Genomic DNA, 62,830 nt, shown 5'->3' with positions numbered 1-62,830 from the left:
CATAGCGAAGGAACGTCTGATTTTAATGAAACTGGCCTGCTCTTTCTTCGAGGTTTGCTGTATCAACCGGTTGTTTAATGTGACCGTCTCGGTTTATGTTGGGATCAAAAACCCCAGTGTTCCGCCTGTGATGGTCTGCCGTCGTTATGAAACAGTTTGCTTGCGCTACTGTTTTAGACCTAGAATTGCTACGGGGAATTAGCTCCGGGATCTCCACGCCTTCAAATACAAACAGAGAGGATCTCACGCAAAACAGGAATCTTTATTACAGTTAAACACATGAAGGCAAAGGACACATATTCAGTTAACTGGTAATTCCGAATTGTTGGTCAAGAGAAATAATTATAATATTGTTGCAGAAAACTATTCAATTGAAATAACAAACAATATGACAAGTGACACGACCGAGACAAAAATACAGATGCTTAGAACATGTTGTAAACGTTATACACGTTTGGCATTTATTGACTTTAAGCATCCACAACTCCAATAACTAAAGCGAACGTTTTATTTTAACTGAAATAGTTTAGGCGTCTGATATACTAATGGTGACCTGTGAAAGTAATGATTTCTTATCTGGGATTCTCGATTATTCATAAAGTTCATTATATATTTAAACTACAAGGAATTAACATATAGCGACTAAACGGAAAATTCGAGCAGCACTTTAGAATAAGTAAGATGATTTTATTGTTCAAGCAGGGTAACACGGTTAGAAGGACTTTAAGCAAATTTAACCAAATGAAAAAGTAACAAGTAAAAGTGACTTACCTTCAAATACAAACAGAGAGGATCTCAGGCAAAACAGGAATAACTCAGTGGCGAGCTACACCTGCATTTATACCCGAATCTCCTGTTTGAATTTGAAAGCAAGTTGAAGAGCGCATGTCACACTGGTCATATTACGCAAGTTTGACAAAGCTGGGTAGCCAAAGCTGGGGGAAAGTTAGCTAATTGGAAACATAATCGCTGCTGGAATGTTACCGTTCGGGTCGGTGGCCTTTGTTAATTGTTTTGGGTTGGCCAGCCATGTCTAGCTCGACAATGAACCTACTCTGTTAATCACTGTGTGTTTGAGACACAAAGAGCAGTGGCCTAACACTTACTATAATCTCCCACAGTCGCTAGTCCGGTTCTGGCAGCTTGAATGGTATAGATTTGAGAATAGCTGTGTAGGTTCTGAAAACTATATGCCTTAACTGGACTGAGAATGTAAAATTATAAGATTGTAAAACAAATCAAAAATAGATAAAAACTTGAAGACAAGTAAGGTAAATTTTGGCACTGTTATAGTACCCTTGGGCGTCGTGGAGCTTTTGACCGCAAAAGCCTTTTGTTTAGCTTCTGCTATTGTAAAGACAAAGATGTAACGATACTATAATGCATACAATACAAAGCACACAATAAACTTCAGTGAAAGAATGTACAAACAATATAATATGACACTAGGTATGTACTGTGCAGACAGCCCACTTAAAATTCTTTTGACATGGAGGAATGATTTATGATTTGATAACGACCATCATGAACCATTAAGATGTAGGCAGCAAAAGGTTGGGTGAGCATTCTCTGGAGCTTACGGGCAGTAAAGAAAGAGACTTGCAGAGTGCTGGGGACAGTTAGTGCGGTGTTGGTCAGAAGATTAGTGACTGTGAACGCAGGCCAGTCGACAGTGAGGGTGGGAAAGAAGTACCCTGAGACACGGAGATGTTCTACAGTAAAAGGAGGTTGCACGTCCCAATAGGACGGGCAGAGGCTAAGAGACAGAATAGGGACAGTGACGCATTCTGGACCAGTGGTGAGTTCCAGAACGAGACCATTGTGAGTATTGCGAGTATTGCGTTGATAGATTAGGAGGAGAAGAATAGAGGTGACAGCAAGGGTGATGACTCCCAGAAGAATTGAGACATGGTAGTCTGCAAGATCAGAAACAACGAAGCTGGGACTGGCAGTAGTTTGGGGATTATAATTCAACGATGGGGGTTGTACCGTTGTTACTGGAGAAACCCGAGTGACCAATAACAGTGCTGCAGAGAGTGTACGAATTTTGTAAAACATCCAAATACACAAGATAATCGAAAGAATTGAAGTACCTGAAGCTGTTATGGCAATTATGGCATTAGTATCTGGCCAGGAACTTGGTAAGGTGATTTGCCCATCAAGTAGAGGCTCCGCAATAGACTGAAATATTGTTTCAGTTTTCTTAGCGCTTTCTGCCACACGCTTCAGACTTAGATGCGATTTTTGATCATTTGCCAAAACACTAGAAATTTCATGCGAAAAAATGTTAAATTTAGGAATTGAGAAATTAACCATTTTTCGAAAGGCGGTATCACCAGCAATGCTAGAGAGGGTAGAGTCATCAAAGAAGTGTTGAAGAAGAGCAAGATTGACAGGATGTAGATGCGTGATTTGATTGTGAGATGTACGACAGGAACCGAAGGGTGCAGGATAAAAGAGATCTTCAGTAGAGAGGGAACAATAGCAAGGAGTCTTAATAAGACAAAAATTACAGCCAGAAATCACACGATGCATGGTGGGACAGGTAAGTGTAAGAAATGGAATTCTATAAACTAAGACATTAGAGGAATCGACTGAGATAAGTTGAGGTGGTTGAGCTTTCGTAACATAGCGGAAATCACAAAGTGACTTGATGAGACTTTTACTGTTTTGGAAAAGTGCAAGGACACATGATGGTTTAGGTGAAGACTGAAGCGCTATTCTGAAGGGACAGTGGATAACAAAATCATCACCTGTGCAGGAGGCTAGACTAGAAGGATCAAGGCTAATGTGACGCCGAGAATCAGAGGAAAGGGCAAAATAAGATGGAGCGTCCAACAGTTGGGTGGAGTGGGAGGAAGTATTGTTCACAGGCACTGGGACAGAGATAACTTTATATATTTGAAAAGGTGTAGTCAAAGAAGATAAGGGAAATTTAACAGAAACATAGATATGGGACTTCGTGCGAGCGAAGATAAATTTAGCATGAGAATAGTAAAAGGTTGGACTTGTTTGGAGCAAATGGAAATTTGGGTATTTATTGGATAAAATTAATGCCAGATGATGGATCGTTTGTTCCAAAATATGAGGGGCAATGAGCAGGGGAGACAACTTATTCTTAGCCAAGTCTAAAATTCCTAATTTCAGTTCCTCAAGCTGATGCTCCACAGTATTTGACTTTTGTATTTGGTCAATTAGAAGGGAAGTCAGGGATGCAAAGGTGGATTGGATATTTTTAGCATTATTCTGTATTGCAGTGGCTGTGAACGTGACGGCATCATGATTTGCCTTAACGCCTTTTAGGGCATTTTTAAAGCGAGTGTCTACTAATTTCATGAAAGAGGAGAGATGGACTGAGTGCTGCTGTAATACATTTGAAAGGTTGATGTCATGTTTGGTAAGCGCATTTATATGCTTGGCCAGCAGGTTGACGTCGTCAGTTGTGGCTGTACCAAATAAAGTTTTTGAAAGTGAACCTACAAAACTAAGGACGGCTCGTTTTGAACGACTGGATGATGGGATTTTGGATTCTGGAATTAATTTAAGTATTTGCTGTCTTGTTTCATTCAGTTTGGCGACACATTTAGTTTTAATAACGTTAAGATGCATTTGTATTTGATGTAGGAGAGCGCATGTGCCATTGCCTTGATGACATCCGCTCATGGTAGGAATGCTTGGAATATGGGGCATCTTAACTTCATAAGTGTGTGTCCAATATTCTGTTGAGAAATGGGCTTGGGTGGTAGGCTGAAAAACTATGCCATAGTTGAGTCTTTGTACTGGACTGGTGCCAAGGGTAGGATGAGCGAACAGAGCCATAAGCCACAGGATTATCAAGCTCCAGGACGGACCTTTGATGAAATGAGAAAGGAAGCCATTAGAGTTGACCTGGCTGAGAAGAATGTTGTGGCCACAAACATCAAAACAACCTAGCACTATAGGACACAGAAACTGGGTAACTGCAAAAGGGGTTGGTCACTCATAACAATGGCAAATTGACTCACGTCATAAAGATCACTGTGGTAGCCAAACAACACCTATGCAAATGATCTACTGAAAAAACTTGCGCCCAAGTTTGCGCCGCCTACCAGACATTGTCCGAGACCTATGGAAATGCTTGATCAGGGATGGATCAAGATTGGAAGCAGGCTCCCAAGTAGTTTGTGAATAGCCTAACCATTTGATTTGGTACATTTTGGTACCCTTTGCCTGTTTACATCTAAGTATTTGTTCAACAGGATATGTTTCATCGTCTTGTGATGTGTCTTTCTGTTGCCGAGAAGTAGATGGTGAAGAGCCTGAATCAGAGATGTGTGGCTCTGGAGGTACCATCTGTGTGTTGCATTGAGTGTGATTGTCCGCAGAAGTGCTGGGTAGCGGGGCCTGGTGTGTGTCAGGGCGTGTGTTGTCTTCAGCAGAAGTGCTGGGATTAGGAGACTGACTTCCAGGGATAGGAATGTAATCTGGAAGTCTGTCATTGGCTTGGCGAGCAATGTGAGGCTTAATTCGATTGGCGTGGATAAGGGCCTTGTGTGTTTTGTTTGTTTGGACATGTTGCAGTTTGAAGGTGTGATTTGGACCTAACTCGAGAATTGAGTAAGGACCTAACCATTTAACTGACAGCTTTGGGGACCTACCGGGAAGTACATGGGAATTCTTCATCAGGACCAAATCACCTATAGAGAATTGGGGCTCTCTAGCTTTGAGGTCAGTGCGCTCTTTGTTGATGTCTTGGGACAATTTCATATTGTCTTTGGCAATGGTCTTGGCTACTCTGAGATTGTCCAGTAGGGTCTTAAGATGACGCTCTGCAGTTTTGCCTAGAGATGGCTTTGGAAGAAGGGCAACATCAATAGGGAGATGCATCTCTCTGCCAAAGAGCAGATAGAAGGGAGTGTAGCCAGTGGAGGCACATGGTGCGCTGCGCATTGACATCATTATGCAGGGAATTAGGTCTGCCCAGTTGGATTGGTCAGAGTCACAGTAGGCTCTGAGTGCCTGTTCAATGGTCCTATTGCGTCTTTCACACATGCCATTGGTTTCAGGATGATATGACGATGTCAGATGATGCTTAATGTCCAACAATTCACAAAGGGCATTGACAAGTTTAGAAGTGAACTGCCGACCTCTATCCGACAGGAGAGTTTTGGGAGCACCAAAGCGAGTGATGATCTGATTGAAAAGAATGTTGGCTACCTCAGTGGCATCTTGAGTTTTCATAGCAAAGCCCTCTGTCCAGCGGGAAAAGGAATCCACTACCAGCAGGACATATTTAAAACCATCTTTGGTTTCAGGGAGGGGACCAAGGATATCTATATGAATGCGTGAAAAGGTATCCTCGATGGGCATTGGGACCATAGGAGCATGTCTGCCATGAGTCATGGGTTTAATTTTCTGACATGTCTCACACGACCTAATGTAGTTGTCTATGTCCTGATACATGCCAGGCCAATGGTACTTAGACAGGAGCGTTTGAAAAGTAGAATCCCTACCCAGATGACAACCTCCTACTTTTGAGTCATGATAGGCAAATAGGAGATCTTTGCGCTTGATAAGTGGGACAACAAGCTGTGTAATTTGAGGAGGTCTATGGGCCTTGGCACCTCTATGTTTAGCTTGATAAACATGATAGAGAATACCATCTCTAACAACATATTCCTGTGAGCGACCTACAAGACCTTTGACTTGAACATCTTTGTAAGTTGCAGGGATTTCACCTTTGGAGATGTAGTCAATAATGGGTCTAAGGTCAGGGGAATTGTATTGCTGTGTCACCAACTGATCATCGTCTGTGTCAATCGCTGCAACGATGAGAGATGGACCAGATGAGGGTGGTTTGTTAGCATAATACAAATCAACCGCTAGTGGCTCAGGAGTGTCTGGATCCTGGTGAAGAGATGATTGGGAGGTTGATGGTGGGTCAGTAAGAGGGACAGAGGTTGATGTGGAAGGAGGGGGTGAGGTTGGGGATGCATCAGGGGTTGAAGAGGGTGCAAAGGGAGATGCAGATACGACTAAAACTGCTTTGTCTGTGGTGTTGGATTTGCATGAGACAACATGGGCATACTTTCTGTTGGAGGGCAATGGAGGAGACGGAATGTCATCTGTGACAGGTGCAATCTTAGGCTCAGGGTATTTCGTGCGAGATAAAGCATCTGCATTTGTGTTTGATTTGCCTGGCCTGTGGACTATATCAAAATCATAGTCTTGTAACATGATTGACCATCGACCAAGGCGACCTGTTTCTTCCTTAATGTTTTTTGAGCCAAGTAAGTGCCTTGTGATCAGTGTAAATTTTGAATTTGTTTCCAGCCAAATAGACTCTAAACGTTTTTATGCCCTCCACGACTGCCAAACATTCTAGCTGTGTCACCCCCCAATTCTTTTCTGATGAATGAAGTGATCGTCCCCCATAACAGATGACATGTTCCTTACCATCTGGACCAAGTTGCCCTAAAATATATCCAAGAGATGTGGTGGAAGCATCTGTCGTGAGAATGAAGGGTTTTGTAGGATCAGGATAGACAAGGATAGGAGATGTTGTCAGTTTTTTGCTTTAAGAGAGAGAAAGCCTGTTGACATTTGTCTGTCCAAGAAAATTTGACATCCTTCTTGAGAGTGTCATAGAGAGGTGCTGCTATACCCGAGAAATTGGGAACAAATTTCCCATAGTAACTGCACAGACCGAGAAAATGACGAACATCATGAACGTTTTTGGGTGGGGGGAATTTGTGTGACTGCTTCTATTTTAGATTGATCAACTTCAATACCATTTTTGGTGAAAATGTGCCCTAGATATTGGACTTGTTTTGCTGCAAATTTACATTTGCTTGGTTTCAAAGTCAAGCCAGCTTGCTTTATCTTTTGAAAAACACATTTTAGATGATTCAAATGTTCTGAAAATGTTTTGGAGTAGACAATGATGTCATCCACATAAATAAGAATGTATTTCCAGTTCATGTCTTTTAGCGCTTCTGAAATAGTACTTTGAAATGCCATGGGAGCATTTTTAAGGCCAAATGGGAGACGGTTCCATTCAAAAACACCATCAGGAGTAATGAAAGCAGATTTGTGTTTTGTTTCTGGATGAAGAGGAATTTGCCAAAACCCACTAGCACAATCCAAAACACTGAAAAGTTTTGCATGACTTTCTCCAACTGCATCAATGACATCTTCAAACCTTATTAGAGGAAAGAAAATTGGCTTGGTGAGAGCATTCAGGCGTCTGTAATCCACGGCAAAACGATAAGTGTTGTCACGTTTCTTTACCATAACGACTGGGGAGTGCCACTCTGATGAACTAGGTTGAATAATTTTGGCATCTAACATTTCTTTAATTTGTCTTGAGCACTCTTTCCTAACTTCAGCACTTTGGCGATAAAAAGGGGCGCCTAACGGGTCTAGCATCACCTGTCTCTATCCTATGTTTGTGAAGATGTGTTTGACCAAGTTCAGACCAATTGTGTGCAAAAGCAGAGTGTTGAGAGTTGAGGAAAGAAAGAAGTTCTTGTTTTTGGACAGGAGACAGGTCTGAATCAGAAAGGTCAAAGGATAGTTCTGAAGTAGTAGTGTGTTGGCGATGAGATGGGGACTGGGGTGGAGTTGTCAAGACATGGGGTGTAGATCCTGAATTAGTCTGACCTCGTGTAACTGCTGCAGTACTGGCCTGAGAATGAGGACGACATGTGTCATGGGATGGTTGGGGTTCAGGTTCAGGTGAATCTGGCAATACTGAGACACTGGATGGGTGCACTTCACATGCTACAGCTATCACTCTTTTAGTATTTAAGTGAACAGGGGATTTGGTAGGGTTGAGGAAGCGCATATAAACACCGTTTTTGGACTTAGTCACTAAACATCTGCCGCCCTGCAGTTTAACTCTTGCAAGCTCAGGAACAGGTTCTAATAGAAGAGTAGAGCCCAGCCTATGACGAGAGATTTGGACTGGAATGTCTACCTGACAAGACGGTGGAATTGTGATGGGTTTCCTTGCTCTAGCATAGCCTGCACTAGATTCAACTAGGGGAACAGTGATCAGACCTTCCTGGATAATCAGGCACCTGTCGGCTAGGGAGATAGCCGCCTTGTATTCAGAAAGGAAGTCCATGCCTAATATCAGAGAATGGTGTAGAGATTGAAAAACATAGAAAGATTGGGAGAGGAGGAGATGACCTATGCAGATATCAAGAGAAATGGAACCTAGCACCTTATGAACTTCGCCACCTACACCAATGATTTCATGAAGGTCAGAGTCTTGTAAGTGCCGTAAATGGTATCCTACTTTTTGAAGGTAGCTCATGCTGACACAGGACACAGAGGCACCTGTATCAACTAGAGCTGTTGTCTTCACTTGCTTCACCTTAACTAGAACAGTGTTCTTAACCAAGGGAGCCACAAGTGAGACCATAGGTTTCTCATGCCTGATCCCAGCCATCTGAGAATCAGGCGCGAGTCCCTATTGCCTTGGGTATTCATTCTGAGAATGATATGCCCTTATGCACACGCTAGAATGGTGACCTACTTTATGGCAAAAAGTACACTGGGTATTAAAATGTGGGCAATATAATCTGTCTGAACAGTACATACCACATCCGATACATCTTTGCTGCAGGAACGGGGGTACTGGGTACTGTGGGCGCCACTGATGACTGCTGGTTTGTCTTTGAGGGCCCTGATTCCTTGGATGTGGTCGACCTTGAGGGAGCGGGTACTGTTGAGGAGGTGGTGGTTGTCTCTGGATCTGGGCGCCATGATGCTGCTGCCGTCTGGGTTGGTAGCGTTGGGGACGATGTGGCTGGAACTGTTGCTGCTGCTGTTGCTGTTGTTGTTCTGAAGACGGTCTGGTGGCTTCTGTAGCAGCAGCCTGAACTGGTGGGGCCTCAGTCTTTGTGATTAGGGTGGCCACAAGTTCTGATAGGTGGTCTACCTTCATGGCCATGTTGATGTCCTGAGAACTCACACTAGTCTGGGATCTCTCAGCCAGTTCAGCATGGTGACGGACATCTTCCAGGGTGGCAGGCTCTTTGTTAATAACCCACTGGCGGATGCTAGGCCTAAGCCCATTGACGGCTACTGCCACAGTCACAGACACTGGCAGTGCTAAATTATGTATGTAGCTTTCTGTAATCTTGTCAAATAATCTGCACTGGTTTCTCCCGTAGACTGCGACATTTGTAACACATTCACGTCAAAGGTTCTTGGTCTGTGAAACCTTGACGTGAAGGCTTCCTCCAGATGGGTCATACTTTGTTTGGTATCGTTGGGAAGATCTTGGTGCCATACCTTGGCTGTCCCCTCTAAATAGAATGGGAACAGCAGGCACTGTCGTTCCTCATTGTAACCAAACAGCTTGACAAAATTTGTGAAATCTTGCCACCAGGATGTAGCTTCCTCCTGTCCGTTGAAGGGCCTCAGTTTGATGTGGGGAGTCGCCATTGTAAAGGATGGGGATGCAGGTGTTGATGAAGGCGTTGATGATGTTGTAGAGGATGATGTGTGTGTTGTCGATGACGAAGCCGCGGTTGATGCTGTTGATGCTGTTCTTGATGTTGTTGATGCTGTTGACGGTGTTGAAGACGTAACTGTGGGAATGGTCTGGGAGTGGGAAGCTGGGAGGGGTGAAACCTGCGTCTTGAGTGAACTGGTTAGTTGTAACCTTGGCTCAGGCCGTCGAAGCTTCTCTTTGTAATTCGTAGGCGTGGCACCGGTCATCTAGGATTTTCCTCCACCAGTTGAAACAGTTTGCTTGCGCTACTGTTTTAGACCTAGAATTGCTACGGGGAATTAGCTCCGGGATCTCCACGCCTTCAAATACAAACAGAGAGGATCTCACGCAAAACAGGAATCTTTATTACAGTTAAACACATGAAGGCAAAGGACACATATTCAGTTAACTGGTAATTCCGAATTGTTGGTCAAGAGAAATAATTATAATATTGTTGCAGAAAACTATTCAATTGAAATAACAAACAATATGACAAGTGACACGACCGAGACAAAAATACAGATGCTTAGAACATGTTGTAAACGTTATACACGTTTGGCATTTATTGACTTTAAGCATCCACAACTCCAATAACTAAAGCGAACGTTTTATTTTAACTGAAATAGTTTAGGCGTCTGATATACTAATGGTGACCTGTGAAAGTAATGATTTCTTATCTGGGATTCTCGATTATTCATAAATTTCATTATATATTTAAACTACAAGGAATTAACATATAGCGACTAAATGGAAAATTCGAGCAGCACTTTAGAATAAGTAAGATGATTTTATTGTTCAAGCAGGGTAACACGGTTAGAAGGACTTTAAGCAAATTTAACCAAATGAAAAAGTAACAAGTAAAGATTCTTTACCTTCAAATACAAACAGAGAGGATCTCAGGCAAAACAGGAATAACTCAGTGGCGAGCTACACCTGCATTTATACCCGAATCTCCTGTTTGAATTTGAAAGCAAGTTGAAGAGCGCATGTCACACTGGTCATATTACGCAAGTTTGACAAAGCTGGGTAGCCAAAGCTGGGGGAAAGTTAGCTAATTGGAAACATAATTGCTGCTGGAATGTTACCGTTCGGGTCGGTGGCCTTTGTTAATTGTTTTGGGTTGGCCAGCCATGTCTAGCTCGACAATGAACCTACTCTGTTAATCACTGTGTGTTTGAGACACAAAGAGCAGTGGCCTAACACTTACTATAATCTCCCACAGTCGCTAGTCCGGTTCTGGCAGCTTGAATGGTATAGATTTGAGAATAGCTGTGTAGGTTCTGAAAACTATATGCCTTAACTGGACTGAGAATGTAAAATTATAAGATTGTAAAACAAATCAAAAATAGATAAAAACTTGAAGACAAGTAAGGTAAATTTTGGCACTGTTATACTATGGCAGCCGGTAATATATTTTTTCCCAGTTGTCACTCTCCTGGGAGGGCTGACACCGAAACGTGTTAACGTGTCATTGACCAATGAAATTAAAGTATTTTACATAAAGGTAAGATAAAGAATGTTATGGGGATACAAGGGACACTGGGACTACACACGGAGCTCTATTTAACTGTTGCATTGCAGATGACGTTGCTTGCCAAACTCCTGTACGACATGTTGGAAATGAAGGGGAACAATCAACCTCAGGGGCTACACACAAATTGGCTCAACAAGAGCCAGGTAAGCTGGAAGCTTGTCATGTAAATACGTGTATTTGCTGCAGTAGATAGAGTGCTGATCTGTTGGGTGCATAAGGTGGGGACAGTGAGAGAGTGGATTAGATGATAGTAGGTGTGGAAGTTAACCCGGGGGCTAAAAGTTATGATGCCGACCTTCGAAAGATGTACAGTACTTCTATGATGAATTGACTTTCGTTTTCCTTTAACCAAGCACACGGCTTTTATGTTAATAATGGCCGCATGTCCATGTGGTCATAGTAGTTCTTATATGTTATACTTTCTGACTGTAACCATCATTAATACAGTGCAGATAACAGTGAAGTCTTGAATATTATTTCATTGCTCAGTTTGACATTGCCCCGACTGATGATTGTCTAAGTTGAGCACATTGACAGTAATTGGTGATTACCCAGCTACATAAGAATACTCTATAAGATATTGAAAAGACAGAGTGAGTGAGTTTAGTTTTACGCCGCACTCATCAATATTCCAGCTATACAAGACAGATAGATATTATACTGAATGGGAAGGTACATTAGTTTCTTATATGTCCGTGGAAAATGTTAAAAACTCTACAATTTAACGATTAAAAAGAACAGTGTATACAAGTATTCTACTGGTATGTTGCGAATGGAACAACTAAAACATATATATTACTAACAACAAATTAGGGAAATAAATGTTAATTTTGTGAGTGTCTAACAGTATTTGGTATGTCCACCATATTTAAGCAAAATATACACCACACCTGGATTCCGGCTGTAGATCTACGTGAAGCCGGTCCAACAGCTGTATCTCTGCCGTACTGTCAATGTCTGTGTCCTTTTTCGTCGAACTGTCCATGATGGTGTCTGGTATTGTCATCTTGCAATTCAAAATTTATGAAGATTTTCATAACGAAAGGGATAGTTTCCATTCCCAATAACTAAATCAGTTCGGGTGTCATGTGTGATACCATCATGGCCAAGAATGGCCAATGACAAAACTTTGATGTGAAAACAACGTGTAACGTCATTGCTGCATCGAATCGGTTGTAACGGCCAATATAAAATATACCTTACTGTTATTGGTCGGATTTATTCATTGATAACGGGTGAAAATGTGAACATAAAACATAGCGCAGTTACAAACTGGTCCAGGTGTCTTGTGATCAGGGCTTCCACATCCTAATCTCTTTGTAACCCCAACCATTTGAAAGTACTTGTCTCGCTGTCGAGAAATTGCAGTTTTTGATTTGCCAAACATTCGAGTAACTTAGTCTTTCCTCTCTCTCTATTTTTCTCAATGAGACATTGTACTGTTTGGTGATTGCTTATACCAACTGCATTAATTATTACTCTTTTTTTTACGTCTGTTTGAACGTGCACCGCGTGCAATTTATTCAGGTCATACATCTTTATAATATTACTGTTTTATTTCTCAGGTAACATCGTCAGTATTGAGGAAGAAAATATCCGACTGAGGAAGGTGACTTTGGATCAGTTTTATATTGTTGAGGTTTAATGTACTTAAATACAGTTTAATGTTGTTTAGGGCACCGCCTCCGTGGTGTAGTGGTTAGAGCGTCCGCCCGAAGAGCGGAAGGTCGCGGGTTCGTACCCCGACCGCGTCATACCAAAAGACGTTAAAATATGGTACTTGTTGGTCCCTGCCTGGCGCTCGGCACTAATGGGTTCATCGAGGACTGGTCGGCTCGGAGTCAGTATAATTTGTCTGAGTGGGGTATTCATGCTTCACTGCCTCATGGTATCTCAGTGGACTAGTACTATAAAACCAGCTTCAGTCTGGGCTAGTACAAGCAGCCGCACATAAACATACACACGCATGCACGTCGTCATATGAGCGAAATATTCTCAAGTACGACGTTAAACCCCATTTCACCTCACCTCATGTTGCTTTGGGTTTATGCCAATCACATAGCGACGTTCATGGATGGTGTGTTAGGCTGCTTGTACAGCATCCTCTAACGTATTGCGGCCTAGAAACCAGACCACCAAGGTTACATTCTCCAGCCAGATGCTGTATCCACCAAACCACGGTATTGTTAAACAACATAGGACGTAAATACATGTAAATCTGATGATATTATCAAGAAAACAATATATTGATCGAACAATCTTCATTTGATCCATCTTTCGTCTTGCAAGATACCACACGGTAAAGAAATTTATGTATAAAACTGTCTGACGAAAGAATAATAACGGGCATCATTCTGGTTCTACTGAGATTTGTGATACTTCAGCATGTTTTCTGGTGAGATTTCTCTCCATTGACATACCTAAGCTGAATCTATAAGATGGTTTCTGAGACGATTTGTGTGACAGGGATTCTACCTGGTATTGTAGCGGTTCATGTGTTCGGTTCGGTCCACTTTTACAAAAATTACTATATCCATACTACTGGTGCCACGACCCAAAACTTATCGAGTGCCAAAATCATGAGTGTCATCGTTCACAAGGGTATCAGCAGGTATTCAACAAGGAACGCCTGCAAATTAGCCATCCTATATCCCATGCAATGCATCCTTCTTCTGTTCATGTTTAACACCACCACCACGTCTAACGCACAGAAATCAATCAAATAGTGATCAACGCCGGGGGGAGACTTCTGTCGAAACACACCAAGAGAGAAGCAACGAGCTTGCAGAACTTTACCACGATGTCATATTCTGCGAGATTTCGCTCCTAAACAATCAATGCGCTCTGAGAACGACAAAAGAAAATCCCACCTTTGAAAATTGCAAAATTCAGAATGTCAGTGTCATTGTTAGAAAATTATTTTCTCCGTCACATGAGTTTCAGATTCCTTTGCTCTAACAGCCGTTAAGGTGCAAACGTTTTGTGAGACGTAATTTCTTTTGCATTTTAATATTGCAAACAATTATGGTTAATGCTTCATCTTAATACTGGCTTCGTTTCCTCGAGTTAGTATTGTGAGAGAATTACATCAATATCTTGAATTGGAACTGCCTGACATTCCTTGCACAGCAGTGTTTTCACAGACAGCTCAGTGACCACGGTAAGATAAAACAAGCGGTAGCCATGACGGTGAGATGAATTCTTTGAAGCCTCATCACTTGGGGTAAACGGTCTGATGTACCCTCTGTGTTGCATGTACACCTCCCCTAACTGATCAAACTACACGGCAACACAGAGGGTACATCAGATCGTTCATCACTCGTGATACTGCTACAACGTATATATTAACTCCTTATTTTGCTCTGTTTGCACCCACAGAGAATAGAGGACCTGGAGTCCTTCTTTGACCGGATGTCTGTTTCTACTGCGGACAGTGGCTTTGGCACTGCGAGAAGCAGTCTGGCATCCTCGAATAAGAGTTCAATTATCCGGAGAAGTCAGAAGCCTGACGTAAACCGTGGTGACAAGATGAAAGGTGCTTTGAAGAGATTATTCACATTTGGACGACCAAAAGAGACAGGTAAGCGGTTGTGGGAGGTTAGGTAACCGTGACATTTAACACTGTTCAGGATAAACAACGGCTGACAAACCAGGGAAATAGGTTCCACACGTTGTAGCCAGCTGGGATACCAGAGGTGTGAGCATGACGGAAGCTAATGAACGCAAGCTATTATGTGCATTACATAGATAAATTGTCAGGTTTTTCGTGTTGAATTTCAGATTCAAACACAAATTGGTATATTATTGCTTCTTTCGAGAAGTTAGGTTTAATACGCACAAGAATGCGAATCAGCTGTTTGAGGTCACAAATCCCGTCTACGGGTTGTTTTTATTTCGTGGTGTTTTTTAAAAAATTACAGTATGGGTAATAAAATAGAATAACCAACGAGGTACGAGTAATTACGAGAAATATGTCATCGTTAAAATAATGTTAACAGTGCCGAGTCTTGGCGAGGCACTGTGAACATTATTTCAATTTGGGCATATTTGCGTAATCACTCGTACCGAGTATATATACGGAAATTTTCAGTGTCCTAAGAAAGAGAATATCTTCTATTATATTTCTTCAAGAAACACATAGTACTTTAGAAAAAGAACGCCCATGGGCAGCTGAATGGGGTTGTAGACGTTTTTTTCTCACATAGAACAAGTAACAGTGCGGGAACATTAATTTTGATTAAAGATAATTTTGAATATGAAGTTCATAAAACAATTTCAGATGACAATGGTCGCTTTGTTATACTTGACATTACAATAGAAAATATTCGATTTTCGGTAACAAATATATACGGACCAAATAAAGATTCGCCAGATTTCTTCCAAGACCTCTTCTCGGAATGAGAACAATTACCCGGGGCTATTAGTTCAAGATTATTACTTAGATACCTATAATATAAAGCACAGAAATAATACTGGGGCATTTGAGAAAATGAAATAAAAACTAAGCTAGGGTTGGTTGATCCGTGGAGAATGTTTAACCCAGATAAACAACAATATACATGGCGACAAGGCAACGACATTAAACAAAGCAGACTGGACTGTTTCCTTGTCTCTGAAGAAGTAATGTCTCTTGTCAAGCGCGCGTCCATAGGTGTGAGTTACAGGTCCGATCATTCTATCGTTTCACTTGAGCTTGCGCCGAGTCCCCCACAGCGTGGACCGGGTTACTGGAAATTCAATTCGTCCCTACTCTATGTCCGTGACTATGTCCATCTTGTTAAATAAACTATATGCGACACTGTATTTGAATACTATGTCTCTGGAGACTTGGAGAACTTAGAAAGTATCGAATTATCAGTGAATGATCAATTATTATTTGATATACTTAAAATGAATATAAGAAATAAAACTGTAGGGTAACGCTGAAACGTGAAATATATGAAATGGAAGCCAGATTTTCAATATTAAGTAGTGATGAAAATATAGATTTATGCTTCAAAAAGGAAAAACTTGAAAATATTAGAACTGCTAAAGTAAAAGGGCTTATATTTCGGAGTAAAGCAAGATGGTACGAAGAGGGAGAAAAACAATACGGAATACTTTATGAATTTGGAAAAGAGAAATTATATCAATAAAAACTATGGGTGAACTTTTAACGCCAAGCGCAGTTTTGACAAAAAAGGAAGACATATTAAGAGAATCTTCCAATTTTTATAATAATTTGTACACAAGTAAACGTGCAAGTTACTGGCAAAATGACATAGATATCGATGTTTAACTTACAAATGATAATCGCGAACTTTGTGAAACTGAACTCACGCTTGATGAATGTGCACGAGCATTTAAAAATATGAAGAACAGAAAAAGTACTGGTTCCGACGGTTTTAGTGCACAATTTCATAAAGTTTTCTGGAAAGACATAGGTGTAATTCTCTGGCGATCTATTACATATTCATACAAAACGGGAATTTTGTCGGATTTCCAAAGGCAAGGTATAATCACATGTATACCTAGAGACTCACGCGATAGACGCTACTTGAAAAACTAGCGACCAATTGCGTTGGCTCGTCACGTCGAAGACCCGGGTTCGATTCCCAACATGGACACAATATGTGAAGCCCATTTCTGGTGTCCCCCGTCGTGATATTGCTGGAATATTGCTAAAAGCGACGTAAAACCCAACTCACTTACCGACTCACTCACTTTTAAACGTAGACTATAAAGTTACATCCGCTGCAATTGCTTCACGTCTTAAAGAAGTCTTTCCTGGTATAATAAGTGAAACGCAAACAGGTTTGTTTATTTTAAAAAAAAGATTTATTGAGGAAACTACTAGCATACTGTATGATCTAATGCATTATTGTGAAGAACGTGAAGTCCCAGGTCTTTTAGTTGCAACTGATTTTGAGAAAGCATTCGATACAGTTGAGTGGGACTTCATTGACAAAACGTTGGAAGCCTTTAACTTTGGCCCTGTACTTAGAAATTGGGATAAACTTTTTCAAAGGAAAAGCTGTAGATCTATTTTCAATTCTGGTACATTATCAGAGTGTTTCACTTTAGGGCGTGGTTTTCGTCAAGGTGACCCGGTCGCCCCGTACATCTTTGTTGCTTGTGTCGAATTACTAGCTATTGCAATTAGAACAACAAATAAGAACATAAAAGGAGTTAAGAGAAAGGGTATGGAATACCTCATTTTCATGATACCAATTTTACACTTGAAGGATCTATGTTATTAAAGAAATTGGTACCGTGTCTGGTTTAAACCTCATCTGTGATAAAACCATAATGATATGGTTTGGTTGCAAGCGAAATTCTAATGATCAACTCTGTCCGCATATACCTCTTCGTTGGTCAAAAGAACCATTCAAAATTCTGGGTATTACTTTTTCAACTAACTATCGTGAAATGATTTCACTAAACTTTGAACAATTTTCAAAAATCAGAAAAATATTATTTTCATGGTCAAACAGATCTTTAAGTTTGAGAGGCAGAATTATGATTATCAAATAGCAGATTATCCCCCTTTTTACATACCTGTTCATGGCGCTTCCCAACCCATCTAAGCCCTCCTTTAAACGTTTGAATACTATCCTTTTCAGGTTTATCTGGGGCGGCAAACGTGATAAAATTAAAAGAAATATGTTAATAAATGACTATGAAATGGGGGGGTTTGAAAATGATAGATATCATATCTTTTTGCAAGTATATGAAGATTAAATGCATCAGAAGACTATTCAAAGCAAAGGGATTATGGCAGCACTTAGTATTTCAAACACTGTCGCCTTTGGGGGACATTGATCTTTTTAACTTTCAAGGAGAAAAACTTTTGTCCTACTCCAAAAATATTAAAAATTAGTTTGGGAAAGTTATTGTTACACTTGTATCAAAGAAACACATGCTGAATGCATTAGTAACTTTATATGTCTACCAATTATGAATTTATATATGATATAGGTCTGTTTGTTTCATGTTTTAAAACAGGAATGAAAAATATGCGAGATATTATAGAAGACGCTGGTGAAGTGAAACCTTTTCTAATAATAGAGAAGAATTTAATCTTCATGAAACATATCTCCTATATTTCATATTCTTGAAGTACATACTTAAACAATTTTTTTTTTTTTTTTTTTTTTTTTATTCATTCAAAATCAGTAGATACATGTATACAAAGCACATGATGCAACAACACTTGTACACCGTAGGAGAGAAATTCATATGGGTTGGCATTACACATATTGGGATCTTCATTAGGCTGGGAATGTGTGCAGTAGAGATGACCATTTTCTGTCAAATTGTAATATGTTTTGATTCTTACTTGCAATAAACTTTTCTGTCTTGAAGATATCACTCAATATTTTTACAAATGTATCCAGTGATAATTTATTTTTTTTAATACTTGATATATGGATATATTTTTTACTGGCAAGAAGTATGTGATTCATATCCGCCAATTAAGACTGTATATTTTGTCAGGGTAAAAGTTTCTGATGATTTATCTTCAATATATTCTTTCACTTTCAGCCAGAACGTTTTCACACATTCACATTCCCAATAAACATGTATCAAATTTTCTGACATTAAATTACAAAATGAGCAAAGTTCATCATCTACTAATTTCATTCTCAATAATTCTTTCTTTGTGTAGACAATATTGTGGATAAATTTAAACTGGAAGTCAATCAATTTGGTATCTTTTGTACATCTTCTATATTTTCTAAAAATATCTTGCCATGGAATTGCAATATCAAAGATATTTTGCCATTTTTCACATGTTGATGGTAGGTTTTCAGTAGTTATAAGTTTGTCATAGAAATATCTGGATCTCTTTGGTGCTGAAAGTAAATCTATCAGTGATGTGTTAAGATAGTGATTATGAACAATCAATAAATTCTTTCTTATAGTTTCTTTCCATTTTGGGGGTATATTTGAAAGAACCTGGTAATAGTCAAGAATTGTGCCTTTAATTTTGTAAGTTTTCTTAAGTTCACTAAATGGCAAAATACCTTGATCATTACACAAGTCTCTTATAGAGTGAATACCTTTGAGATGCCAATGTCTTATAATGAAATTACTATTTTGGAATTGGTGATTGAACCAAAGGGGTTGAGATAAGATTTGATCAATATCTGTAAAATCAGTTTGATGTGTTTTATAAAATATTCCCCATGCAGCCAATACATCTTTCCAATAGGGATTCATAATACTGACATAGTTTTCAATATTGGCTCCAAGCAGAAATATATCTTTAAATGGAAAGATACTAGGGATAGAACTGCTATTATTTTGAAGATATTTATGTAAAACTGACAGTTTTAAAGAGTTTATGAATACCTGTACATTAACCATTCTGAGTCCCCCCTCTTCATATTTTCTAATAAGTGTCGTTCGCTTTATCTTATCCCGCTTATCATTCCAGATGAATTTATAAAATATATTGTTTAATTTGTCAATGAATTCCTTTGGAGGATTTGGGAGTGAGGTGAATATATGCACCAATGATGAAAGTGCTAAAGTTTTAATAACAGTTATTTTCCCTATTAATGTCAACTTTCTTTTCCTCCAATTCCCTAGAGTTCTATTAATAATTTCTAGTCTTTTTCTTGTATTAATTACCCAAAGGTTATTTAAATTAGGATTAAGTCTTATTCCTAGAATATCAAAGTCCTCATTATGCCAATCAAGCTTAAGATCCTGGCATAAAATCATGCTACTACCTGCCATTGAGCCTATCCACACTGCTTTCGTTTTATCTATATTTATTCTTAAACCAGACATTTTGTAGAAATTATTGAGAGTGTCAGTTGCTGCCCTTAAACTTTCTTCACGCCCATCGAGAAATAATTCAGTATCATCTGCATACTGTCCAATTTTATGTTCAGTGTTATTCAATGTAATTCCTTTTATTGCAGCGTTGTTACGGATCATTATTCCTAATATTTCAGCCACTAAGATGAATATATAGGGAGAGACTGGGTCCCCTTGTCTACAGCCCCTTTCATTGTAAAAAAATTGTGATAAATGACCATTCTGTATAACACATGATGTAGCATTATTGATTAATATTTTGATCCATTTTTCCATATTGGGTCCAAAGCCAAACTTTCCAATTGTTAAAATTATAAATTCTTTAGAGACAGTGTCAAAAGCTTTTTCAAAGTCAATAAGCAACAAGAGTCCCTTTTTATCTTGTACTTTTGCTTCAAACATAATGTCGTATAATAATCTAATGTTCTCGCTAATACACCTTCCAGGTATAAAACCTGTCTGAGTTTCATGAATAAGAGTATTCAATGTTGTTTTAATTCTATTGGCTATACATGTGCTGAGTATTTTATACAAAGAATTCAGTAGGGAAATTGGGCGCCAGTTTTTTAACAACTGTCTATTTTTGTTAGCTTTTGGGATACATGTGATGACGCCTCTGTTTATTGTTGGACTTAACATATTTTGCCTGAATGCTTCTGATATATATCTACAAACCCAAATATGAAGATCTTTCCAGAAAAATTTAAAAAATTCTATTGGGAAACCATCTACTCCTGGGCTTTTGTTATTTTTCATTGATTTAACGGCTCGTGTTATTTCATCTATAGTAATATCACCCTCAAGATTTTCAGCCTGTACAGTGTGCAGTTTGGGTGTAATAATATCATCAAATATATTAATATATTTATCTGTTATTTTACCACCTGATGAGTATAGATTTTCATAAAATTGCCTTTGTTCATTTAATATAGCCTTACCATCTGATATTACTTCCCCTTTGTCATTGAGAACACTATTCATAAGTTTACTGGTATAATTTCTATTTTCGAGATGACAGAAATAGTTGGTTGGTTTTTCTCCTTCCTCATACCACTGAATTCTATTTCTTATCTGTATACCTCTTATTTCATCTTCTTTTAATTTTTCAAACTCTAATTTACATTTGGATAGTTCAGAAAGTTTAGTTTCACATATGGTTTGGAAATTTTCTCTGATTTCTTCTTCCATTGCCAAAATTTTTCCTTCTAAATTTTTGCTTTTTTCAGTTTTGATTTTTTTTAAGTAGGAAGAGAATGATATTGTTTTCCCCCTCACTTTCATTAAAAATGTTTCTAAGAACAAAGTGTCGCTTATATTAAGTTGTAGTTTAGAATCTTCAATATCACCTAGTTCATCCTCAGTGCAGTTACAGTATTCTAATTTTGTTTCAAAAAGCATATCCTTGACTGTGTTTACATATTCTTGGTTATAAAGTAATGATGTATTTAGTTTCCAGTATCCTCCACCTCGTTCCTTATTAAGTTGATTAGAAAAAGACATGGTAATTGCTGAATGATCAGATTTATATCCTGGAAGTATTGAACAATACCTTAATCTTGCCAAGGCAACACCTCATTATGATGAATTAGCCGATGCTGACTGTACTATTCTTAAACAAATATGTAACTCAGCTGACTGTAAATTTGTCTATTCACAATTTTGTGAAAATCCCATAATATCATTGGATAATCTAAACTCAAGTGGGAATCTAAGCTCGATAGTGTTTTAGCCGATACTGATCTTGCTGACTGTTTTACAATGATTAAAGCTGTTGCCATAGAGAATAAAGCTAGGAATTTTCAATTTAATATAATGCACAGAATAATCTTTACGAAGTCATTTCTTTGTAAAATAGGTATTAATCAGGATGACAATTGTACTTTATGTGGCAGAGAAATAGAAACACTAGAGCACTTACTCTTTTTATGTGAGAATACTAAGCATCTTATCTCTCAGTTTGCAAACTGGTACAATTTGAAGACTGGCACTCGCCTCAATATTGATAGTACAAAGTTTTTACTGGGGGACCCTGAGGCAAGTGTATTAGTGAACCACATTTTTATCATTATCAAGCAATATATCAATAAAACAAGATATACCTCAGCGGAATTAAATTTCGACCCAAAAATGGTTATGTCTCTTTCAAATTGATTAAACCAACAAATTGACATAGTGAGTATTTTCTAGGCCGGATGCTGCACTCTTTCATCTTTCCTTTTCTCTCTTTCCTTGTCTCTCCTTTCTTTCCCATATTTATAAAAAGAATTCACATGTTGTGCATGTAACGCGAGATAAAAAGTAGACAAGAAACCAGCAGAATACGGGCTTCCACCATTCATTTTTAAACAAATGTTTGAATCTGGAAAATGTATACTTTAACTCGTAAAATGTGTTTTCTGTAAATTTGACAATAAAAAATTAGACTGTTGCTATGGCATCAACGGTGAGCTGATCTGGGCAAGGGTGACAGAGATACTGGAACCATACTTGGAACTTTCATCTCTTGCTTTACAGAGGGCGTTGCCCGTCCTACTTCAGTACTGCGTGTGGGACATGACATGGAGTACCGGACCAAGGAGGCTGCACATGCTTTGGCTACACAAGGTATAGCTGGAAAACATCAAATGAAATACATTGAAATATATATGTATGATGTTGTTTTTAAACACATCGTGTTTGAACCAGACAATCCAGTGATTGTCACCATGTGATACGACGACAGAGCATGTGCTTATGAATCACTATCAAATAGTGAGCGTACCCTGCCCCACCGGTGGCACACGTCATAAACATATGTGGTCATATGTTCACCTGAAATAATTTGGGAACACAAAATATAGTCAAAATAGGGACTTGAATCGGACATCATTATTGTCACTGATGCATCGAATTTGGAAAATTCCACCACATGTCTACCAGAACACGTCTTGAAAGCTTTACTGAGACCTTGAATGCTGTAACCTTGATTAAAGCTGATATAGATAGAATTACCATGAAACCGCCCTCAAGTTATCAGAAATGAGCGAGCCGCTGCAAATAAATATAGGTTATCACGTGAGTGTGTTTTTCGGATGGTTAATATCCTGCATTAGGAATAAACATTGTATTTAGCGAGCCTTGGCTTACTGATTATTCCTAATGCAGGAAATTAACCATCCCAAAACACACGAGCGTGATCACCTATTTTATCATGCATTGTCATTTTTGCTATAAAAAAATAAAAAAATGCGATTTCAAATGCCACAAATCATGAAACTAAACTTCATGGAATGTCTATGACGTCAAAAATATGTACGTTACGTCACAAGCCCGGTGACATAATTTTCTCCTGATAACACAGCTGAGTGCGTTAAGTCATCTAGTTCTCAGTAAGCTTTTATGCTAAAGTACGTATTGTTGTCTACAAGTCTTGAGAAATAACAACAAACTCGCTTGGAACTTCATAACCTTCAATTAACCTTTTGAACAACAAAATACGCTTTAATGTTCCCGTGGCATTGTGCACCAACATTCCTATGCCGTTCTCTCGCTAACACTGACAGTCGGTTGGGGAACTGATGTTGGTATCTTCGTAAGCCAATGAATTTCTATTTTCGCTTTGTATTCTACTCCATCTATCATAACCAGGCATGAATGTTCTGGGATCAAAGCACTGACAGAACCGTAACCACGACCGTCCATCCGGACACGATCGCCGACGCTTGAAGCCATGTTTGTTTACACTTTCAAAGTAGTCCCTGAAATTTTCATATAACCTCTCTAAGTTGCATCGATATCCGTATATGATGACCCCAACGAATACCGAAAATATCCGGTGACTTTATCCATTGTATGATAATAACCATTATTAGTTCTTTTGACAAGGCACCCGTGAAGAGCCACCTCCTCGTGGTGGGTGCTGGGTAACACCAAGTAGCTCTTCGACCCCCCCCCCCCCTGTGGACCCGGGAGTATATTTGGTCCACCAACCCGTTTGTCGTGGGTTGCGCGCCTGTGTCGGTTGAGAGGACGAGAGTCTGGTGGTTGAGGGCACTGGGAGCCTGGATCGTGTTCCTTTTGTCCAACACACCACTTTGCCCCTTACTTCACCCAGACGGGAGGTAGAACTGGCCCGATTCTATCAATCGGCTGGTCACGCCAAGCCGTGTGCTACAACTATGTACTATTGCACATATTTTTTGAAAATTATTACATGATATATTTTAAGTCTTGACGAATTTTTTAACTCAAAATTTCAAATTGACAATTTCATGTATGTTTTTGCCTAGAGTCGTATGCCCAGAAGGCGGTGGCTCATGGGCCAATCTGGTGGAATTATTAATCTTTTAATTTTTCTGCCGAAGTATATCATCCGGGTATCCCTGGTGCTGCAAGCTGGAGATCCGCTTGTTTTTAGTATTGTCCTTGTGATACTCCGTGGTGGGTGGGGAGCTCGGATGACGAACCATTAAAACTTAACCATGGCTTACGAAACTCCCAATAAGAAAACCAAACGTCAATTAGACACTGATCCAGTTGATAATGATCAAACACTGCCCACGTCCACTGGCTACGATTTCTTGTCATTGAAACTGTTGATAAGACACCATTAAAGTTGAACCTTTTGGCATATCTAAGGGCATTCAAGGTATTGCCGGTGAAGTTAAAAATATTAAACGTTAAGTTCCTGTGCTTTGCTGGATGAGTGTGGAAAACGGCAACGAACCACCAACCTTATGAGTACGATTCGTTTGTCGGCGTTCCGGTCAAGGTCACGGCTCATAAAACACTAAACACGAGCAAGGGAATCATCAGAGACCGTGATAGATTGTTTGCAGATATGTCGGAACTTGACATCGTCTCTGAGATGAAATATCAAGGCGTTCTCTATGTCAAAAGTTTCACAACCAAGAAAAACGACGCTGTTATAAAAACACCTATCTGTTTTCATTTTCATCACCAAATGCTCCAAAATCTCTGAAGGCAGGATATTGTAACATCAATGTTGACACGTACATTCCGAACCCTCTAAGGTGCTTCAAATGCCATAAGTTCGGTCATGGTGTAAATACTTGCACATTGTCTGTTGTATGTGCCACCTGTTGCGAAAAGACACATACAACAGAAGATTGTGACAGTAATGTCAAAAAATGTACCAACTGTGAAGGGGATCATCCCTCTTACTCTAAAAACTGTCCTGTTTGGAGATATCAAATTGAGATAAATAAGATAAAATTCACCCAAAACATCACTTTTGCAAATGCCCAAAAAATTGTCCAAAGCTCAGAACATAAGGACAGCTATGCTTCCGTAACCAGACCTTTATCAGAAGCAAACACTGGAGTCACAAAGTCATCTGCAAGTTGTCAGACAAACTTGACCTGGGTTAAAACGGAATCTCCTCAGATATTCTCACCTGCAACATCTACTCAAACAACAGAATCAGTTCCCAGGACGTCTCAAAGCCAATGTGAAACATTCTCTGATCTCAACTCATCATCTCAGTCGACATCAAAGTCTACACAGCTCGTTAAAGGCAAATATATGAAACAAGATTCTCTGAAAAAACTCAGTGGCAGAGCCTCAATAGGGTCGGAACATCATATCAAATTATACAACAAATATAGACCCCCAATAAAACCTCCCAAAAGATAGTTTATTATAATCCTATTATACAGTGAAATTGTAGGGGTTTAAGGGCTAATTTCCATGAATTACACATTTTAGTCCAGGATTTTACACCGTCAGCATTCTGTCTGCAGGAGACCTATTTAAAAGAGACAGATACTATTGACCTGCGTCTTTTTAAGGCATATCATTGTTTTTCGCCTCCGAGTGAAAGGGGCCACTGGAGGATCTTCAATCCTAATTAAACATAATGTTATCCATAGCCCTGCTTTATTTACTACTCATCTCCAAGCTGTTGCAGTGCGACTTACATTACACGTTGCATTTACATTATGTTCTATATATATCTCACCATCATCAACCTTTCAGAAGACTGATCTTCAAACTTTATATGATCAGTTACCCAAACCCTGTATTATTATGGCGAATTTAAATGGCCACAACCCTCTCTGGGGTGGTACAACTACTAATGCTAAAGACAAACTATTGGAAGAGTTCTGCTCCGATAATGATTTGTTCATATATAATGATGGTTCCAACACATATTTACATCCTGGTACAGGAACATATCCCGCTCTCGACCTGTCAGTCACAAATTCAGAATTACTGAATGAATTTGAATGGTCAGTCCACGATGACCTCTGTGGAAGTGACCATCTTCCTACTATACTAAATCCCGTTACTTCATCTGATGTTCCTCCATCATCAAGGCGGAATTTTAAAAAGGCTGACTGGGCTTTGTATGAAACACTGTGGAAACACTGAAAAACTTAAACCTGAACTTTTTATTGACGTTCCTGATCCTGTCAGATGTTTTTCTGATGCACTGAACATCATGGCTGATGAGTGTATACCAAAATCCTCTGCAATTCCACATATTCGAAAACCTTGGTTCAACGATAAATGCAAACAAGCTTGGAAGGCAAGGAAAAAAGCAGAACGTTATTTCCGTTGCCACCCTATGGAGCATAATTTTAAATTTTAAACTGCTGAAAGGCGGCGTACCACTAAACAGAATAAACATCAATCTTGGCAAAATTATGTATCCAAAATAAATTCTCGAACGCCCATGTCCAAAGTATGGAACATGGTGCAGAAAATTAAAGGCAAAGGTACCAAATCTAGCGTCCATCATCTTAAACATGGAGATCAATTACTTACTGATAAATCTGATATTGCGAACAAACTGGGTGAAACTCTTCCTAAACATTCTTTCTCTTCTAATTATGTGCCTAAATTCCAGCAATATCAAAAACAACAAGAAAGGAAACCTCTTAACTTTAATTCAGATAATGGGGAAGACTATAATGAACTATTTTCTATTCATGAACTCCATGCTGCTCTTGATCAAGCTCACAATACTGCTACAGGAGCAGATAACATACATTATCAACTCCTGAAACATTTACCGGAATCCTGTCTAGTAACTCTTTTAAATATTTTTGATGATATTTGGACGTCAGGGAAATTTCCTTCCTCATGGTGTGACTCTATAGTAGTACCCATATCTAAACCTGGACGTGACCATACGGATCCGTCCAATTTTCGACCAATTTCACTAACTAGCTGTGGACGAATGATAAATAATCGACTTGTTTGGTACTTGGAAACAAATAACCTTATAGCAGACATACAATTTGGTTTCCGTAAAACAGAAGTACTGTCGATCACCTAGTGCGTTTGAAAACATTTGTTAAAAACGCTCTAATTGTAGAATCATGTGTCATGATGTTTAATTTGCATAACTACCGGAAGTGTCTGTCTTGTCTTCTACCACACATGCGTCCTCTATTTTCCGTCCCGCCTGCCATGCTTGTGCGGAGTCTTTCATAACTTTCATTTCTTAAGTTTTGGTATAATCAACTTTGGACTCATGTCTTCGAAACGTAAGTGTTCCACTTGTAAAGAAGCTTTATCTGGACACGACGGGCCTTCCGGACGCTTATGCAAACAGAATGAAGACAACCTTTACCTCGTAGACGAAAGTTCCTTCGCTGCAGCGGCAGAAGACACCGGCTCCCGTGAAACGAGAACTTCAGGATAGTCTTCCTTTGCCTCAGGACGCGCAGAAATCTGCACTGGTCTCGGACTTAAATGAAACGATCCAGGCTTTAGAACGTCAAAACGGGGAGTTAGTGTCACAAATCTTAGCAGTGCGGCTGACGGGGAAAAAGCAGTCAACCGTTACCTTATCATCGTTGAGGAAGGACAAGACTGCCGTCAGCAGAGCGGATAGCAGAGCTCGTCAACTATTAGAATTAGACAGAACTACTGATTCGTCCTCCGACGACACCAGCTCAGAGCCAAACTCAACAGCCAAACAACCAGGTACGTCTGGATATTCTTTACTGAAACGAATAAAAGGGAAGAAGCCTAAATCAGGTTTCACTCGCACAGCAAGTTATAAAGCAGTTTTCGATGTTGCTTGGCCACAAGAATATTCTGGGAGTGAGGATACCTTGTATATGAACTTGTCAGTACCAGATTATCAGGGTGAAACACACATAATCCAATATGTTGAACTTTCATGCTACAAAGACAGTAGAGCTAACCACCTCATACAGTGCATGTTTTATGTTGAGAAATTCCTGTGGGCAAATGTTTTGCGTTTCCATCAAGATGTACTGCATGAGATTGAAAGTGGTCGTGCCACATGGAGTGATAGCTTTGAACATACAAAGGCCAGGAGACTTTTGGACCCCTAACCTGCCATCTACTGTGGCCCTTTCCAGAGGGGAGCATGCAGCAAAAAAGACAGGGAGCACAAGAATGCTCGTGGGCATCTGGAACAACATATTTGCAGCCAATGCCTCACACGTCGCCGGGTTTCTGCGAATCATCCAGCTAAACACTGCAAGCAGGTTAACACACCTTATAACAGGAATGCTCAGGCCAATCAGTTCAGAAGAAACTCTGATCATCAATCATCAAGTAATGCTCAGATGACATGACCTATCAAGGACACCCTAATGATTGCTCATAATTACTTCATTCAGTTACATGCTAAAATTTTCAACTCATGACTTCCAAATTGCAAAGGCAAGCGGCTCTCTGTGGCCTCCAGTATTAATATAAACTTTCTCCGAAGAAAGCTTGTCAATAACAGGGATACCGAATACAACGTTTCAGGGCTTGTTCTGGCCCCATCATCAGGTAAACTGAACAGTAACTGTTAACTCTGGCCGTGACGTCACAATGCTTATGACGTCACAATGCTATGACGACGCAATACATGTGGTGGTCAATAGATACAGATGACATGGCTAATAGAATACATGTTATTATGAATATATAAGATGTCATTTACTGCAAAATTAATGGATCAGTTTAGAACTGTGCAGATACTTATACAAAACTGTTGATTGAATTAGAACTGTACGGAGACGTATTTATAAATGTATAGAATGTAAAGTAATAGCAGTGTATACATAGAAATTATGCTTTATACATGGGAACAGTGACGAGGTAGGGTATTGTCTTATTGTTTTATGTACCATGCATTTGGGAGGTAGACACCCTGGTCCCTGTTTATTGCTGGTTTTGTGCGTTTGATGAAGATAGCCTCAATCAACTTGCGTTTACGCCAGTTAGGATTAATCATAATGTGTTCAGAAACTGCAGATTTCAGATCTGATTTGTCCACTGAAGTTTTGTGTTCTTTCACACGTGTAGCTACTGGTCTGCCTGTCTCACCAATGTAGATGTCACCACAGTCACATTTCAGTTTATACACACAGCCTTTAGGGTTGGATATAGCGTGATTGCACCCCTTACCATTTGGTAAAACTTCAGTGGACAAATCAGATCTGAAATCTGCAGTTTCTGAACACATTATGATTAATCCCGATCAATAAATTGACTGGGAAACTGAAGTCCCCTCAAAAAACATCAGTGACTGGCGTAAACTCAAGTTGATTGAGGCTATCTTCATCAAACACACAAAACCAGCAATAAACAGGGACCAGGGTGTCTACCTCCCAAATGCATGGTAAGGGGTGCAATCCAACCCTAAAGGCATGGTAAGGGGTATATCCAACCCTAAAGGCTGTGTGTATAAACTGAAATGTGACATCTACATTGGTGAGACAGGCAGACCAGTAGCTACACAATTTTGCAGTAAATGACATCTTATATATTCAAAATAACATGTATTCTATTAGCCATGTCATCTGTATCTATTGACCACCACATGTATTGCGTCGTCATAGCATTGTGACGTCATAAGCATTGTGACGTCACGGCCAGAGTTAACAGTTACTGTTCAGTTTACCTGATGATGGGGCCAGAACAAGCCCTGAAATGTTGTACTCAAGAATAAAAAGAAGATGTAACCCAGAACAATCTCTATCTTCATCAAATAGCATCTTCTAAAATGCCAATCAAGCATCTAGGGATACCGACGTTTTAGATTTTATGACTTTTGGATGGCCAGTGGGCTACACGAAGTGTCTCCTCCTTTACCAAAGGCTAGTCATCAGAATCATAGGTCAGTTATTAATTTCAAGGCACATATAGAAGATTTCATTGTGAAGGAACTTCACTACGGAGCCATTATGGGCCCTTTTGCCTCGCAACCTCTATGTTGTGAAATGATGTTGTCCCCTCTTATGTCAGTCCCTAAGAAAGACTCTCTGGAGAGAAGAACAGTCATGGACTTGTCTTTTCCTGGCAACTCTTCTGTCAATGATGGTATTCCTCAAGACAGTTCCCTAGGGGACCCTTGTAAACTACACTATCCATCCACTGATCATCTGATTCGGCTGATCATCTGATTCGCCTTATCAACAAGCATGGTAGAGGCTGCTTGATATCAAACGGTGTTATCGTTGGATACCAGTAGACCCAGGAGATTATCACCTGCTAGGTTTCACATGGAATGGACAATTATATTTCGACACAAAGGTGCCCTTTGGAATCCAGACAGGCGCTATGGCAGCTCAGAGAACTACAAATGCCCTCATGTACATATTTGAACAAAGAGGTTATGAAGGAGTCAACCACATTGATGACATAGCAAGATACCACAAAAGCTGAGGAGGGTTTTAGAGTCTTGCAAAATCTCATCATTGACATGGGGATGATGCCAGCAGTGGAAAAATGCTCCTTCCCAAGCGCTCAGTTGGTATTTTTGGGCAAGAAATTTGACACTATGGCTATGACAGTAGCTATTCCTCCTGAAAAATTAGTGGAAATCAAACAAGTGCTTCATAAAATGTTGTACAAGAAAACATGTACCAGACGGCAGTTACAGTCTCTGATTGGCAAGCTGGCTTACATATCAGACATAATCAGATCATCCAGGCTATTTATCGGTGGCTTTACTGCGCAGTGTGAAGAGTAACTTCTACCACATCAACATATCTCACGAGGCCCAGAAGGACATGCGATGGTTCTTAATATTCACGGAGGACATCAATGGAGTATCAATAATTCCAGACCATTCATGGAGTGGGTGTGACCACGTCATTGCCGCGGATGCCACTTTGGGTGGTATACGTGGTATCATGAACATCGACGACCAAGTGCATTTCTTTCATGCCTGTTTCCCTGACAGACTGTTAGGCCAACATATATGTGTTTGCGAAATGTTGGCAGTGTACATAGCCATTAAGTGCTGGTCTGATCAACTGCAGCGGAAACGCTTATTGATACATTGTGACAATTCTGCTTCAGTGGATCTGCTAGGCTCAGGAAAATGCAAAGATACAGTTATGCTTGCGATAGCTCGTAACATATGGTTTACTTGTGCCAACCAGAAAATATAAATCAAGGCAATACACCTCCCTGGAAAAGAAAACCGTGGCCCTGATTGTTTATCTTGATGGACAGATGATATCTCTTTCCAAACGTCATTTTTTGACATGTTCAAGGATTGTGCTTTAGTAGAATCTGGAATTAAAGACGTTCATTTTTCACTTGATCACTCTTTCTGACTTCAGGTTCACAGTGGAAAACACTAGGTACAGCAGTGAAGGCAGCTCAGCATGCTGCTTTCCGACCAGGTACACACAAAAACATGCACTGCCAGTTGAGAACCTCTCTTTTTTTCTGTGACGAAGTAAACTGTAAGGATTTTCCAACCACCACTGAAGTTTTGAGTCGTTATGCATGCTTTCTAACAGAGAACTTTAAGAGTGTCCAGTCAGTCAGAAACTACATTTCCGGAGTCAGGACCTGGTCTACCATCCTTGGCATAGACACTACAGATTTTTATGCTCCTAGTGTCAAACTCACACTAACCGGTCTGGAGAAAACGAGTACACACTTGGTCAATCAACGCTTACCTTTATGGCCTTGGCACTTGGAAGCCATGTTTCATCATTTTGATCCTCACAACAATGAAGACTTATCTTTGTGGGCGATGATTTTACTTGGATATTTTGCTATGCTCAGAAAATCACAGTTCATTAGCTCCACTGGAAACTCTTTTGACCATTCCAAACAGTTAACAAGATATGACATTTCTTTGGGTGTGTCAGGATTAACCATTCGGATTAAATGGACTAAAATCTCTACAGTCCTGCAGATCAGTGAATTATGTGCCTATAACAAGAATGCCTCATTCATTATGTTGCCCTGTGCGTGCCTATTGTCGTATGGTGAACGCCATACCAGCCAGACTTTCTGATCCAGCATTCGTTCAGTGCTACAAGGGACAGTTACGTTCTTGGTCTCGACAGCGATAAGACCAAAAGTTTAGCTGCCTTTTGCACAAATGTGGCTTGACTCTCAATCATACTCGTTCCACAGCTTAAGAAGGGGTGGCGCTTCGCTGGCTGCAGCTACAGGCTCAAGTGACAGTGACACTATTGTGCAATCTGCCTTTGGTCATCGTCGTCTTATAAGGACTATATCAAACTCTTGAGTTTCTGGCAGAATGGCACAAACATTTAAATAACTTGGTCAGAGTACAGAACTTTCCCATGTAGTCAGTCATATTTGTATTCTTAATCAGGCTGTCATAACTTGTCACAACTATATATGTTCACACATTACCAGTTTTTCTATTGCCTTGATTTTCTCAAAGGCTAAATGTCAAGCCATTTCCTTCATTTATTTGTATATATTGATGATTGCTTTCAGAAACTGTTTTTATACTGGGTCAAAAAAGAAACTTCACAAAATGTAATTTGAAAAATAATGAATACTTTTTCGCTGATGATACATCTATGTATCCGAAATGGGATCCCTATCTTTCGACTCTAGAAAAACGTTAGCAAAACCCACTCAAACCCATCCATTCGTCGTGCAAATGACGTTAGTGCCAAATCAGGTTTTGCAAGTGCAGTCGATCACGTGATCTTCGCATTGAAGTTTTCTTCATATGAACGTGTTTGCATTGGCTTCAAGCATTGAAAAAACACTTTTAAACCACAGTTCTCACGGTACTTAAAATGCCACGATTGTCAAATGTGCAACGTGAACGTGCCGTTGGCGTGTTGCAAGCGGGAAAATCAGTTATTGACGTCGAAAGAGCAATGGGATGCAGCCGTCGTACTGTGTATGACTTGCGAGGTCGTCTACAACAAACTGGCACCACTTCTGATCGCCCAAGGTCGCGTCGTCCGCGAACAACCGTTCCCGACTTCTGGTCATCCGTGGAAACCTCACAGCTGCTGCTTACCGCGACCAGGTGCTCACCCCTGAACCCGTTCCTTTCATGGCGGCTCATGGCCCAGGTCTACAGTTCCAGCATAATGCTCGGCCGCATACCGCGATGTCGACACGAAATTTCCTTTAAAACGCTGGAATCAACGTCATGGACTGGCCATCAAGGTCCCCTGACCTTAATCCAATAGATCACGTTTGGGATGCACTTGGGAGAAGGCTTTGTGGTCTTAGGAACCAACCTCAGAATTTGCAGGAACTTGGGGCTGCCATGCAAGAGCAATGGCGCAGAATCCCCAACCACGTGTTCACAAGCATCAGGCAGTCGATGAGGAGACTATGTTTGGCAGTGGTGAATGCGCGGGGCGGCCATACACGATATTGAACTGAGAAATTTCGCATTTTTATTCTTGTGACTTGACATTCTGTATTCCCATGTTTTGGAACGGCGGTGTAATCTAATTGAACTGATTATGGCACTGTCTGTGTATCGAGTACATCACACAAATCTCAGCAATGAAATAATAACAATTTAACAATTTAACCATCTCCCAACTCTTGTTCTTTTATAGTGCCCTGAAGAAAGAATGTGAAGTTTCTTTGTTGACTCAGTATATTATAATGTTGAATCTGCATAGCTGTTTGAACCTATATTTTCAACATGGCTTCCTTTTGGTTTAGATGTGATGTTATGTTACATATTTACTTTAAGACTGGAGAAATAGACGTATTGACAGGATGGTGCTTGCCTACTTCAAGTGGGTTACCTTTTTGGATCTGTCCGTGCAGATTTCTTTTGTCAACATTCTAGTTTCCCCCTCAATGTTAATTCATGCCTTCAGTTATATGGTTAATATTACAATTGTGAACTGATGTTTGGTAGACATTTTACTGTTCAGCTCTTGGATGCTCTCTCTCTTGTTTGGCGGGCTTTGCCTTGGTGTCAGTGGTGTTTATAGTATTTTAGGTCAGTCTTGGGCTGTGTGATATTTTTCACCTCAGCGACTTGTTTACCTATATTATTGAACTCCACCTTAACCGCCAAACAAGTGTTTGTTTATTTTCTTCATAGTGTTGATGGAGGTCTAGCAAATTGTAGAATCATGTGTCATGATGTTTTATTTGCATAACTACCGGAAGTGTCTGTCTTGTTCTCTACCACGCATGCGTCCTCGCCTTTCCGTCCTGCCTGCCATGCGTGTGCGGAGTCTTTCATAACTTTCATTTCTTAAGTTGTGGTATAATCACCCTCCATCCCTGCCTTCATATGTTCTTTCGTTTTCTTACTCAGCCTCATCACACATTGTTCTGCCTTAACACCTTCAATATTTTATCTGATCTTTCTGCTTATGACTTACAGCTCTGTTAATAGTGTTATTACTTGAGACATGCCATGATTATGGTGTCTGTGGTGTTTATAGTATTTTAGGTCAGTCTTGGGCTGTGTGATATTTTTCACCTAAGGGACTTATTAAACTCCACCTTAACCGCCAAACAAGTGTTTGTTTATTTTCTTCATAATGTGGATTGAGGTCTAGCAAATTAATAAACAAGACGAAGTGTCTGTCTTTTTTTATCTTGAAATAGCATATGACACGACGTGGATATATGGCATTATAAAAAAATTACATGGCTTCAGATTGCCAGGCCGTTTGCCTTAATTTATAGCCATCTTTTTAAATGACAGACAATTTCAAGTCCGCGTGGGTTCTACCGTGTCTAATCAATACAATCAGGATCAGGGTGTCCCACAAGGCAGTATCAAGATTAACAGTTTATCCAAGGTTTTAACCGATACAATCGATGGATCATTATTTGTGGATGATTTTAATATTTATTGTCGTGGGAAAAATATGCATACTATTGAACGGCAACTGCAGTTGTGTTTAAACAAAATAGATAAATGGTGTCTTGAAAACGGCTTTAAATTTTCGAAACCAAAAACTAACTGTGTACATTTATGCCGTAAATACAAACCTCATAAAGACCAAGAACTATCTTTAAATGGCAATCCCATCAAGTTGTGAAGAAGGCCAAGTTCCTGGGTCTAATTTTTGACTCCCATCTAACGTTTCTACCGCATATTAATCCCTTAAAACTAAATGCCTGAAGGCAACTGACTTGATGAAAGTCGTTTCAAATTCTAGTGAGTGAGTTTAGTTTAACGCCGCACTCAGCAATATACCAGCTATATGGCGGCGGTCTGTAAATAATCGAGTATGGACCAGACAATCCAGTGATCAACAGCATGAGCATCGATCTGCGCAATTGGGAACCGATGACATGTGTCAACTAAGTCAGTGAGCCTGACCACCCGAGCCTCTTACGACAAGCATAGTCGCCTTTTACGACAAGCATGGGTTACTGAAGACCAATTCTAACGCGGGACCTTCACGGGTTTCAACTTCTAAGTGGGGAGGGGATCAAGCTACCCTCCTACACCTGTATAGATCATTGGTCCGTTCAAACTTGATTATGGCACCATCGTATATGGTGGAGCCTGCAATGGCAACCTACAACTTTTAGATTCTATCCATCACCAAGGCCTGAGACTTTGTCTTGGCTCTTTTAGAACTTCCCCTGTTGACAGCCTCTACGTCGAGGCAGATGAGCCATCTCTTGCACAACGCCGTATAAAATTATCATTACAATATATTACCAAACTGTCCTCTAACAATTCTAACCCTGCATATAACTGTGTCTTTAATCCTCTTTATGGGGATTTATGCAACAAAAACTCTTCTCTTGTTCCGCCTCTTGGGCACAGAATTAAGCCATTCATTTCAACCTTGGCAACTGGTGAGGCCTGAAGTTGGCCTAACTCTGACAAAGTTTAAGAAATCTGAAACTAATGAATTACAATATAAACAAGAATATAATCAATTAAAAAGTGAATATAATACATACAAACCCTTATTTACAGATGGGTCCAAGGATGGTGGCGCAGTAGCATGTGCAGAACAATATTGGATTCAGAACAATATCTTCTCGACTACCAAATAATAGCTCTATTTTCACAGCAGAAGCAAACGCCATATTAACAGCTCTTAAATATATTAATAAACATCGTAAATATAAACAATACATCATCTTTTCCGAATCTCTTTCGTGCCTTCAGGCCATTAAAAACCTTTCTAAACCTTTCTTGTAAACATCCATTTTTAATTGAAATTATTTTATAATGAGCTTGCTACTGGCCAATGCGAAATGGTCTTTTGGTGGTTACCCAGCCATGTTGGCATTTCTTGGAACACAATGGCTGATCTTGCTGCTAAGGCAGCACTCAACAAATCTGTGACACCACTTCTTACCCCATACTCTGATTACAAGGCTAGCATTAGAACCTACATCCGTGATCTGATGCAGAAGAAGTGGGACACCCAAGTAGGTATCTTAAATTACATGAAATAAAACCCTTTACTGGTTACTCCTACTTGGGTTGTCAGTCCAGATTTGAAGAGGTCATCATATGACGATGTCGTATTGGCCACACAAGATATACTCATGAATACCGAATGAAAGGCGAGGACCCTCCGTTTTGTATCCCTTGTGATGAAAGAATCACGGTCAAGCATGTCTTGCTTGACTGTGTTGAATATTCCATCACAAGGGATATCTATTTCAAATCACGAACTATGAAGGATTTTTTTACTAATGTCAGTTCTCATTTAATTATTGCTTTTGTAAAAGAATTAGATTTGTTAACCCATTTGTAAATATATAAATATTTTATGATTGGAAGTTTGAATTAGTAGCTCGGATTGTAAGTGGCTGTATCCTCAAGGGGGATTAAAGTACTGTAAAACTATTGTCCTCCTGAGAGGATACGTAAGTCCCGAAACATTTGAAGAACAATTCTAATCTTCCACTTTTTTAATTGTAGTATTCTTGTCATTTTAATTTGTGGCTTAAGTTGCCTACAATCGCCAGCGGCTAAAGAGATAGTGTAAATCCAGCTAGGGTCCATGCAGGTAGCAAAAGTACTGTAAGTCCCCATCGTCCCTCGTATGGCGATCTACCTTCAGTTGTTGGCGATCTATAGCCAGCTTTTATATTGTTTTGTCCAGATAGTGCTATTAGTTTTAACTTTCTATACTAGTTTTAATTAAAATTGTGATATTCTAGTTGTTTTGCTGTCCTTCGATGACAGGTTTTTATAATATACATATAATCCATTTAACTCACTCACAGCGGTTGACGTCACGCTCCACAATGACGTCATAATCTTGTTTCATGACCTATTATAGCTAAAATGAAAAGAATTATTAAAACGCCTGCATTTTATATAAGAAATAAGCGGATCAATGTAACTTGATAATGCTCCCAAATTGCCATTATCACGCCCGATTTTAGGTGAGGTAATAAGGAGCTCAGCTCTTGATGTTCAATCACCTACGGCTCGTTTGAACTTGGTTTCAAGATTGTAGATTGTAGGAAAAATGTCCTCGGTAAAAAAGTACCGGAAAAAGTACTATTGTAATAAAAACCTATTTATTCATCAACTTTGAGGTCAAAGATTTTGAAAAAAACGATTGATAACTCCCACATATGGGTTATTAAATCGATTAAATATGTTTTATCTTTTCAATGACACTTGTAAAAAACATCATTAAGCACTCACATTCAAAGGGTGATGAAAAGTACGTATTTATTTTTTAGATAGGTCTTTCATCTTTAAATGACAATTAGAAACACAGAGTCCTTACATTTTTTTTGTGTTTTCAAAGGCATGAGTTGAAAGTGTCAAAGTGTGTTACATTTCCATGAAGTACTTACATTTTGTGAATATAACGGACAGATTCGATATTCAAATTGATCTTTGATCTTTAAAACAATGTTTTCAAAGGCATGAGTTGTAAGTGTCAACGTTTCCATGCAAATTGTTGTTCACTGATTATATTGTAATTTTAGTTGACTACATTGTAAGCCAGTGTTTCGTCTAATTGATTAGAGTAAGAGGATTTGTTTCATTTTCTAGTGTAAGGTATAAACATGTATCCCAGTACAACATTAGTAACAATTCCACCATGGAAGTTATTCAGACCAAGGGTGATTTGAAGCTAGTCTTGGATGGGTATATGTTCACCAAGCACGCAAGTCGAAAAGCCAAGATTGTTTGAGAATGTAGTATTCAGTCCTGAATGAACTGCCAGGGCCAGCCGTTGAAGAACATTGAAAATGAAAATCCAGAGCTGACCAAATCCCATTACCACTCTCCTGATGAAGCTCAGATATCACTGACAAAAAATGCCCCTATCCATGAAGAGAAGGGCAGCTGAGACCAAGGATAAACCAGGCCAAATTTTCGCTGATGTGTCCTGAGACTACCCTGAAGATGTAAGAGCCCCACTGCCAGATCCTGATTATTGTAAGAGAACAATGCGCCACCAGCAACGGACTCCTCCAGCACCAAGCAGACGTACTGACATTGGAGAGATACCGGAATAGTTCAAGATTACAATCGGAAATGCTCCTGAAACCTTTATCATTTATGACAACAGCCCAAATCACCCCAAGAGAATTCTTGCTTTTGCAACACCGAGGCCTGAAGGCGCTGAAGATGCCGAAACTATCTATATGGATGGCAACTTCAAGATGGCTCCAAAGATTTTCAGCCAGGTATTCATATATTTTTATGTGTTGAGCGTTGTAACCATAATTTATTTATTTCATGAAACAGTGTCTACACTAATTCATGACAGATATGTATGTAATAAGTGATAACTGTCTTCGAGTCCCTTTCAGCAATAACACCACCACTGCAGTCTATGCACGCCTAACAGGACCCGCGTTTATTGTGAAGAACTACTACAAGTAGTGGTAGACAAGTATGGTGAACTTGACCTTGAACTTGAACTTTGCCACCAAACACCCCGTTTCGGGCGATACCACTTGAGATTGGAATGCGAGGCCGCTTCACGTATTGACTCGTAACCAAAGAAAGAGCTCCACCTGAAATTGTTCATACAATTGTCATGGTAGAATGTTGATTGATGAGTGAGTCAAGGCAGTTAAGAGTCACCAATTAACAAGGCCTACTGCCTTGTTAATTTAAATTAACACGTTTTTTTATGCCTCTTAAAGGTCACATGCAACCAAAAAATCAAACATAATTAAAACACAATTATCACTTCTTCATGACATATAATATGCATTGCTGATTATGAAAAAACAAATAAACAAAATTATAAGCGTATAATCGCAAATCAAAATTGCAATATTTTGTACTTGGGTTTACCTCCCTCGAAACGAAGCAGCCAGGATACCGAACCCAGTCAGAGCGGGTGGGTGTGCACTCAAGTGTAACGGCTGGTTCATTTGCAGATGCCGCCTCATGCACGGCTCATTGTGTGTGTGTATATAGAGATGTTGGGTTTTGTAAATACATGCTCATTTTTTTGTGTATAACATTTTGCAATCAACAGACATCATAACATGTCATGTGTTCAAGTATCACATCTGCCTGTCTGTGTAATTACATAATTTGACAGAGACCGAACTCGGGCCATAAATCAATGCGTTTTGTTTATGGTGTATAGCCTGATTGGTGTTAAGTTCAAATTGCATGTGGTCAGTGATAGCAGCTGTGTATTGAATATTGTCATTAGCAGACAGGCAGGCAGACGCACAGGTGTCAATTAAACAAACGACATATCTATATCACATTTAGAAATTCTGTCAACGCTAAATAATGACATTGCTTTTAAGTATCTAACTGAGAAAGTGTCTCGGTAAGAAGAACGTATGGTGAAATAGACAATTGAAATTATATAAACATTTTAATTACTGTCATAACATATAAAAAGCTCGCGCCTGTGAGATATCAACAAAACATTAGAAAAATAGCTCACACCAAAGCCTTCACCGAGTATTCACCCGACAACCCGCTTCCAAGCTGCGCGAACCTATTTACTTGCGCACGTGCTATGAGCGCAGCCCAGCTGTTGAAACCCGTTTTCCCCAGAAAAGTCTGGGGAAAATTAGTGAAACGTTTGAACTCCGATTTCGCGCGTTTTTTTTTCATCGCGTTATTTTTCAACTTTATAAGTTGAATTTGCATTTTTGACACTTTGTTTCGGTATGTCCATACCGAAAGGTATCATCAATGCAAAGTTGTGTTTTACGTTGCATGTGACCTTTAAAGAATGTATTCATTCTACTACAATAAGCCTATTATTCCCTGGCAAGGGTTCACTTTTATGACATGTAATAAACCCTGGCCAGTCAGTCAGTGGGTCCGGTAACTTTTATCTCATCAATGATGAAACGTAGGTCTATGTAATTTGTGTTTATGCAAACCGTGACTGGTCAAAAACTATTTGCGCTTTTGTGGATAATAAGTAAACCATACACTTAAAACGGTATTTTGGAAAATGCTAGCCATATCAGGGCAAATATGACAGTTGATGTCAATTTTTGACACCTAGAACAACAAGGATGCAGACGAGAGAAGTTATACCAGGAATAATCTACGTCTTATAGTCTCCCTGGTTATAGCTGATCGCATAGGAGGACGAATACACTCCTAGGAGAACGAATACTCAGTCTATACACTCACGGGGATCCTTCCTAAATCCTTCCTAAATTTCCAAAAATTTCCAAGCCTTGGAAATATCATGTTTCCAGTTTTGGAAATTTTTGGAAATATGATATTTCCAAATTGGAAATTTTTGGAAATCACCATTTTTTTTCTTGTGACACCTGTTGCCGATACAAGGCGGAACAGCAGAAAGAGAAGCTATTACCAACCGAGTTGCCTGAGTGACGATGGCAAAAGGTAGCTTCAGATCTCTTCAGTCTTAAAATGACAAGAATACTACATTTAAAACAGCTGGTAATTTCCTTTGAATGTTTCGGGACTTACGTACCCTCTCAGGAGGACAATAATTTTACGCTACTTCAACCCCCTTTGAGGGTACAGCCAGTAACAATCTCAGTTACTAATCTAAACTACCAATAATAAAATATGTATCTATTTACAAATCAGTTAACAAGTCTAATTCCTTGAAAAAGGCAATAATTAAATGAGAACTTATATTACTAAAAAGATCCTTCATGGTTCGTGATTTGAAATAGATATCCCTTGTGATGGAATATTCAACACAGTCAAGTAAGACATGCTTGACTGTGATTCTTTCATCACAAGGGATACAAAACGGAGGATTCTCACATTTTATTAGGTACTCATGAGTATATCTTGTGTGGCCAATACGACATCGTCGTATGATGACCTCTTCAAATCTGGACTGACAACCCAAGTGGGTGTAACCGATAGTTGGTTTTATTGCATGTAATTTATTGATACCTGCTTGGGTGTCCCAATTCTCTTGCTTCAGATCACGGATATAAGATCTAATAGCAGCTTTGTAATCAGAGTATGGGATCAGAAGTGGTGTCACAGATTTGTTGAGTGCTGCCTTGGCAGCAAGATCAGCCATTATATTCCCAGAAATGCCAACGTGGCTGGGTAACCAACAAAAGACGATGTCGCATTGGCCAGTAGCAAGCTCATTATACAATTCAATAATTTCAATTAAAAGTGGATGTTTACAAGAAAGATTTTTAATAGCCTGAAGACACGAAAGAGAATCGGAAAATATTATGTATTGTTTATATTTACGGTGTTTATTAATATATTTAAGGGCTGTTAATATGGCGTTAGCTTCTGCTGTGAAAATAGAGCTATTATTTGGTAGTCGAGAAGATATTGTTCTGGATCCAATGACAGTGGCACATGCCACCGCGCCACCATCCTTGGACCCATCTGTAAATAAGGATTTGTATGTATTATATTTATTTTTTAATTGATTATATTCTTGTTTATATTGTGATTCATTAGTTAAAGATTTCTTAAACTTTGTCAGAGTTAGATCAACTTCAGGCCTCACCAGTTGCCAAGGAGGAGAAGAAAGAAGACGAGAAGAAGATATATTCTCCATCTCAATTCCGGCAGCTGAAATGAATGGTTTAATTCTGTGTCCAAGAGGCGGAACAAGAGAACACCTTTTGTTATACAAATCCTCATAAAGAGGATTGAAGACACAGTTAAATGCAGGGTTAGATTCGTTAGAATATAGTTTGGTAATATATTGTAAAGATAGTTTAATACGGCCTTGGGAAAGAGAAGGCTCATCTGCCTCGATATAGAGACTACCAACTGGAGAAGTTCTAAATGATCCAAGAGAAAGTCTGAGACCTTGGTGGTGAACAGAATCAAGTAGTTTAAGGTTGCTTATGCGATGGAGCTATAATCAAGTTTAGATCGCACCAATGATCTCTATAAGTGAAGGAGGGTCGTTTCATCCCCTCCCCACTTTGAATTGGAGACAACCTTTAACAAATCGAGTGCCTTCACGCATTTAGCTTTAAAGGATTTAATATGTGGCAGGAATGTTAAAAAATGGGGAATCGAATATTAGGCCCAAGAATTTGGCCTCCTTTACAACTTTGATGGGAGTGCCATTAAAAGATAATTCTGGGTCCTTATGAGGCTTATATTTTCTACAAAAATGTATACAATTAGTTTTTGATTTAGAAATATTAAAGCCGTTTTCAAGACACCTTTTATTTATTTTGTTTAAACATAACTGCAGTTGCCATTCAATAGTATGCATATTTTTACCACGACAAGAAATACTGAAATCATCCACAAATAATGATCCATCAATTGAATCATGTAAAACCGTTGATAAACTATTGATCTTGATGCTAAACAGTGTGACAGACAAAATACCGCCTTGTGGGACACCCTGATCCTGATTATAATGATCAGACAGGGTTGAACCCACTCAGACTTGAAATTGCCTGTCTTTTAAAAACCGTGATGTAAAAAGAGGCAAACGGCCTCTCAAACCAAAGTCATGTAAATCCTTCAAAATGCCATGCTTCCAGGTCGTATCATAAGCTTTCTCAAGATCAAAGAAAATTGATACAGCATGTTGTTTATTTACTATAGCATTTTTAACTAAGGATTCAAACGTACCAAATGATCAATGGTACTACGATTTTTCCTGAAACCACATTGAATATTGGTTATAAGTTTATTGGTTTCAAGATACCAAGTTAATGTATTATTCACCATACGTTCCATGGTTTTACAGAAACAGCTAGTTAGAGATATCGGTCTGTAATTAGACGGATCTGTATGATCCCTGCCTGGTTTTGGTATTCGGACTACAATGGCATTACGCCACGAAGGAGGAAATTCTCCAGACGTCCATATTTGGTCAAATATATCTAAAAGTGTCATCAGACATGGTTCAGGTAAGTGCTTCAGTAGCTGGTAATGTATATTATCATCAACCGCTGCAGTGTCATGAGCTTGCTCGAGAGCAGTATGTAGATCATGTAATGAAAACACTTGATTATAATCTTCTCCGTTATTTGATTCGAAATTAAGTTTTGTCTGTTCCTGTTGTTTCTGATATCTCTGAAACTCAGGGACATAATCTGCCGATGAAGAGTTTCGCCAATTTTATGTGCAATTTTAGAACTGTCAGTAATTAAGTTGTCACCATCTTTAAGATGGTGAACAGCAGATATTGAACCTTTGCCTTTAATTCTTTGAACCATGTTCCAAACCTTAGACATTGGCGTGCGTGAATTAATTTTTGAGACATAATTTCTCCAAGATTGTCGTTTGTTTTGTTTAAAGGTACGACGCGCCTTTGCATTGAGTATTTTAAATTTATTTAAGTTATGGACAGTTGGATGATGGCGGAAATAACGCTCTGCCTTTTTCCTCGCTTCTCTGGCTTGTCTACAATCTGTATTAAACCATGGTTTTCGTACATGTGGAGTCGTAGAGGACTTGGTATGCACTCATCAGCTATTTGCTTTAAAACGTCAGCAAAAGTTTGAATGGGATCAGTTACATCACTGAAACATTCAGGTCGCAGTTTCGATTTACAAATAGTTTGATGTAAAGACCAGTTAGTCTTCGAAAAGGTCGATCTTGTATATGATGGAGAATCAGATGGAGTTATTTCTGAAAGGATAGTTGGGAAGTGGTCACTTCCACAAAGGTCATTATGAACATACCAATCAAATTCATTCAGGAGGTTAGAATCGGCAAGAGACAATTCCAGAGAAGAATAAGTGCCAGTTGTAGGATGCAGATAGGTGCTTGAATCATCATTGAATATGCACAGGTCATTATTGGAAATGAAATCTTCAAGTATTTTGCCTTTAGTATTTGTGTTAGTACTGCCCCCAGAGTGGGTTGTGACCGTTTAGGTCACCCATAATAACACAGGGCTTCGGGAGTTGATCATAGAGTGATTGAAGATCAGTCTGCTGAAGTGCCGATGAAGGCAGAACATACAGAGAGCACTATGTAAATGCTACACCCAGAGTAAGTCGCGCTGCAACAGCCTGATTAGTGTTGAGTGTAACAAGGCTGTGAATAACATCCTGTCGTATAAGGATAGTAGATCCTCCAGTGGCCCTATCGCCCGGAGGAGAAAAACAATGATAGGCTGTAAACTGACGTAAGTCAAAACAGTCTGTCTGTTTCAGATACGTCTCCTGCAGACAAAACGCTGATGGTCTTAAATCTTGGACCAACAACTGTTTTCATTAAAATTAGTTTTTTAGTCCTCTACAGTTCCACTGTACGATATTGAGGGGGGTTAAAGTACTGTAAAATTATTGTCCTCCTGAGAGGAAATTAAATTAAATTTCAACTTTCCGTTTTTTAATCGTAGAATATGTGTAATTTTAATGTATGGCTAGATATATCTCAATTGCTAACAGCTGAGGGGATGATGTAAATCCAGCTAGGGTCCATGCAGGCAGCAAATGTACTGTAAGTCCCCATGGTCCCTAGTGTGACGATCTACCTTCAGTTGTCATTTATAGTTCCAATATTTTATATTTATAGTTTTAAATGGATATCTGTGATACACTAGTAGTTTTACTGTTCTTCGTCAACAGGTTTTTTTAATGTCCTACTTTATTGATCTATAATATAATTATAAACTGTTCTCGTCACGATATGGCTGAAATATTGCCGATGTGACGATAAATATTAACTCACTCACTCACTGTACGATATTAGTAGAATAATCTTTTAGGTGGATTGATAGGGGATCTATCAATGTCTTCACAATGTCTTCGAGGGCGACAAGCTATGTGCCCGTCGATGGATGTTTTCTGACACATCCATATCCTCAAGTGAACCATATCGATTAAACAACTGAATTCGATTTTCTGAACCTTTGGAAAGTCTTTGGAAAGTCTTTTCTCTGTTTCACATTTTGTTTCCCAATTCTGTCGGAATTTGTTTCAGATCTAGTTTCAGTATTGGATTCAGATGACGATGAATTCTGACTGTTGGTCGTGTTGGTGCTTTAGGGAGTATCTGGCTGTTTAAACATGATTCTGGAGTCTGAGTAGAACGTTCGGGTGTGACAATTTGAGGCTTTGTAGTTTTTACCCAAGTTAAGTCTGTTTGGCAGTTTACTGGCAATGTGGATACTGGGCCAGTATGTACCTTTGAAATGATTTCAGAGGATGTCTCATTGGGCACTGCAGATTCAACCAGGTTTTTTTGCATCAGCAAAGCTAATGTTTTGTGTGTATTTAATTCGGTTAATGTCCATTTGTTTTTTTCCACACTTTACAGTCCTTTGAAAAGGAAGAATGGTTACCCGAACAGTTAGTACACTTTTTAATGCCACTGTCACAGTCCTCCGTGATATGAGATGTCTCACTACAATGACCACATGTGATTGGTTTGTACAAGTGTTTGCACCATGACCATATTTCTGACATCTTAGGGAACACCTTAACGGATTCGGAATATAGATGTCAACTGCAATATTATCCTGCCTTGATTGACCGTGGGGGATTCGGAGAGTAGAATGAAATACGATAAGTGTTCGTTTGAATGATCTCATTATTTTTCCGGGTGGTGAACCTTTTGGCATATGTAACGCCTTGATTTCTCATTTCAGACACAATGTCTAGTTCTGCCATATCAGTCAAAAGGCGTTCCCTGTCTCTGACGATGCTTTTGCTAGTATTACGAGTTCTGTGAGCATTAACTGAAACAGGGATGCCCACAAATGAGTCAGTGGACATGAGGTTTGACGTTTGTTGCATTCTGTAACATTCAATTAGTAGTGCACCTGAACGTAAGCGTTTAAAATTTTTACACCTCCTGCAATGCCATGTATGCCCTTTGATATTGCAAATGGATTCAGAGGCGATTTATCAGGAGTCTCCAACACCAAGAATCGTGGCCAGTAATCGATAGAGTTTGAAGGTTGTTTATCATCAGTGTCCAGTGGACGTTTTTGTGGGTTTTTTGAGGGGGGTTGGTATACCATGGTTGTTTTTATAATAGTTCATCATCCGAGCTCCCATCCCACCACGGAGTATCATAAAGACACTGCTCATAACAAGTGGACTTGCAGCACCAGAAGTACCCGGATGATATACTCCAGCAGAAAATTTAAAATAGTAATCAGTCTACCCGATTGGCCCATGAGCCACCGCCTTCTGGGTATAGCACTCTAGGCAAATTACAAAATTAGGAAATATATAATTGAAATTCGAAGGAGACTTTTGATAACTCATTATAAAAGTTGAAGTATTGTGTGCAACACAATAATACACAGGGCTTGGCATGACCAGCCGATTGATAGAACCGGGCCAGTTCTACCACTCGTCTAGGTGAAGTAAGGAGCGAAGTGGTGTGTTGGGCAAAGGAACGCTGTTCCTGGAACCAGTGCCCTCAACCACCAGACTCCCGTCCTCCACCGACAAACAGGTTGGTGGACCTAATATACCCCCGGGTCCACAACGGGGGGTTGAAGAGCGCTTAGCGTTACCCAGCACCCACCACGAGGAGGTGGCTCTTCACGGGTGCCTATAACACCGCTGAATGGTTTAGACAGATTTCTTCCTCCGTCAACATACTGGTATTATAGGTGCCATTACTTGATATGTCACGTATACCAAACTCTTTGACCACACAATTTATGTAATAGTGTTTAGATATAATGGTTATGCTATTTGAGGCCTTGTGAGTGGCAATAACTACTAACGTTTCATTGAGGGCAGTGGGACTTTGGATGACCAATTCACTGGGACAGAATGGGTATAGCATAGTGAATATAGCAAAGTGGAGTTCACGTTGGGAAGGTAGTTGCATCGGTTAATGTCTGGCTTCTGTCTTTGGATTTCGATGCTTTCTTGATGTTTTATCTCTATCCACTGATTGATATGGAGAATCTTGGTTTGTTGCCAGGAAATATGGTTGTCAGGATCTTAGAGATATTCTGGAAGAGCACATTTTATGTTTTCAACAGAGGTCTTGTGTTCTCATTTGTGGGGGCTATGTGGCCAGTCTTTCCCGTCGTTTTCTCTCCACAGTAGCATGTCATTTCATGCACACATCCCTTGGGGTTTGCATGTGTGGGTTCAAAGGTACTGGAATCGCTGATGTAGGGTTTTCGTCCTTTTCCTTATGGTGCCATAACTTTGGCAAGGTGCTGGGCTGTGCTCCAGAAACCAAGATCCCGTTCCCAAACCAGCCCCATCACCCATCCTCGTCATCATATCATATCAAGGCCCTACAAGTTTCCAACTCAGCAGACTGCTCACCAAAGCATCCAGAATAGTGAGTGTCTTTTGCGTCAGACAGAACACTGAAACAATTGTTACACGCCAACGGTTAATCTACAGGAGGGCGGACAGTGTGACCAGTAGACCTGATTGTCCAGCAATCCCTAAACAATAACATCTGCAAACCTTATTCAAAATTAAATCCGTGACTCGCTTTCTGCATATGTTGGTTTGGTGCTTTAGCTTAAACTGTTCAAGTCTCAGGAAATGTGATGAAACAGGGTGTTGTATATATAAACTAGTTTCCAACACTGCATCGCTGAACGTAATGTGGGACAGCAGAGATTCACAAGTCTCCATTATCTAACAAAATATATTCAACTGGACGTCAAAGGTAAAACAGCAGTGACAATTATATATAACACATCACAGAACAGACCCACCCTGCCTTCACACCCATACGGCCACTTTGTTAGCTGTACCGAACAGGAGGTATTGCTAACAGATGGGAAATATGTTAATTGATTTGGTCGGCAGCATTGGTGAGGTTCGAATGGATGTAAGCTAGACACTCTGAATGTGTGAAACAGAGTTATGGTTATGTAGTGGTATTATTTGTGATTGCGGCAGGTTATATTGTTGATTCGTGAATGTAATCTGAGAACATTCTGGACAATAAGGTTACAACTGATAGTGTAACGTGATGAATGACAGTACAATGTGTAGGTTCTAGGGTGTTTTAGTGGGGAGTACATAGTATGGAAGGAGAGTTGTAAGTTATAAGTGATTTGAAAACATAATGATTATAGCAGACTTATAAAACGCATACCTCCACGCGCAATGTGTGCTCGAGACAATACAAGAACTTCCTCAGTTTAGGTATGAAGGCGGTATAGCGTCTAAAGTTCTGAAAAAGTTAGAAAATACCAGTGCAAATACCAGATGTTTCCATTCAGTTCCAGAAAATCTTCTAGCACACACACGCATGTGTGCAAATTGACAGGATAGGATTGGGTTCAACCGAAGTGAGTTAATTTAAAATTGGTATTTGTTAAGGTAGTTCCTGTTCCTCCCTGTTGTGACATTGACATTATTGTGTTACAGTGACGACGAAACGACCACGAGTGGATAAAGACATCCATGCTGCCTGCAAAGAGGGCGACCTAGGTCGGCTTAGACGCATCTTATCTGAGAATCTGGAAGACGTCAACCACAGAGACAAGGATGGACTAACACCCGTGATGATAGCAGCATTATTCGGACACAGAAGACTTGTTGACGTACTTGTGAAAAAAGGAGCTACAATGTATCTTCTAGCCGATAACAAAAACAACATCCTTCACCTGGCCTGTATTGGAGGAGATAAGGACATGGTGAAGTACGTCCTCTCACAGAAGGTTGCAGACATCAACAGTAGGGGTGAGTGCGGGAGCACACCTCAGCAGCGAAGGGACACAGAGAAGTGTTTGACTTACTTGTAAGCAAAGGAGCTGATGTATCATTAGTGGATGATGACAGAGACAACATCCTCCATATGGCCTGTATTGAAGGACATGTGGACATGGTGAAGTATGTCCTCTCACAGAAGGGCACATCAGAGAAGTGTTTTTAATGACAGCAAATATTAGAGAAGTGTTTGACTTGTTAGCAAAGGAGCTGATCTATCATTATTGGATGATGACGGAGACAACATCCTCCATATGGCCTGTATTGAAGGACATGTGGACATCAACAGTGAAGTATGTCCTCTCACAGAAGGTTGCAGGCATCAACAGTAGGGAAGTCCTCTCAGTTGCAGGCATCAACAGTAGGGGGTGAGTGCGGGAGACACCTTTAATGATGGCAAAGGAGCTGATCTATCATTAGTGGATGATGACGCATCCTCCATATGGCCTGTAAAGGACAGCAAATATGACACAGAGAAGTGTTTGACTTTCTTGTTAGCAAAGGAGCTGATCTATCATTATTGGATGATGACGGAGACAACATCCTCCATATGGCCTGTATTGGAGGACATGATGACATAGTGAAGTATGTCCTCTCACAGAAGGTTGCAGGCATCAACAGTAGGGGTGAGTGCGGGAGCACACCTTTGATGATGGCAGCAGCGAAGGGACACAGAGATGTGTTTGACTTACTTGTAAGCAAAGGAGCTGATGTATCATTAGTGGATGATGACGGAGACAACAACCTTCATGTGGCCTGTATTGGAGGACATGTGGACATGGTGAAGTATGTCCTCTCACAGAAGGTTGCAGACATCAACAGTAGGAATCGGTATAGAAGTACCCCTGTGATGATTGCAGCAGCGAAGGGACAAAGAGCAGTGTTTGACTTTCTTGTTAGCAAAGGAGCTGATCTATCATTAGTGGATGATGACGGAGACAACATCCTCCATATGGCCTGTATTGGAGGACATGTTGACATGGTGAAGTATGTCCTCTCACAGAAGGTTGCAGACATCAACATTAGGAATCGGTATGGGAACACCCCTGTGATGATGGCAGCAGCGAAGGGACAAAGAGCAGTGTTTGACTTTCTTGTTAGCAAAGGAGCTGATGTATCATTATTGGATGATGACGGAAACAACACCCCCCATATGCCTGTATTGGAGGAAATGTTGACATGGTGAAGTATGAACTCTCACAGAAGGTTGCAGACATCAACAGTAGGGGTCAGTACGGGAGGACACCCGTGATGCTGGCGGCAAATATGGGACACAGGCAGGGAAGTGTTTGACTAACGTGTTAGAGAAGGAGCTGATGTATGACTAGTGGATGATGACAGACACAACATCCTTCAGTAGGGATCAGTACGGGAGCACACTCGTAATGGTGGCAGCAGACATGGGACACAGAGAAGTGTTTGACTTACTTGTAAGAGAAGGAGCTGATGTATCATAAGTGGATTATGACAAAGACAACATCCTTCATGTGACCTGTATTGGAGGACATGTTGACATAGTGAAGTATGTCCTCTCACAGAAGGTTGCAGATATCAACAGTAGGAATCGGTATGGGAGCACCCCTGTGATGATTGCAGCAAATATGGGACACAGGGAAGTGTTTGACTTACTTGTGAGAGAAGGAGCTAATATATCATTAGTGAATGATGACAGAGACAACATCCTTCATGTGGCCTGTATTGGAGGACATGTTGACATAGTGAAATATGTCCTCTCACAGAAGGTTCCAGATATCAACAGTAGGGGTCAGTACGGGAGCACACCTGTAATGATGGCAGCAGCGAAGGGACACAGAGAAGTTTTTGACTTACCTGTGAGAGAAGGAGCTGATGTATCATTAGTGGATGGTGACGGTAACAACATCATCCATATAGCTGGTATTGGAGGATATGTTGACATGGTGAAGTATGTCCTCTTACAGAAGGTTGTAGACACCAACAGTAGGGGTCACTGCGGAAGAACACCTGTGATGATGGCAGCAAATATTCAAATTCTTTATTCGCAGAGTGTATGTAGGCCATCGGCCCATAATACAAATATTAAATGTTTCCAGCCATATATGATTGGCGGTGCTGTACAGCATAATAAACAAACATTGCTACATTTCTGATGGCAAAGGTATTGTTTGAGGCCATCAATGTATTGTAATTTGACAAGGAAGGGTATGTGTAAACCGTGGCAGGAATATATATAGTGTGCAAGGAGCTGTATGCAGTACACACTAAAAGGAAATGATACTCGTTTTCTACATATCCATTGTCGCACATGTTACATAACCTGTGATGTCTGGGCTTATTTGTGTATCTACCTGTCTCAATATTTAATTGATGGGAACCACATTTGTAACACTTTTGAATAAAAAATCCTGAAGAAAATGTCACCGCGAATAGGTTTTAGCTTCGCTAGTGACCTAATAATACTATAGAAGGCCTTTTTAGATTGTAGAATGGAATTATCAAAATGTTTATGTCACGACGATCTTTGAAAAAGAAGAACACCCAAATACTTATACCAAGGGACACAACCTATTCTCATGCCACTCAAAAAACACGTTTCATTTTTAGAGAGATTACCTCCATTTCTAAAGACAACAATTTTGGATTTATCTAGATTAACGGAAAGGTCATACTCGATACAATACTTTTCCAAAACATTGATACGCTTTTGTAGGCCACAGACAGTATCGGAGAGGAGTACTACGTCGTCAGCGAACAGCAAGAAAAAAATAGTTGTGTTAGTTCTGGATGCATCTGTATACCAGGATAACAAGATGACTCAATTTCACTAGCCAAATCATCTATAAAATAGAAAATAGAAAGGGGTTTAAGACACACCCTTGACGCACTCCAATATTACACTGGAACATTTCGGAAAACATATTATTTGATTTAACACAAGATTTGACACAATCATAGATGGATCGGACACAATTCCACATTTTGGTAGACACGCCCTTCTCATTTAATACAGACCGTAATTTTGCCCTATTTACCAAATCAAACGCTTTGAAAAGTCTACAAAAAGCATATAATTTCGCTTTCTTAGATCTATAGTCGAGTAACCAGCTCTGAACCCTGCCTGCGACTCGGAGATCTTGCAATAAGCATCAGTTCAAAACCTGAGCCTATTATTAATAACTGACACATGTAGTTTACTAAAGACACTGAAAACTGTAATCCCTCTGTAATTGGACATCTTATTGACATCACCCTTCTTATGAACAGGATCTATTATACCCATAGACCACTGAGCTAGGAATATACCTTTATCAAAAAGCATATTGAATAAAATAGTAAGATATGGAATAGTAACATCCGAAGAGTGCTTAAAGAATTCAGCAATGGGCTTATCATCCCCCGCTGATTTAGAACATTTGAATGCATCTATTCCCACCATAGTCTCATCAGCCGAGATTAGCGAGTCAAGAATAGCAGTGGTATTACTATCAGTAAACTGAGACTCATAACTATTGGCCATACTATCGCTAACTGATGATCTACCAGGTGTCATATACATACTGCAAAAATGATCATGCCACTACTGTAATGAAATACTGGGGGTAACTGGAATTGTGGATGAAAAACGTTTTAATAACTTCCAAAATGACTTACTATTATATAAATTATCTCTCAAAGCTATAGGCATTTTATCTTGGTCAGCTCGCTACTTATCCCTCGTAACAGAAGAAAATATATTTTTTGCCCTTAGATAATCTTTCAGAGTATCATCAAGTCTACATCGTCTATAAACACACAACAGCCCCTCTCTCTCAGAGCGATAATAGCTACACTCAGAATCATACCAAGGCTGAGAATCACCACATTTACGTTTCATACATGTACCAGCTTCACATATAGCATCAGTAAATAAATCAACAGACCCAATAATATTATCGAACATGCAATCTAGGCATTCATCAAACATTGAAATAATTTTATCTGACAATAGATTTTCTCTGAAAAGTTCTGTGTTAGCATCATCAGCCCATACATGGCGGTAATCATCTCGGTTGTTTGATGAATCACTATCCTGAGCGTGCTGCACGGGCTGGTCACGTAACTGAAATTGACATGTTAGTGGTAGATGATCACAGTCGGATCGAGAGAAGATGTTGAAATGTTGACATACATTGAAGATAGAGGGAGAAGCAATAACGTAGTCAATGACACTTCTACCACAATGGCTTATGAACGTGAAGTCACCCAAGCCAGCGTCGAGTCCACATCGACCATTCATAATAAATAAGTCTAATACAGCACACCAATTTAGCAATTTACGACCGGTTTGATTAAGAGGGACACAGGGAAGTGTTTGACTTACTTGTGCGAGAAGGAGCTGATGTATCATTGGTGAATGATGACGGAAACAATATCCTTCATGTGGCTTTTATTGGAGGACATGTTGACATGGTGAAGTATGTCCTCTCACAGAAGGTTGCAGACATCAACAGTAGGGGTCGGCACGGGAGCACCCCTGTGATGATTGCAGCAAATATGGGACACAGGGAAGTGTTTGACTTACTTGTGAGAGAAGGAGCTGATGTATCATTAGTGGATGATGACGGAAACAACATCCTCCATATGGCCTGTATTGGAGGACATGTTGGCATAGTGAAGTATGTCTTCTCACAGAAGGTTCCAGACATCAACAGTAGGGGTCAGTGCGGGAGAACACCCGTAATGATGGCAGCAGCGAAGGGACACAGGGAAGTGCGTGACTTACTTGTGAGAGAAGGAGCTGATGTATCATTGGTGAATGATGACGGAAACATCATCCTTCATGTGGCCTGTATTGGAGGACATGTTGACATGGTGAAGTATGTCCTCTCACAGGAGTGAGTGAGTGAGTTAATATTTAACGTCACATTGGCAATATTTCAGCCATCTCGTGACGAGAACATTTGATACTGAAATGAAATATATGTATATTATAAAAAACCTGCCGACGAAGGACAGTAAAACAACTAGAATATCACAGATATGTATGTAAAACTAGTAATTAAATCTAAAACGTTTTAACTATAGGGGAAAACCAATACAGTATAAAAATGGGCTATAAATCGCCAATAACTGAAGGTAGATCACCATACTAGGGACCATGGGGACTTACATTACTTTTGCTACCTGCATGGACCCTTGTTGGATTTACACCATCCCTTCAGCCATTGGCGACAGAAGAGAAATCTAGCCATAAATTAAAAGCACACATATTATATGATTAAAAATGTGGCAAGCCTAAATTTACTGTAAATGTGTTCGGACTTACGTACCCTCTCAGGAGGACAATAATTTTACAATACTTCAACCCCCTTTGAGGGTACAGCCACTAACAATCCAAGCTGACAATCTACACTACCAATTATCAAACCTTATCTATTTACAAAACATATATCAAAATTCATTTAACAGATCTATCTCTTTTAAAAAATCAATGATTAAATGATAATTAACGTCACTAAAAAGGTCCTTTACTGTTTTGACATTAAAATATCTATCCCGTATGATATCTTGTGTGGCCAATACGACATCGTCGTATGATGACCTCTTCAAATCTGGACTGACAACCCAAGTAGGTGTAACCGATAGTTGGATTTATTGCATGTAATTTATTGATACCTACTTGGGCATCCCACTTCTTTTGCATCAGATCACCGAGTTGCCTGAGTGACCATGGCAGAAGGTAGCTTCAGATCTCTTCAGTCTTAAAATGACAAGAATACTACATTTAAAACAGCTGGTAATTTCCTTTGAATGTTTAGGGACTTACGTACCCTCTCGGGAGGACAATAATTTTACGCTACTTCAACCTCCTTTGAGGGTACAGCCAGTAACAATCTCAGTTACTAATCTAAACTACCAATAATAAAATATGTATCTATTTACAAATCAGTTAACAAGTCTAATTCCTTGAAAAAGGCGATAATTAAATGAGAACTTATATTACTACACAGATCCTTCATGGTTCGTGATTTGAAATAGATATCCCTTGTGATGGAATATTCAACACAGTCAAGTAAGACATGCTTGACTGTGATTCTTTCATCACAAGGGATACAAAACGGAGGATCCTCACCTTTAAATAGGTACTCATGAATATATCTTGTGTGGCCAATACGACATCGTCGTATGATGACCTCTTCAAATCTGGACTGACGACCCAAGTAGGTGTAACCGATAGTTGGTTTTATTGCATGTAATTTATTGATACCTACTTGGGCATCCCACTTCTTTTGCATCAGATCACGGATGTAAGTTCTAATGCTAGCTTTGTAATCAGAGTATGGGATCAGAAGTGGTGTCACAGATTTGTTGAGTGCTGCCTTAGCAGCAATATCGGCCATTGTGTTACCCGAAATGCCAACGTGGCTGGGTAACCAACAAAAGACGATGTCGCATTGGCCAGTAGCAAGCTCATTATATAATTCAATAATCTCTATTAAAAGTGGATGTTTACATGAAATATTTTGAATCACCTGAAGGCAAGAAAGAGAGTCAGAAAATATGATATATTGTTTTATATTTAGAGTGTCTATTTATATATTTAAGAGCTGTTAGTATTGTCTTTGCTTCTGCTGTGAAAATTGAACTGTCATTGGGTAATCTGGAAGATATTGTTTTGGACCCAATGACAGTGGCACAAGCAACCGCGCCACCATCCTTGGACTCATCTGTAAAAAAAGATTTATATGTATTATATTTACTTTTTAAATGAATATATTCTTGTTTATATAGTAAGTCATTAGTTTCGGATTTTTAAAATTTAGTGAGTGTTAGATCTACTTGTGGCCTAACCAATTGCCAAGGAGGAGAAGAAAGAAGACGAGAAGAAGATATATTCTCCAGCTCAATGCCGGCAGCAGCAATGCATGGTTTAATTCTGTGTCCAAGAGGCGGAACAAGAGAAGACTTTTTGTTATACAAATCCTCATAAAGAGGATTGAAGACACACTTAAATGCAGGGTTAGATTCGTTAGAACATAGTTTGGTAATATATTGTAAGGATAATTTTATACGGCGTTGGGAAAGAGAAGGCTCATCTGCCTCGATATAGAGACTATCAACTGGAGAAGTTCTAAATGATCCAACAGAAAGTCTGAGACCTTGGCCATGGTGGTGAACAGAATCAAGTAGTTTAAGGTTGCTTTTGCAGGCTCCACCATATACGATGGAGCCATAATCAAGTTTAGATCGCACCAGTGATCTATATAAGTGAAGGAGGGTAGCTTGGACCCTCCCCACTTTGAATTAGAAACAACTTTAACAGATCAAGAGCCTTCTGGCATTTAGCTTTAAGGGATTTAATATGTGGCAAAAAAGTTAAATGTGAGTCGAAAATAAGTCTCTAGAATTTGGCCTCCTTAACGATTTGATGGGTGTTCCATTTTGGAATAGTTCTGGGTCTTCATGTGGTTTGTATTTACAACAGAAATGTATACAATTAGTTTTGGATTTAGAAAATTTAAAGCCGTTTTCACCATTTATCTATTTTGTTTAAACACAATTGCAGTTGCCGCTCAAGTGTATACATATTTTTACCCCGACAAGAAATATTAAAATCATCCACAAAAAGTGGTCCATCAATTGAATCATTTAAGACCTTGGATAAACTGTTGATCTTGATACTAAATAAAGTCACAGACAAAATACTGCCTTGTGGGACACCCTGGTCCTGATTGTAATGATCTGACAGGGTAGAACCCACGCGGACTTGAAATTGCCTGTCAGTTAAAAATTTGGATATGAATTGAGGTACACGGCCCCGTAATCCAAAATCATGTTAATCTCTTAAAATGACATGTTTCCATGTTGTATCATATGCCTTTTCTAAATCGAAAAAGATTGATACCGCATGTTGTTTGTTTACAATGGCATTCTTAACGAATGATTCCAGTCGAACTAAATGGTCAATGGTACTGCGATTTTTACGGAAACCACATTGAATATTTGTGATTAAATTATTGGATTCAAAGTACCAAGTTAATCTGTTATTGACCATGCGTTCAATGGTTTTGCAAACGCAGCTAGTGAGAGAAATAGGTCTATAATTTGAGGGATTGGTATGATCACGTCCCGGTTTGGGTCTGGGTACACTTATCGCATCACGCCAGGATGAAGGGAATGTACCAGAGGTCCAAATGTCATCATAAATACTTAATAAAGTTTCTAAACATGGTTCTGGTAAATGTTTCAGGAGTTGATAATGGATGTTGTCACTTCCTGAAGCAGTATCATGAGCTTGATCAAGTGCAGTGTGGAGCTCATAAATAGAAAAGATTTCATTGTAATCTTCCCCGTTATCCGAATAAAAATTAACAGTCTTCCTTTCCTGCTGTTTTTGGTAGTTTTGAAATTTGGATGTATAGTTTGACGAGGAAAAATGTTTTGCAAGTTTTTCACCAAGTTTATTAGCAATATTTAATTTATCAGTTAACAATTGATCTCCATCTTTGAGATGATGTATGCTTGATTTTGTACCTTTACCTTTCATTTTCTGTATCATGTTGCATACTTTAGAGATTGGTGTACGTGAATTGATCTTTGAAACATAATTTCGCCAAGATTGGCGTTTATTTTGTTTAAATGTGCACCGAGCTTTAGCATTCAAAATTTAAAATTTATTTAAATTGTGGACCATTGGATGGCGACGAAAGTACTGTTCTGCCTTTTTTACGCGCCTTCCTAGCTTGTTTGCAAGCATTGTTGAACCATGCTTTACGTATGTGAGGATCTGCAGAGGACTTCGGGATACATTCATCAGCTATTTTGTGAAGTTCTTCAGAGAAAAGTTTTATGACATTTGGAATATCTAAAAAATAAGCAGGTTTCAGATTGTTAGTGCAGAGTTTCAAACAATGTCCAGTTAGTTTTAGTAAAATTCCATCTTGACAACTGTGGAACAACGGATGGTGTCACAGATTTTAAAATGGAAGGAAAATGATCACTTCCACAGAGATCTTCATGGACTGACCAGTGGAATTCTGTTAGTAAACTAGAATCAACAAGTGATAAATCAAGGCACGAGTATGTGCCAGTGGCAGGATGTAAATACGTGTGAGAACCATCATTAAAAAATGCACAAATCATTATTCAAGAAAAAATCTTCAAGTTGTTTACCCTTTGTATCATTAGAACCCCAAATTGGGTTATGGTTATTCAAATCTCCCATGATTACACAGGGCTTAGGGAGCTGGTCATAAAGGGCCTGAAGTTCAGACTGTTAAAGCGAATGGGATGGTGGTATATACAAAGAACAGAGGGTAAAAACTATATGTAATGTAACCCGCACTGAAATAGCTTGAAGTGCCGTAGTTAGAGGAACAGGGCTGTGAATAACGCCCTGTTTCACCAGTACTAAGGATCCACCAGTAGCTTTATCTCCAGGAGGAGAAAAATGATGATATGAGCTGTAATGTCGTAAATCAAATTTATCTGTTGTTTTAAGGAAAGTGTCTTGTAAACAAAATGCTGATGGTGTGTAATCTTGAATTAATAATTGCAGGTCATTGCAATTGTTCTGAAGTCCTCTACAGTTCCATTGTGTGATGTGATTAGCACTCATGATGGGTTATCGTGAACGTGAAGGAGGAGGGCTCCTTTTGTTTTGAAATGGAGTAGTAACCTACATTTCCAGTGGTTCAAAAGAATTATGAACATCTACAGGTGGTTTCGAAGAAGGTGGTACCTCCAAATGTTGAGGTGTCTTTGTCTTTTTTTTTCTTCTGTTTTTTTTTCTTTTCTTGTTTGATGAGTAACAAGTTTTTCAGTTTCAGAAAGTTCTTGAGATTCTGGCTCTGATATCTTTGAGAATGGACTTTCTGTTTGAGAGGCTGAAGTAATTGTCGTGTGAGTTATTTGGGTACTTTCTCTGATAGATATTTGTTTTTCATGAACCCAAGAAATTTCAGTCTGGCACAATGTAGACACTGTAGTGACCTTCTTTACATGAACAGGAGAAGATGCTAGAGCAGAAAAGGTTAAAGTGGTGGGTTTGGAAAAAAGGATCTGGAACCAACTTTTTTGCTTCAAAAAAGGAAAGATTGTTTGTGCATTTCACTTTCAAAATTTGCGACTGATAAACAAAGAAAGGACACGACCTTGACGATGCCAAATGCTCACCATCACAGTTTGCACACTTTATTGCATTGTTGCAATCAGAACTGTCGTGAGCACCACTGCAGCGAGAGCATATCATATTGTGCGTACAAGTCCTGGCACCATGACCAAACTTTTGGCAATTGTAACACCGGAGAGGATTTGGCACATAAACATCCACTCCAATGTTAAAATATCCGGCTTTTATAGATTTTGGAATAGTTGGCAAGGGCAAACGTAAAAAGATAAGTGTTTGTTTTTATTACAGCGTCATTTTGTTTCCTTGTGAATCGCTTAACAGCAATTACTCCTTGGTTTTGTAATTCGGCAAAGCGTTCTTCCTCGCTTATGTCTGAGAGACATTTACAAACTGCTTTAATCCAAGGAGATTGACGGACTGTTGTTCGACAAGAAGTGAGCCAGAGCGCAGTCGAGTAACGTTTTTATCTTCTCCACAGGCACCTTTGATACCCATGGATATGGCAAACTGATTCAACTTGAGCGGATTGCCATCAGAAGATTAAATGACAATAAATCTCGGCCAGTAATCGTTCATTTCAGGTGCAATTTCGTCATCAGACGATACAGAATCGACATGACGACGTTTGTTTTTCGACGAACCAGAGAGTTGGTTGAGCGACATGGTGATATACTATTTTTCAGCAAACTTCCTCCCCACCCGCCATCGAGTGTCAACAGAGGACGATGTTGCAGAGGAATCCAGTCTGCATCATCAGGGCTACAAGTTTGCTATACTCCAGCAAATGTAACACGAATAGCTATATTTGTCTACCAAAGTGACTGTCCGGCTGGTTCTGCACATAACAGAAATTCGGAGGTCGACATTAACCAGATTGGCCCATGAGCCACGGCCTTCTGACGTAGGACTCTAGGCAAAACCGTTGATATATTTCGAAAATGTTAAGCCCAAAACACACAAAAGTACGATATTAGACTCCAAATATGGAAATGTCCAACACAGGGCTTGACATGACCAGCCGATTGATAGAATCGGGCCAGTTCTACCACCCGTCTAGGTGAACTAAGGGTCGAAGTGGTGTGTAGGGCAAAAGGAACACTGGTCCAGGCTCCTAGTGCCCTCAACCACCACAATCCGGTCCTCCATCGACACAGGGGCGCAACCCAAGGCAAACGGGTTGGTGGACCAAATATACCCCCGGGTCCACAACGGGGGGTTGAAGAGCGCTTAGCGTTACCAAGCACCCACCAGGAGGAGGTGGCTTTTCACGGGTGCCTGGTATATACAGTAAGGCAGGAAGCATCATAGTGTGGACTGGTATATACAGTGAAGGAAGAAGCATCATAGTGTGTACTGGTATATGCAGTAAGGGAGGAAGCATCATAGTATGGACTGGTATATACAGTGAGAGAGGAAGCATCATAGTGTGGTTTGGCATATACAGTGACAGAGGAAGCATCATAAAGTGGACTAATATATACAGTGAGAAAGGAAGCCTCATATTGTGGACTGGTATATACAGAAAGGGAGAAAGAATCAAAGTGTGGATTGGTATATAAAGTGAGAGAGGAAGCATCATAAGGTGGACTGGTATATACAGTGAGAAAGGAAGAATCATAATGTGGATTGGTATATACAGTGAGAGAGGAAGCATCATAAGCTGGACTGATATATACATTGAGGAAGGAGGCATCATAATGTGAACTGGTATATATTGTGAGGGAGTAAGCATCATAGTGTATACTGGTATATACAGTGAGGGAGAAAGCATCATCTTGTGGACTGGTATATACAGTAAGAGAGCAAGCATCATCGTGTGGACTGGTATATACAGTGAGGGAGAAATATTCAAAGCTTGGACTGGTCTATACAGTAAGGAAGGAATATTCATAGTGTGGACTGGTATATCCAGTGAGGTAGGAAGCATCATCGTGTAGTTTGGTATGTACAGTGAGAGAAGAATCTTCATAGTGTGGACTGGTATGTACAGTGGGGGAGGAGGAATCATACTGTGGTCTGGTACATACAGTGAGAGAGGAAGCATCATAGTGTGGATTGGTATATACAGTGAGAGAGGAAGCATCATAAAGTGGACTAGTACATACAGTGAGAAAGGAAGCATCATTGGGTGTACTGGTATATACAGTGAGGGAGGAAGCATCATAGTGTGGACTGGTATGTACAGTGAAAGAAGAAGCACCATAGTGTGTACTTGTATATACAGTAAGGGAGGAAGCATCATAGTGTGGACTGGTATACACAGTGAAGGAAGAAGCACCATAGTCTGTACTGGTATATGCAGTAAGGGAGGAAGCATCATAGAGTGGACTAGTACATGCAGTGAGAGAGGAAGCATCATAGTGTGGATTGGCATATACAGTGAGGGAGGAACCTCATATTGTGGTCTGGTATATACAGTGAGGGAAAAAAGAATCAAAGTGTGGATTGGTATATAAAGTGACAGAGGAAGCATCATAAAGTGGACTGGTATATACAGTGAGAAAGGAGGAATCATAGAGTGGACTGGTATATACAGTGAGGAAGGACGCATCATAATGTGAACTGGTATATAATGTGAGGGAGTAAGCATCATAGTGTATACTGGTATATACAGTGTGGGAGGAAGCTTCATACTGTGGACTGGTATATACAGTGACAAGCATCACTGTGTGGACTGGTATATACAGTGAGGGAGAAATATTCAAAGCGTGGACTGGTCTATACAGTACGGAAGGAATATTCATAGTGTGTACTGGTATATCCAGTGAGGCAGGAAGCATCATAGTGTGGACTGGTATACACAGTGAGAGAAGACACTTCATAGTGTGAACTGGTATATACAGTGGGGGAGGAGGAGTCATAATGTGGTCTGGTACATGCAGTGAGAGAGGAAGCATCATAGTCTGGAATGGTATATACAGTGAGATAGGAAGCACCATAGTGTGTACTGGTATATACAGTAAGGGAGGAAGCATCATAGTGTGGACTGGTATATACAGTGAAGTAAGAAGCATCATAGTGTGTACTGGTATATGTAGTAAGGGAGGAAGCATTATAATGTGGACTAGTACATATAGTGAGAGAGGAAGCATCATAGTGTGGATTGGCAAATACAGTGAGAGAGGAAGCATCATAAAGTGGACTAGTATATACGGTGAGAAAGGAAGCATCATAATGTTGACTGTTATATACAGTGAGGGAGGAACCTCATATTGTGGACTGGTATATACAGTGAGGGAGAAAGAATGAATGTGTGGATTGGTATATAAAGTGTGAGAGGAAGCATCATAAAGTGGACTGGTATATTCAGTGAGAAAGGAAGAATCATAGAGTGGACTGGTATGTACTGTGAGGGAGTAAGCATCATAGTGTGTACTGGTATATACAGTGTGGGAGAAAGCATCATCGTGTAGTCTGGTATCTACAGTGAGAGAGGAAGCCTCATAGTGGGGACTGGTGTATACAGTGAGGGGGGAGGAATCATAGTGTGGTCTGCTTTATACAGTGATTGAGCAAGCATCATAGTGTGGACTGGTATATACACTGAGGGAGGAAGCAGCATAGTGTGGACTGGTATATACAGTGAGGGAGGAAGCATCATAGTGTGGACTGGTATATACAGTGGGAGAGGAAACATCATAGTGTGGACTGGTTTATACAGTTATGGAGTGAGCATCATAGA

At 39.7% G+C, this 62,830-nt stretch overlaps 3 protein-coding genes across 5 annotated transcripts; 2 read left to right on the top strand and 1 right to left on the bottom strand.

The window, feature by feature from the left end:
• Window positions 1–7,416: 7,416 nt before the first annotated feature.
• Window positions 7,417–9,745, bottom strand: LOC124266711 (uncharacterized serine-rich protein C215.13-like). Its single transcript, XM_046701508.1, has 3 exons — window positions 9,187–9,745; window positions 8,587–8,868; window positions 7,417–7,530 (listed from the first exon to the last, which is right to left on the bottom strand). Exons 1-3 carry the CDS (start codon window positions 9,709–9,711, stop codon window positions 7,417–7,419), a joined length of 921 nt encoding a protein of 306 aa, XP_046557464.1. The 5' UTR covers window positions 9,712–9,745.
• A 1,154-nt stretch (window positions 9,746–10,899) lies between these two features.
• Window positions 10,900–49,439, top strand: LOC124266707 (ankyrin repeat and SAM domain-containing protein 6-like). 2 transcript variants are annotated; one of them, XM_046701504.1, is made up of 6 exons: window positions 10,900–11,161; window positions 12,584–12,627; window positions 14,397–14,598; window positions 22,341–22,430; window positions 48,717–49,201; window positions 49,405–49,439. In XM_046701504.1, exons 3-5 carry the CDS (start codon window positions 14,430–14,432, stop codon window positions 49,091–49,093), a joined length of 636 nt encoding a protein of 211 aa, XP_046557460.1. In that variant the 5' UTR covers window positions 10,900–11,161; window positions 12,584–12,627; window positions 14,397–14,429; the 3' UTR covers window positions 49,094–49,201; window positions 49,405–49,439. The 2 variants fall into 2 exon arrangements, with proteins under 2 accessions (XP_046557460.1, XP_046557458.1); XM_046701502.1 differs by lacking the exons at window positions 48,717–49,201; window positions 49,405–49,439 and adding an exon at window positions 31,373–32,615.
• Window positions 49,258–51,452, top strand: LOC124266708 (protein fem-1 homolog A-like). 2 transcript variants are annotated; one of them, XM_046701505.1, is made up of 4 exons: window positions 49,258–49,339; window positions 49,636–49,863; window positions 50,265–50,324; window positions 50,459–51,452. In XM_046701505.1, exons 1-4 carry the CDS (start codon window positions 49,313–49,315, stop codon window positions 50,513–50,515), a joined length of 372 nt encoding a protein of 123 aa, XP_046557461.1. In that variant the 5' UTR covers window positions 49,258–49,312; the 3' UTR covers window positions 50,516–51,452. The 2 variants fall into 2 exon arrangements, 1 of the variants encoding a protein (XP_046557461.1); XR_006895822.1 differs by lacking the exons at window positions 49,258–49,339; window positions 49,636–49,863; window positions 50,459–51,452 and adding an exon at window positions 49,871–50,064 and having other exon boundaries at window positions 50,265–50,452.
• Window positions 51,453–62,830: the final 11,378 nt, after the last annotated feature.

Source organism: Haliotis rubra, unplaced genomic scaffold, assembly GCF_003918875.1.
Source record: "Haliotis rubra isolate DU_JTF1 unplaced genomic scaffold, ASM391887v1 Scf1273, whole genome shotgun sequence".
Lineage (NCBI taxonomy): Eukaryota > Metazoa > Mollusca > Gastropoda > Lepetellida > Haliotidae > Haliotis > Haliotis rubra.
The sequence above is the reverse complement of the archived record's forward strand: the minus strand, read 5'-3'. Positions and strand labels throughout refer to the sequence as shown.

Excerpts from the sequence above, each read along its gene's own strand:
- LOC124266711 (XM_046701508.1), bottom strand. The coding sequence starts at position 9,711 with ATGACCGGTGCCACGCCTACGAATTACAAAGAGAAGCTTCGACGGCCT. Across the intron at positions 8,869-9,186 it reads ACAGACCAAGAACCTTTGAC|TTCAGGCTGCTGCTACAGAA; the intron begins GTGAATGTGTTA and ends AGGCCCCACCAG. Across the intron at positions 7,531-8,586 it reads GCAAAGATGTATCGGATGTG|ACCTGTCTCCTGTCCAAAAA; the intron begins GTATGTACTGTT and ends TTTCTGATTCAG.
- LOC124266707 (XM_046701502.1), top strand. The coding sequence starts at position 14,430 with ATGTCTGTTTCTACTGCGGACAGTGGCTTTGGCACTGCGAGAAGCAGT. Across the intron at positions 14,599-22,340 it reads TGGACGACCAAAAGAGACAG|AGGGCGTTGCCCGTCCTACT; the intron begins GTAAGCGGTTGT and ends CTTGCTTTACAG. Across the intron at positions 22,431-31,372 it reads ACATGCTTTGGCTACACAAG|GTTCACAGTGGAAAACACTA; the intron begins GTATAGCTGGAA and ends TTCTGACTTCAG.
- LOC124266708 (XM_046701505.1), top strand. The coding sequence starts at position 49,313 with ATGGCCTGTATTGAAGGACATGTGGAC. Across the intron at positions 49,864-50,264 it reads AGTATGTCCTCTCACAGAAG|GTTGCAGACATCAACAGTAG; the intron begins GTTGCAGACATC and ends CTCTCACAGAAG. Across the intron at positions 50,325-50,458 it reads CCGTGATGCTGGCGGCAAAT|ATGGGACACAGAGAAGTGTT; the intron begins ATGGGACACAGG and ends GTGGCAGCAGAC.